The following is a 72,089-nucleotide window of genomic DNA, read 5'->3' as shown; positions in this document are numbered from 1 at the left end:
GACTAGTCTTGTAAATATAGTTTCAATTCATAATTCATCGAGGTAGTGAATTGACACTATAAATATATCCACTGTATTTGTTGCTCCTCTCACATAACAAATCTTATATTTTGTCAATGGAGTTGAAAGGAATTGCGGCACTATGTCTCATTATTTCCTTCTCCATCATTAATGGTATAATCCGGCCAATTATTTTTAGTTAATATCCTTTTTTTTTCCCATATATGATCATTGTTTTAATCTATTATCAGGTAGAGGAATACATGCTGAGATCGCAAGTGAAGAAAGCTCTAATGCACAGATGAACAAGGAGGTCACAACCAAGGAATGGAGGCGGATAGCCATAGGAGATTCGGCTCCGCCTGAATGTGACAACAAGTGCAATGGTTGCAAGCCGTGCAAAGCGCAACTGATCATTGTACCACCGGCCGGTGGCAAGAGGAGGCTCTTACAGCCGGAGTATTATGATGAAGTATGGATGTGTATTTGTGGCTAGGTCCATATTTGTGTGTGTCTTTAATTTTTTATATAATAAAAATGTCCTACAATATAAATTATCTGCATTTATTTTTAAATTATGAAAAAGAAAAGATTTCAACTCGAATTTGATAATTTCAAATATCTATCAAATATTTTTTCTAGCGTTCTTAAATCTCGCCTATCTCGATATCTCCTCTCCCATTCAGTCTCTTGGCTATGGAGATTGGGTTAAGCTCATTTGTAACCTTCGAGAAAGAAAATGGTGTCTTGCTTTATAACTGGTATTAATAACACTTTGTTTGTCCTAATTTCTTTTAATTAACATCATGTATTAGGCTTATGCCCATTAATTCTAGAGTAATTATCCAGTTTCATAAAAAAAATTTATCAGCCACCAAAATAATTAGGAAACTTTTACAACGTACTATCTATCAGTCCAGTATTCTTATGTCAATCTCTGAAAAATATAAGGACATGTGCAGTTGATTGCATTGATTGTGCAACATAGGTGGCCTTTGGCTTTGTTAATTAGGGAATTGATGCATAACTATGGTTAAGAGGTAAGGGTGCAGGAAAGATTTAAGACCGAACAATAACTTTAATATTGAACGTACGGACCCTACATGTGCATTTTTCCGCTGCGTGTTTTACTCTAATAAACGAATTAGCCATGAGAACTATTCACCCCCTCTTCTAGCGCTTTCTATCCTACACTCATCATGTTACACCGGAGTATAATATTATCACAGAAGCTTCACCTTATCATGGACCCTACATGATACAAATAGGCAATGACTCAGATTTACAAATTGCTCACATTAGAAACACATTCTTTCATTCATATGGTGGTACTTTTCGCATGGGCAACACTCTTCATGTTCCTTCTATTACTAAAAATTTACTTTTCATCCGTCAGTTTGCTCTTGATAATAATGTATTCTTTGAATTTCATCCTCATTATTGTCTTGTGAAGGATTCCACAACAGGAAATATTCTACTCCGAGAAAATATTAAAGACAGTCTTTATCATCTTCAGCCCACCTATACTAATACGTTTGTTGGAGAACTGATAAATTCTCTTGGCACACACGTCTTGGTCATCCGTCTCTACATGTTGTTCAGAATATTATTAACCGGTATGATTTATCAATTTCTTTAGCCTCCTCTTCTCATTTATGTGTAGCTTGCATGAAAACAAAATCTCATAAATTACCTTTTGTGTCTTCTTCTCACACTTCTAGTTTTCCTTTAGAAATTATTTACTCTGATGTGTGAGGTCCTGCTCCTATTCTATTTAATCAAGGTTTTCTTTATTATGTTATTTTTATTGATAATTTCAGCAAGTTTACTTGGATTTTTCCTATAAAAAGATAGTTTGATCTCTTTGATATTTTTTGTCGCTTTCAAAAATAAGTTGAGCGATATTTTGATCGTAAAATCCTCTCTCTTCATTCTGATTGGGGTGGAGAGTATCAAACGCTTCATCGTCATTTTACTTCCTCTAGCATCATCCATCGAGTCTCTTGTCCCCACACTCCAGAACAAAATGGATCCACCGAGAGAAAACATTGTCATGTGGTTAAAACTGTCTTAGTTCTTCTTAATCATGCCTCGGTTTCACATAAATTTTGGGATAATGTCATCCAAACTGCAGTCTACCTTATCAATCATTTACCCATTTCACTACTTTAAAATAAGTGTCCCTTGGAAAGACTTTATAATTGTCTTCAGATTACTCATTTTTTCGTATCTTTGGTTACACACGTTATCCTTGGCTACGACCTTACTCTAAGCACAAGTTAAACTCTCGCTCTTTACAATGTGTTTTTCTTGGTTATAATAATTTGCATCATGAATACCGTTGACTACATATTTCGACCAGTCGGATATATATTTCTCGACATGTTACTTTTGAAGAATCTCTGTTTTCCGTTTGTAGTTGCTACCTCAGATCCTCCTTCATATAATCAAAGTAATTATCTAATATCACCAAGCAATATACTAGAAGCCCCACATATTGATTCATAAGAACATATTGAAAGTACAAGGGGGGATGCTATCTTGAGTCCTATTCCATCTCCACAAGTTCCTATAAACTTGGCGGCTAGTGGTGATCCACTCTCTAGTTCTGATTCTCATCCATCTGACCACTCATCTCCGAGTAGCTCTGATAATGATATTCCTCGGCGGATGCTTCCTCTAAGTGATATTTATGTACCATGTCAATCAGTTTCCACTCGTTATCCTCTTCTACGTACTCTTCTTGCTTCTTCAAATTTTGTTAAACCTTCTAGTTTTACACAGGCAGTCAAAGATCCAAATTGGCGTGCTGCGATGGTTACAGAATTTGATACTCTTCTTCGTAATGCAACCTAGAGCTTAGTCCCTCGTACTCCATCTATGAATATTGTGAGCTCTAAATGGGTTTACCGAATTAAGTATCATACAGATGGTTCTATTGAACGTTACAAAGCTCGCCTTGTTGCTAAAGGCTTTAATCAACAGTTAGGTATTAACTTTAATTATACTTTTACTCCAGTCATCAAAAATTACAACTATCAAATTGTTACTGTCTATAGCTGTAAGCTCTAATTGGTCAATATGCTAATTAGATGTTTCTAATGCTTTTCTTCATGGACACCTTGAAGAAACTGTTTATATCGAGCAACCTCCTGGATTCATCCACCCGCAACTTTCAACACATGTGTGTCAACTTCAAAAGTTTATATATGGTCTTCGACAAGCACCTCGTGCATGGTTTCATCGTCTATCTACCTGGCTTCGTATTCAGGGGTTTTCTAGCTGAAAAATAGACTCTTCCCTATTCTACAAATGCAATGAGGATTTTCAATAGTTGTTCTGATTTATATGGATGATATATTAATAACGGGTAGTGATCAAAATGACATTACTACTTTACTACATCTTCTTCGTCAAGAGTTTCTTATTCGGAATCTTGGTAATGCTCATTTTTTGCTTGGCATAGAGCTTCTCTCTCAGAGCAAATACATTACTAGGCTCCTACAACAAGCTAAAATGGATTGTGCACATCCTATCTCCACACCAATCATTGAAGGTGGTTTCACTACACCTTCATCCTCCTCTTTGATGTCTAACCCCAGATCTACCGTAGTATTGTTGGTGCCCTATAATATGTCACAATTACACGACCCGATATTGCTTTCGCTGTGAATCGTATCTATCAATTTATGCATGCTCCTACTGAACATCATTGAAAATGTGTTAAAAGAATATTTCGATATCTCAAAGGCACTATTCTATATGGTCTTATTTTATATCGTCAGTTTTCACGAGAGTTGATTGCCTACAGTGATGCAGATTGGTTTTGATCTCCTGAAGATAGATGTTAGTGGATATGCTATATTTCTTGGGTGAAATCTTATTTCTTGGCTTTCAAAGAAGCAACCTACAGTCTCTCGCTCGAGTACTGAAGCTGAATATAAAGGTATCGCTAACGCAACGTCAGAAATTATTTGGCTACAATATCTTCTTTCAGAATTACACTTTTTCCCAACTGCTACACCTAAAATATGGTGTGATAATATTGAAGCAACTTATCTTGCAACAAATCATGTTTTTCATCCTCATACCAAGCATGTAGAGATTTAGGGGTGTCAAAAATGAACCCGACCCGACGACCCAACCCGAGTCAACCCGAAAAAAATCAGGTTCGGGTTGAACATTTTCGGGTTCGGATCGGGTTCGGGTTGGAGGGTTGGAGAGTTAAAAATTTTCGAGTTGGGTCGGGTCGGGTTCGGGTTGACCCGGGTTGACTTAAATATAGAGTTTTGTGGGATTTTTTTAGGGTTAAATCATATTTTATTTTAAAAATTTAGATGTTTTATATATTAATATCATGTTTGTATGATAATGATGGAGTATTGAGATAAAAGTGAAGAATTATAGGGAAAATAGCCCAAAAAAGTCATTTTGAATCGGATTTTCGGGTTATATGGGTCGGATTCGGGTTGGTCGGGTTCGGGTTTAGGTGTTTTGTGTTGAACTCGGGTTCGGGTCGGGTTCGGGTTGGGTAAAAAAAAAAACTCAACCCGACCCGACCCACCCGAATTGATACCCCTATAGAGATTGATTTTCATTTTGTTCGTGAGAGTATGGCGACTCGACAACTTTCGATTTCTTATATTTCTTCGGAAGATCAAATTGCTGATATATTTACCAAGTCATTATCTAGACAACGTTTCACCAAGTTAGCACTCAAATTCAACGTTCAGACACTCTCGTTGAGTTTGTCGGGGTTAATGACAACAATAGAAATAATCTTTAATTGATTTCAATAAATTGAAATTTATTATATTTGGCACACAATCAAGATTCATGAATCAAATAGGAAAAATAATATTTCCAAATCTATTATATTATTATGTTTATAATTATTATAATTGCATGTCTCATTTAATCTTTCTATTATTATTTTAAAAAATTTATATAAATAAATTTATTGATTTTAACAATAAGATAATCAAAAAAAATATTATATTATTTCTTTCTCTATCCATTCGGAAAGATCAGACCCGCGAGTTGAATCCAAAATCGGCCACTGCCATTGACCCCGACGGGAGATCCAACCAGGTCACCGCAGTGTCCTCCACAAACCCACACGGGATCGTGTCGGAGCTCCTGCTTCTGCTGATGGAAAAAGGACAGCTCCTCTTCTCGAGCTGGGCAGCATCAGGGAGCACAAAAGAGGCCTCTTTGTCATCGATCCTCTCGCTCAGAGAGACACCCGGCCAGCTCCTTCCACGCAATAGATGCCTCCAACACACCGTCTGCAGTACCAGGGAGCGCGTCGGATCTGAGGAGGAGAGCACGCATATAAGCCCACACGGCCATACTCGAATTAAAAGTGCCGAGCTGAGGCGGCGAGGCGGTGAAATTGTGCGCAAGGAACGGATCGTCAAGGCCAGGGATTCGTTGAGAGTTGAGGGAGAGCAGAAAGCACAGGCGGAGGAGCAGCGGGGAGGGAGGGGGACAGATGTTGAGTAGCAGCGGCGTAGGTGGAGGCGAGGAGAAGGGCGTGGCGGGTTATGAGAAGTAGTGTGAGGGCAAGGATGACGCCGCCGCCAGTCCATCTGTAGCAACCACCCTCTTTCTTACCACTACTCTCTAAGGGAGGTTGTTACCTAACTATAACTTCACTCCTAGTGGCACTGACTCTATAATTAGAGTCAGGTAGATTTTATCACGGTTCAGAGGAATTCCTACCGAAAAATTTCGGCAGAGTCTCCCCTGTACCGGTGACCAAATCTATAATACACAAGATATATACACAGCCACATGCGGCTGGATCACAATTTATTCACAACCACGCAGTAATAAATCATATCAAAATCAAAAAACTAATCTAGCAACATGAACTAAACTCAAGCTCCCAGAATGAAGCATAATAAGCTACAATGCACATCAAACTCAATCATAAACTCAAAATAAATAAGTCTTGCTAGTCCCCTCTGGACCTCTCCATAGTTCAGTCACCACACACATCCATCATCACCACCACCCTGTCGCCTCCCTTCATATCTTAGCTTTTCCTTTATCTGCGGTAGGAGGAAAAAGAAAAGATCTATAAGCGAAAACGCTTAGTAAGTACTAATCTATCTCACAAAACTCGAAATGCATAAATGAAATGCATAAGTACTGAAACTGAAATACTAAAACTATCTGCATATGCTCATGGTATACAGAAAATGAACTAGATACAAATCATACTCAGTATCAAGCAGAATAACAAGAAACCAACTATGTAAACTTAGAATTAAAGAAACTAACCATTCTTATTTATTCTAAGCTTGGAACTTATTTCATTTCTTGTATCCTTGTGTTAGAAATTAATCTTTTAATTTCTATCTTTTACTTTCTTCTTCTTTCTTTCTTTCTTAACTTTTCTTTTCTTTGGTTTTCTTTTCTGGGGCCCAGGCCTAGTACCAACTCATGCGCGTTCCCTAATAGGTTGGGGTTGCGAGCCACCAATCCTAAAAGAGCAGACCTCGGTCTACCAGGGCCAAGACCTCGGAAATGGTCACCTGGATTTGTTTAACGACAAGCTCTTGGATGTCGGGTACTAGCCTCTTGCTTGACTTACTTGTTATCTTTCTTATTCTTTTATCTTCCTTATTATCTTTTATTAAAGATTGTGGGAGTCCTTTAGATATACTTAATAAGTATAGGTGTATACTCAACTAACCATGCTATATAACAGAATAAAACAAATAACTTAAAGCTTACTGATCATGCTACAAGCTAACTAAAGAAAGCAATTTAAAGCCTTTGAATCATACGGTGAAAACATGGCAAAGGATGCTGTTTTAGTACTTCTAAACATGCTGTAAAATCAAGCATGGAATGATTCTAATCATGCTATAAATAAAGCAAAAGAAAGCTAATTCAAACTTGCTAATCATGCTACAAAATAGAGCAAAAAGGAAGCTAATTTTGGACTTCCTAAACATGCTGTAAAATAGGGCAAAAATGCTACTTTAGGGATTCTAATCATGTTATAAAGCATAGACAAAGAATACTACTTTAGGGCTTCTCAAGCATGCTGTAAAATAGACAAAGGATGCTACCTTTAAGGCCTTTAAACATGCTATACAAAATAAGGTAACATGCTACTTTAACTATGTACAACATGACCTTAAAGCAAGGAAATTCATGTACAACATACAACTCAAAGCATTCAACAGCAAGCCAAGACAATGCATCCTTAAGCGAACTCATGGCAGCGACATGGGATAACTATAATGATCTGTTCGGTATGATCCTAAACAGGGCAGCAAGGAATCAACCGAAACTCCACTGTGCACGGCCAAAATCCCTAGCAATAATTAAGGATAGAATGCATACAATTCTACTTGGCACTAGAATCATACTACATGCTCAACTAACCTAAACGAAACCTTGATTTCCCTGTGAAGCTCACGGCAGAATACCCAAAAGAAAGCCAAAGTCCCCCAATTCTTTCCACATAGAACTCATGGCAGATTCAAAAACAAGGAGAACCAAGACCTCAAACAAGGGATGTTCGGTCTGCTGCAATTGGAGCATGTCCATTCCCAAAACTCAAAACTCTACTGCAATTAGGTATAACCGTTCGGCTTGACAAACAGAGCAAGGAAGGAAAACCCTAGCATAAAGTTCTACTCGGCACTATGAAAACCGGAAGCAAAGAAATCAAATCGAAGCCCGGAGCAACTCCTACCGCAGGTGAGTAGTACTTACCGCCGGTTCTTGGACTTACAACCGAAGGAGAGGAAGGTCTAGGGTTCCAAAGCTTGAAACTTTTGACTTCTTCTTGTGCCCGCGCGCTCCCCTTGACGAGAGAAGTTCAGCTTCGTGAAGAATCCGTGGAGGAGAGAGCTCGCCGGTCGCCGGAATCGCCTAGGTTTGAGCTGCGATTTTCGCCCGAGGAGAGGAGACAACGTCGCGAGGGAGGAGAGAAAATGTTTAGGTTTTCTAAAATCCCAAAACTTATTTCCCTTTTATAAGTAATCGGATATAACTCAACTATACTATAACCTTATTTAACTCTATTTGAGATTAACATAAATCTCTTATCCCAGCTGGTCAAGCCGGTTTGGCTTGGTTTGGTCCGACCCGAGGTCGCGGGTTCGAACCCCTTCTCCAACGCTTTTTGCTTAAACTTCTTTGGTTTTGTAAAAATACTAAACGACCTCCAAAAATTACGTAAAAATACTCTAAAAATTCCTAAAAATCTCTAGAATATTTTAAAGGCATTTCCAAATACTTTTATGGCCCTTTAGAACTTGAAATGAGAAAAATTGGGTCGTTACAATCCCCCATACCTTATAAAAAGTTCGTCCTCGAACTTAGAATAGCTCTGGATACTTCTGTCTCATACTGTCCTCCCGCTCCCAAGTGATTTCCTCGTGCCTCTGGTTCTGCCAGACGACCTTCACTAGTGGTACTTCTTTATTTCTCAACCTCTTGACTGCTCTGTCCACTATCTGTGTAGGTCTGCTCTCATAACTAAGATCCTCTTGGATCTGCACTGACTGCGGCTGAATCACTTGGCTCGGGTCATGGAGACACTTCTTTAGCATAGAGACATGAAACACATTGTGTATCGCTGACATGTCTTGTGGTAAGTCCAGCCTGTAAGCTACTTTCCCAATCCTCTCTATGATCAGGTAAGGTCCTACATAGCGAGGACTTAATTTGCCCTTCTTGCCAAATCTCATCACTCCCTTCATAGGAGCGACCTTGAGGAAAACTGAATCTCCTATTTGGAATTCCAATGGCCTACGGCGTGTGTCAGCATAACTCTTCTGTCTGCTCTGGGCAGTCTCAATTCTCTGTCTGATTTTCTGGATTGCTTGAGTAGTCTCATCTATCACCTCTGTCTGAATGCCCAACTCTGCTTCTATCTCCTTTCTCTCTCCTGCTTCTTGCCAGCATATGGGTGATCTGCATTTCCTGCCATATAGTGCTTCATAAGGTGCCATCTTAATGGTAGCCTGATAGCTATTGTTGTAAGCGAATTCAGCTAAGCACAAATACTTGCACCAACTTCCTTTGAAATCTAGCGCACAAGCTCTGAGCATGTCTTCTAAAATCTGATTCACTCGCTCTGTCTGTCCATCAGTCTGCGGATGGAAAGCTGTGCTGAACTTGAGTTTGGTGCCTAGTGCATTCTGAACGCACTCCCAAAAATGTGAGGTGAAGCGCCCATCTCTATCAGAAACGATAGATTTAGGAACTCCATGAAGTCTGACTACCTCTTTAACATATAGCTGGGCCAACTGCTCTATGGAGTGGGACACCTTGATGGCTAGGAAGTGAGCAGACTTGGTCAATCGGTCTACTATTACCCATATCGCATCATATCCACTGGTGGTTCTTGGAAGACCTGTTATGAAGTCCATGGAAATGTCTTCCCATTTCCATTCTGGTATTGGGAGAGGCTGGAGAACTCCTCCTGGTCTCTGGTGTTCTGCTTTGACTCTCTGGCATGTCAAGCAGGTACTGACATACTTAGCTACATCTCTTTTGAGTCCAGACCACCAGAATCTCTGTTTCACGTCTTGATACATCTTGGTAGAACCAGGATGCATGGAATATGGTGTACTGTGAGCTTCCTCTAAGATCTTCTTTCTCAGTTCCTCATCATTGGGCACGCAAATGCGACTCCCCTGATAAAGAATTCCGCTATCTACTCTAAACTCGAGTTGTCTTCTTCTGTATCCCTTGCTTGATCTTCCGGATGTCCGGATCTTCACTTTGCTTTCTCTGTATCACAAGCAGTGTAGACTCTAAGGTCAATGTAGAGGCGTCCTTCGATAATTTCAAGCCCAAAATCGACAACTCCTTGGCAGGGCTAGTGATGACAAAGACATCAGTGATGCACTAGATTTTCTGCTGAGTGCATCTGCCACTTTGTTAGCTTTGCCTGGGTGGTAGAGAATTTCACAGTCGTAATCTTTGACCAACTCCAGCCACCTACGCTGTCTCATGTTTAAGTCCTTCTGAGTGAAGAAGTACTTAAAACTCTGATGATCTGTGAAAATTCTACACTGGACTCCATACAAATAATGTCGCCAGAGTTTAAGTGCAAAAACTACAGCTGCCAGCTCGAGATCATGAGTATGGTAGTTCTTCTCATAGTCTTTGAGTTGTCTGGAAGCATAAGCTATGACTTTTCCTTCTTGCATGAGTACAGCTCCTAAGCCCATCTTGGAAGCATCACTGTAGATGTCAAAACTCTTGTCGCTCTGTGGAACAGTCAAAATGGGAGCACTGATCAATCTCTTCTTTAGCTCTTCGAAACTCTGCTCACATTTATCTGACCATTCGAATCTCTTGTTCTTTCTGGTGAGGGCTGTTAGTGGAGAGGCTATCTTGGAAAAGTCCCCCACGAACTTCCTGTAGTACCCAGCTAAACCGAGGAAGCTTCTGATCTCTCTGACGTTCTTGGGTCTACTCCAGTTGTTGACCGCTTCCACCTTGGCTGGATCCACTTGAATACCTTTTTCAGAAATAATGTGACCTAAAAACGCCACCTGATTTAACCAGAACTTGCACTTTGAGAATTTAGCATAAAGCTACTTTTGCTGCAGAGTCTGCAGTACCATCCTCAAGTGCGTGTCGTGCTCCTCTGGGATCCTTGAATAGACCAGAATGTCGTCGATGAATACGATGACAAATTTATCAAGATATTCTCTGAACACTCTATTCATTAAGTCCATGAAGACCGCTGGTGCATTAGTCACACCAAAATACATGACTACAAACTTGTAGTGTCCGTATCTGGTTCTGAAAGCTGTTCTGGGTATGTCTCTTTCTTTCACCTTCAGCTGATGGTACCCAGAGCGCAAGTCTATCTTTGAGAACACTGTTGCTCCTCTTTACGGATCAAATAAGTCATCGATCCTGGAAAGGGGTACTTGTCCTTAACTGCTACTTTTCTTAGCGCTTTGAGATCTATGCACATTAGCACGGATCCGTCTTTCTTCTTAACGAACGACTCTGGAGCTCCCCGGGGTGAATGACTAGGGCGAATGAAGCCTTTGTCAAGTAACTCCTGTAGTTGTTCTTATAACTCCTTCAGCTCTGCTGGAGACATGCGATACGGAGCTTTTGAAATTAGACCGGTTTCAGGAACTAATTCAATCTCAAATCCACTCATTTATTGGGAGGTAGTCCAGGTAGATCTGCTGAGAACACTTCGGGATATTCGCAAACCACCCAAACCCCTCTCTGTCTTACCTTCTTTCTGTTCTTCTACACTTACTTGACTGGGGTCTCTGTTTTCCCACTGTCTTGTCTTCTATCTTGGCTGACTTGAACTCTATAAACTCCTCTTAGTGCTTGTTGGTGATAGAACTCTTCATAGATCTCTAACTGAAAATCTGCCCAGCTCATCTGATCGGCTGCTCTCTTGGTCTTTATCCTCTCCCACCACATACGAGCATCTCCAGACAGGCAGAAAGAGGCGCACTTGACCTTCTCGACTTCTGGCCAGTCAAGAAGCTCCATTGTGCTCTCAAGTGTCTTGAACCAAGTCTGGGCATCCCAAGGCTCAGTCGTGCCTGAGAATCTTTCTGGTTTCAGCTTCAGCCACTGGATAAGGTATGCTTCTTGTCTTCTAGGTGTTGTGGCGACTGCCAGGGCAACCGATAAGACTTCAGTCACCACTGGGGTTTCCACATTAATGGTTGGGGAGTGGGAGTAGCTGGCTTCTGATTGGCCATTAAATTGGCAATCACTTACTTGTCTCTGGAGTTAGGCAACAACTTCAGAGAGATTGGGCTCAGTTGATCTAAGCTCTTCGTTCTCCTGATCTTGGTTCTCAGTACCAGCGGTACGAGGACGTCCTCTTCTTGGCATCAAGTCAGGCAGAGGAAAAGAAAACTTACAATTATCACTATACTTTCTAGATATATCTTACTTATACATGATTCTTGACTTTCAACACCTATGAGTAGGTACTTCTAAACATTTCTCTATCCTTTCTAAACATACATAAATATGAATAAAGAAAAGGGAAACTAAATCTTCTATCTTACTTTAGTACTCAAAAAAAGTACTCTATACTGCAGTTAATAATAGGGAAAGCAAAATAAAGAAAGGATTTAAATACTTTCCTACTTGGAGACGGCAAGGATGATGCTGATGTGTGTGTGATGCTGGAGAATGGAACACTGCTCTGATACCAACTGTAGCAACCACCCTCTTTCTTACCACTACTCTCTAAGGGAGGTTGTTACCTAACTATAACTTCACTCCTAGTGGCACTGACTCTATAATTAGAGTCAGGTAGATTTTATCACGGTTCAGAGGAATTCCTACCGAAAAATTTCGGCAGAGTCTCCCCTGTACCGGTGACCAAATCTATAATACACAAGATATATACACAGCCACATGCGGCTGGATCACAATTTATTCACAACCACGCAGTAATAAATCATATCAAAATCAAAAAACTAATCTAGCAACATGAACTAAACTCAAGCTCCCAGAATGAAGCATAATAAGCTACAATGCACATCAAACTCAATCATAAACTCAAAATAAATAAGTCTTGCTAGTCCCCTCTGGACCTCTCCATAGTTCAGTCACCACACACATCCATCATCACCACCACCCTGTCGCCTCCCTTCATATCTTAGCTTTTCCTTTATCTGCGGTAGGAGGAAAAAGAAAAGATCTATAAGCGAAAACGCTTAGTAAGTACTAATCTATCTCACAAAACTCGAAATGCATAAATGAAATGCATAAGTACTGAAACTGAAATACTAAAACTATCTGCATATGCTCATGGTATACAGAAAATGAACTAGATACAAATCATACTCAGTATCAAGCAGAATAACAAGAAACCAACTATGTAAACTTAGAATTAAAGAAACTAACCATTCTTATTTATTCTAAGCTTGGAACTTATTTCATTTCTTGTATCCTTGTGTTAGAAATTAATCTTTTAATTTCTATCTTTTACTTTCTTCTTCTTTCTTTCTTTCTTAACTTTTCTTTTCTTTGGTTTTCTTTTCTGGGGCCCAGGCCTAGTACCAACTCATGCGCGTTCCCTAATAGGTTGGGGTTGCGAGCCACCAATCCTAAAAGAGCAGACCTCGGTCTACCAGGGCCAAGACCTCGGAAATGGTCACCTGGATTTGTTTAACGACAAGCTCTTGGATGTCGGGTACTAGCCTCTTGCTTGACTTACTTGTTATCTTTCTTATTCTTTTATCTTCCTTATTATCTTTTATTAAAGATTGTGGGAGTCCTTTAGATATACTTAATAAGTATAGGTGTATACTCAACTAACCATGCTATATAACAGAATAAAACAAATAACTTAAAGCTTACTGATCATGCTACAAGCTAACTAAAGAAAGCAATTTAAAGCCTTTGAATCATACGGTGAAAACATGGCAAAGGATGCTGTTTTAGTACTTCTAAACATGCTGTAAAATCAAGCATGGAATGATTCTAATCATGCTATAAATAAAGCAAAAGAAAGCTAATTCAAACTTGCTAATCATGCTACAAAATAGAGCAAAAAGGAAGCTAATTTTGGACTTCCTAAACATGCTGTAAAATAGGGCAAAAATGCTACTTTAGGGATTCTAATCATGTTATAAAGCATAGACAAAGAATACTACTTTAGGGCTTCTCAAGCATGTTGTAAAATAGACAAAGGATGCTACCTTTAAGGCCTTTAAACATGCTATACAAAATAAGGTAACATGCTACTTTAACTATGTACAACATGACCTTAAAGCAAGGAAATTCATGTACAACATACAACTCAAAGCATTCAACAGCAAGCCAAGACAATGCATCCTTAAGCGAACTCATGGCAGCGACATGGGATAACTATAATGATCTGTTCGGTATGATCCTAAACAGGGCAGCAAGGAATCAACCGAAACTCCACTGTGCACGGCCAAAATCCCTAGCAATAATTAAGGATAGAATGCATACAATTCTACTTGGCACTAGAATCATACTACATGCTCAACTAACCTAAACGAAACCTTGATTTCCTTGTGAAGCTCATGGCAGAATACCCAAAAGAAAGCCAAAGTCCCCCAATTCTTTCCACATAGAACTCACGGCAGATTCAAACACAAGGAGAACCAAGACCTCAAACAAGGGATGTTCGGTCTGCTGCAATTGGAGCATGTCCATTCCCAAAACTCAAAACTCTACTGCAATTAGGTATAACCGTTCGGCTTGACAAACAGAGCAAGGAAGGAAAACCCTAGCATAAAGTTCTACTCGGCACTATGAAAACCGGAAGCAAAGAAATCAAATCGAAGCCCGGAGCAACTCCTACCACAGGTGAGTAGTACTTACCGCCGGTTCTTGGACTTACAACCGAAGGAGAGGAAGGTCTAGTGTTCCAAAGCTTGAAACTTTTGACTTCTTCTTGTGCCCGCGCGCTCCCCTTGACGAGAGAAGTTCGGCTTCGTGAAGAATCCGTGGAGGAGAGAGCTCGCCGGTCGCCGGAATCGCCTAGGTTTGAGCTGCGATTTTCGCCCGAGGAGAGGAGACGCCGTCGCGAGGGAGGAGAGAAAATGTTTAGGTTTTCTAAAATCCCAAAACTTATTTCCCTTTTATAAGTAATCGGATATAACTCAACTATACTATAACCTTATTTAACTCTATTTGAGATTAACATAAATCTCTTATCCCAGCTGGTCAAGCCGGTTTGGCTTGGTTTGGTCCGACCCGAGGTCGCGGGTTCGAACCCCTTCTCCAACGCTTTTTGCTTAAACTTCTTTGGTTTTGTAAAAATACTAAACGACCTCCAAAAATTACGTAAAAATACTCTAAAAATTCCTAAAAATCTCTAGAATATTTTAAAGGCATTTCCAAATACTTTTATGGCCCTTTAGAACTTGAAATGAGAAAAATTGGGTCGTTACACCATCGCCTCATCTTCCCCGCCGGCCGGCGGCGATGGTGAGGAATTAAAGGGTTGATGAACTGAAACAACAAGCTGTTCCAATAAAATAATTAAGCTTTTATTTTTTTTATTTAATTTACTATTTAAATAAGAAAATTATTTTTATTTTTATCAATTTAAGACCGAAAGGCGGAAAAAGTATAATCAAAACTATCAAATTTTAGTAATATAATACCGGGAACATACTTAATTAAATAATTAATTTAACTTTTTATACCATAAAAAATGATATTAGTATGACAAACTTCTCCTTATAAAAAAATTAATTTAATATCATATTTGATATTTGATGTTAACCAAAAAGTTACCAAAAATATATTTTTTTACATCGCAATCCCAAAATTTTTATAGAAGTTTTTATGCTCCTATTATTACCGATTTTAAGATTTGGGACCAAAGATAATTCTAAATTTCTAATTAATTAATTAAAAAATCTCAATTAAAGCTAAATCTCAAAGTCTAATAATACAGCTAATCTCAAACTTTAGATATTGATATATCTATGAAAATTATTAATTTTATTTTGGGTTTATCCAATTAGTCATAAAAGAGTACAGAGATAAATTAATAATAAAATAGTAAGATAAATTATTTTAAATATTTTTTCCCTTCCAATACATTGTGTGGCACAAAATTACAATTAAAGAGTTTCCAATAATAACTAAAAATAATTAATGACAATAAATAAATTCCTTGTATACGAATAATTATTAATTTCACAATAATTAGCGACTAGTTTTGTAAATATAGTTTCAATTCATAATCCATCGAGGTAGTGAATTGACACTATAAATATATCCACTGTATTTGTTGCTCCTCTCACATAACAAATCTAATATTTTGTCAATGGAGTTGAAAGGAATTGCGGCTCTATGTCTCATTATTTCCTTCTCCATCATTAATGGTATAATCCGGGCAATTATTTTTAGTTAACATCCTTTTTTTCCAATATATGATCATTGTTTTAATCTATTATCAGGTAGAGGAATACATGCTGAGATCGTAAGTAAAGAAAGCTCTAATGCGCAGATGAACAAGGAGGTCACAACCAAGAAATGGAGGCGGATAGCCATAGGAGGATCCGCTCCGCCTGAATGTGACAACAAGTGCAATGGTTGCAAGCCGTGCAAAGCGCAACTGATCATTGTACCACCGGCCGGTGGCCTCAAGAGGAGGCTCTTGAAGGAGTATTATGATGAAGTATGGATGTGTATTTGTGGCTAGGTCCATATTTGTGTGTCTTTAATTTTTTATATAATAAAGATGTCCTGCAATATAAATTATCTGCATTTAAATTAAAATTAGGGAAAAAAAAATTTGACTGAATTTGATAATTTCAAATATCCATCAAATATTTTTTCTAGCGTTCTTGAATCGGCTATTCATTTAGGTAAGGGTTAATTTTTTTTTTTTTCTAGCTGAATCATGCCTTCTCCGGTAGCCTTTGCCTACTGCTCTCTCATTTCCTCTTTCTTGGTTCCCTTGCTCGTTCGCTCCGACTACCGGGGCATCTCAATAACGTCAAAGCAGAGTCGTGTCCATTGTGAAGAGCCTTCCAACTCGCCTATCTCCTAGGGGTGTAATCAAATCGAGCTGATCCGAACTCTTGAATGTTTGAGTTTGGCTCGTTTATAATCGAGCCGAACTCGAGTTTTATTTAACGAATATATTTATGGCTCATGAGCTTATTCAAGTTTTTATCGAACATTAACGAGATTAATAAATATAAATTATAAATTTAAATATTTATTAAAAACATAATTATATATTTAGAGAAAATTATAATATTTTTATTAAAATTTATAACTTTATTCTAATAAATAAATTTAATATATTTATCTATATATTTCATAAGTCAAGTGTAAAATCTATAAATTCATTATTAAAACTATTATTTTTTTTATTTAAAAATTGATTTATGAGCTTAATGAACATGTTCACGAGTTAACGAGCCGAATATTGTAAAGTTTGAACTTGGTTTGTTTATCTTAACGAACCTCATTAAATAAGCTTAAACAAGCTTTTATCAAATTGAGGTTCAAATAGTTCACAAGCGACTTGGTTCATTTACACTCCTACTATTTCCTCTCCCATTTAGTCTCTTGGCTACGGGAATTGGGTTAAGCTCGTTTGTAACTTTCCAGAAAGAAAATGATGTCTTGCTTTATAATTGGTATTAATGACACTCGTGTTTGTCCTAAGTTTTTTTAGTTGACATCATATATCAGATTTATGCTCATTAATTCTAGAGTAACTATCCAGTTCCATAAAATTTTTTTATCAATTATTAAAATAATTAGAAAACGCTCACAGCAGATGTGCGGTCCAATATTCTTATATCAATCTCTCAAAAATATAAGGACACGTGCAGTTGATTGAATTGATTGTGCAACAGATGTGGTCGTTAGCTTTGTTAATTAGGGCATTGATGCATAGCTATGATTAAGAGGTAAGGGTGCAGGAAAGATTTAAGACCGAGCAATTAGCTTAAAATTGAACGTATGGACCGAACTGATTTAGAGGTTTATATAGGTACACAGGTGATAAGTACATGACAGGATAATTCTAAGTCGTCAATTCTTGAGAATCGACATTTGGCCATTATACTAGAAATATTATGCGCCCACCGTCTACGCTATATATGAGGATGAACTTTTCAATAACAAGTATAGATTGATTGTGTTGGTTGGTACGACCATCTTCCATATTCTAGCATCTGATACGGCCAAAACATGTCATCCATTGTGGCGCGGTTTAATCATAAAGCTCGTTCTTTTATAAAAATATAATTTGAACAATTTAAAAAGTAAAAGAAACATTTGATTTTTTCAATTTGGAGAGATTACAACGTGGGAAGCTTTATTGAGATCTTGTAAAAATTTTTAAAAAAAAATTTCACTGTTAGGGGTTGTTATGATATTTATAGGAATGATTTATTTTTCAAGTTACATTCTTGAAGTGTTCATTATAGAGAAAACAAAATCAACAATTACTATAGTGAATTACGTGAAGAAAATAGATGAATACTTGCATTGTTTATACAATTTTATTGACCGTGATGTTAGGATAGGATATCTAGATTGTCATCTAAATATTCAGAGTTTGAACCTCAGTTACGACGTATTTGTAAAAAATTTTCTTCCAAATGGAGAGTGTAACGAAAGGATGCTAAACTTCTGGACTGATTGCCGCGTGCGCTTCCTGATTTATCTTGATGACTGATGACAAATTTCTATAGAATCAGATCGATTGTCCTGATATAATCAATGAAACTAATTGAGATTATCATTTTTTATTATTGACTATCTTAATTATTGTATCAAATGCATAACTAAATTTATCCTAGTTAAAGTTCATTAAAACTTTTTTTCTATCAACAATGTCATAACAAAAACTGAATGAATTGACCAGTTTATCCATCAGTATTTTTGGCAAAGACGAGTTACTTTTTAGTGATATTTTGAATATATTTATTTTATTAAAAAATATTTTAATTATTGTATATTGGGTTATAATATGTTAATTTAATTTGAAAAAATTATCATGAAACTAAAACAATATGATTGAGGTTTTTTTAAAGTTTGATTCTGATTAAAAAATTATTAGGGTTGATTTGGGCGGGTTATGAGAAGTAGGACGAGGGCTAGGGCAACAGTTGACCTGCCGATTCATCGTGTTGGAGTTGAATCAAGATTCTATATTAAAAAAATTTGATAAAGATCATGAGATTAAAAGGATAGATGATATTTTTATTGACATAAGGTTTTTGAAAAGAATCCAAGAGTAAAATCATGAGAGTCTAGTCCTAAAATGGATAATATTATGTCATTGTTGAGATATGTGGATATCCTTTTGAGCACAATAAATAATGTCAGAGTTATAGTCTGAACCAGATGTCATATGGGGTAGCCTTAAATGAAGTTGAGGGTGGGCCCGGAGTAGGTTAGGATGATTGGATACTTGCAGAGAGACCTGGAGCAAGTCAAAGTGACCAGATACTTGCAGGGAGGTGAGTAAGTCAGGATGACTGGATGCTCGCAGGGAAGTCTGAAGCAGATCAAGATTGACAGGATCAAACTGCTTACGGGGAGGTTCGGAACAGATTAGGATAACCGGATGCTTATGGGAAAGACCTCGAAACAGGTCAGGGTGACCGGATGCTTACAAGGAAGCCCTGAACAGATCAATGTGACAAGATGCTCACAGGGAGGTCCGCACCATAAGAATAATTGTGGTCCTTCGTTTGAGGGGAGGATTGTTAGAGTTCAATCAAAATCGCACATTGGAAGGATTTGATAAAGATTATGGGATTGAAATGATACATGATATCTCTATTGATATAAGACCTTTTAGAAAAAAATCAAGATAAAATCATAAGAATTTAGATTAAAATCATGAACCATATCATATCATTATAAAAATATATAAATACCTGTTGAGACGACATTTTCCTTACCTGGCGGCAAAGGCGAGGATTAAAAACGAGTGTAATTTATTTTAATATTTTTTTTCTATCAAATTTGTGCCAGCTTATCATAAAAAACTAATTAAAAAGTTTCCATAACTTAAAAGAACGTCAAGAAATAAATTTCTTGTATCCGAATAATGTTAAGTACGGGTAGCTTCTGGAATATGCAAACTGATCGTCGAGGCTAGTATTCGACACTATCTCCGTAAACGATATTGCTCTGCTACGGTGCTTAACGGATTGTTGCAATTCGTTCCCAAGATACAACGACGACGAACGTCTCGGAATCGTAGCACTCCGACTTCCGAGACCAACGAACCTTCTAGTAGACTTCTTGGACTCTTGAATGCACAAGATGAGATGAATGCTTGAGGAAGAGAAGAGAGGATTGAGTTTCTATTCCATCATCTGGAGGGTTCTATTTATACTGAAAGGAGAGGTTGAGTGTCCTTTGGGTGAGTGGATGTGTTCCTTGGGCTGGATCGATCTAGATCATCCATTCTGAAGGGTTGTAACCCTTCACCAAGCCCACTTCAATCTCATCCATCAGATCTGAGGAGTTGTGACCCTCAGATCCCGCCTATTGTCATCAGCCATCGGATCTGGATTCATTGATTCGATGCTTCAGATCAAGTCTACAAGTGCAAAGTGCGCCTATAAAGCGTCCATTGCGCACGTGCGCACGTGGCGGGTGGCGGGCTCACAGGTGCGAGCACCTGCTCGCCTTGGGCTAAGGGAGCACCTGTCCTTTTATTTTTGTGTTAACTCCATTAACACATCTTCATTAATAAGTAGAGAATACACATCGAGAATTTCCGATGTGGGACTATTCTCCCATGCACTTTATTAATGAATAATAAATGTTATTTTGGGTCGACTTTAAACATTAATTTCTCATTCACCCTTATTCGGTTTTGAGCAAATTAATAGTCTAAATCTATCTACGCAAATCGTAGATTTCAATTTTGAAGTCAATTACGACTTTCAACAATTGATGGCTTCCTTCCTCAAAATCGTTTTGGTCCATTTAAGGCCCCAATATCCAACAATCCCCCACATGAATGGAAATTAATGCAATGCGTGTATGCATGCTGACACTTTACAAGAGTCCAGTCGATAAGTCACTGCATCGGGAGAGGTAGCTTGTGGCTTTGAACCTTCCGTAGTGAAATGCTATCGAGTATACTAGGCTACGCAGTGAACGTGATGTCTTGAACTGCTCAGCTGTTGGTGTATACTTAGACAATAACACCCACACAGAGATCTATCTCACCTACTTTAGGTTCTCATGGTTGGTTCCGTTTCGGCCATGGATACCATCTTGGATTCATGAGTGTTTCATTGAAGCGGCCTGTCTTCACACTCACATAGGTGACACTTCTATCAAGAGTATCCTGCCATACTCCACCTTATCAGATATAGAAGTCACTAAAAGCATAAGCTTAACCTCACTACATGAGGTAGGATAGCACAAATTCATCCTAGTATTGGGATAGAGATAAACTATCTACTGTGCTGGACCACAACTTCTATAACTTCGTTGTCCCATTGAACCAAGATCTTGGGATCTCCAGTCAACAAGGTTGGATTACCGCTACAGTCGTTTTCAGTTGTAGATTTTTAATCTCATTCCTCTTGATGAGCAGTATACTTGATCTCGACTCAACCCCTTCGTTAGAGGATCTGCCAAATTATCTTTGGACTTAACATAGTCGATTGCAATCACTCCATTCGAGATCAATTGCCTAATGGTATTATGTCTACGACGTATATGTCGTGACTTCCCATTATACATATTACTCTGTGCCCTTCCAATCGCCGATTGACTATCGCAGTGGATTAGTACGGCAGGCACAGGTTTCATCCAGCTCGGAATATCTTCCAAGAAATTCCGCAGCCATTCAGCTTCCTCAGCTGCTTTGTCTAGTGCTATAAACTCGGATTCCATAGTTGACCGAGCAATGCAAGTCTGCTTAGTGGATTTCCAAGATACTGCTCCCCCACCGATCGTGAATACATATCCACTAGTGGATTTGGAGTCTTTTGTATCTGATATCCAATTAGCATCACAATATCCTTCCAACACAGCGGGATATTTTGTCATAATGTAATCCATAGTTCATAGTATATTTCAAATATCTGAGAACTCGCATCAATGCTTTCCAATGGGTGTCTTTTGGATTACTCGTAAAACGACTCAGTTTATTGACCATACAAGCAATATCTGGACGTGTGCAGTTTGTGAGATACATCAAACTGCCTATTATCTGAGAATATTCCAACTGCGATATGGTCTCACCATGGTTTTTCGCTAAGTGTTGACTTAGATCCATAGGTGTTTTCACTGTAGAGAGATCGTACGCATTGAATTTTTTCAATACAGATTTTACATAATTGGATTGTGTTAAAACTATCCCTTCTGATGTCCTGAGAATTTTAATTCCCAATATAACATCTGCTTGACCCATATCTTTCATATCAAAATTTCTGGTCAACATTTTATTTGTAGTCATGATTACATTATGATTACTGCTCATTATTAGCATGTCGTCTACGTATAGACAGACAATTACATAGCCTTCAGGTGTGTTTTTGATATAAATGCATTTGTCACATTCATTTATTCTGAATTCGTTTGACAGCATTACTTTGTCAAATTTTTCATGTCATTGTTTAGGCGCTTGCTTAAGTCCGTACAACAACTTAACAAGTCGACACACCTTTTTCTCATTTTCAGGAGCCATGAACCCTTCGGGTTGCTCCATATAAATTTCTTCTTCCAATTCACCATTTAAGAACGCAGTCTTAACATCCATTTGATGTATTTCAAGGTCATACAGTGCTGCAATGGCTATTAGCACTCGTATGGACGTAATCCTTGTCACCGGTGAGTATGTATCGAAGTAATTAAGGTCTTCCTCTTGCTTGTACCCCTTGGCTACAAGTCTGGCCTTATACTTGTCAATTGATCCATCAGCTTTATACTTACGTTTTAGTATCCACTTTCAACCTAATGGTTTATTACCAGAAGGAAGGTCTACTAATTCCCAAGTATGATTATTCATGATAGACTCAATTTCACTATTGACAGCTTCTTTCCACATTGGAGCATCGGGTCTAGAGAGAGCTTTACTTAATGTTCTTGGTTCCATTTCTGACATGAAAGCCATGAAATCTGGCCCGAACGATTTCTCAACTCTAGTCCGTTTGCTACGACGTGGCTCTTCACTTTGATCGTCAATAGTCCTTTTATAACAGCTAAGTTCGGTAACGTCATTTTTGTTTGAACTTCCGTTGTTATCACTTTCAACGTTTCCCTTTTTATTTGGGAATACGTTTTCAAAGAATATCGCATTCCGAGATTCTATGGTTGTTCCCACATGTATATCAGGAATGTTTGATTTGTGAACTAGGAAACGATATGCACTACTATTATGGGCATATCCGACAAATACCGCATCGAACGTTTTAGGTCCGATCTTTACTTGCTTTGGTTTAGGTACTTCGACCTTTGCCAAGCACCCCCACACTTTCAGGTATTTGTACGATGGCTCGCGGCCTTTCCATAGTTCATATAGAGTTTTATCATTTTTCTTATGAGGGATTCTGTTGAGAATGTGATTTGCCGATAATATTGCTTCCCCCCACAAGTTTTGAGGTAAGCCTGAATTTATCAACAAGGCATTCATCATTTCTTTTAGTGTCTGATTTTTACGTTCGGCAACACCGTTTAATTGAGGTGAGTAAGGCGCCGTTGTTTGATAGATAATGCCAGATTCTGTACAAAATTCATCAAACGGTGTACCATATTCTCCACCTCTATCGCTTCGAATTATTTTAATTCGTTTGTCAAGTTGATTTTCAACTTCTGTTTTATAGGTTCTGAACGCCTCTAGGGCTTCGTCTTTACTTCTTAAAAGAAAGACATAACAGAACTTTGTGCAGTCATCGATAAAAGTAATAAAATATTTTTTACCTCCTCTAGTTTGCACAAATTTCAAGTCACATAGATCATTATGTATTAACTCTAGAGAAGTTGTTGTCCTTTCCACCGAATGAAAAGGTAGTTTCGTCATTTTCGCTTCCACGCACACTTCACATTTGTGTGTTCCGTCAACATTGACGTTTGGTAATAAATTTAATTTGACGAGACGTTTGAGAGTATTATTATGCACATGTCCGAGTCGATCATGCCATAAATTAAAACACTCAACAACATAGCTGGAAGCATTTATTTTATTACCATCAAAATTTCGGAGTACAGGCATTACAACCATTTTGAATAGACCCTTTTCTAGGTACCCCTTTCTTAGGAAGACACCATTCTTCGTAAGTACAAAGTTGTCTAACTGGAACACTAGCCTAAATCCGGCCTTGACCAATGCCGCTCCAGAAACTAGGTTCTTACTGATGTCGGGAACATGGAGTACATCAATGAGTGTTAGCTCCTTTCCGAACGTCATCTTCAGAACAACCTTTCCAAGTCCAACAATTGGCGACGTCGTGGAATTACCCATATAGAGCTTCCTGCCATTTATCGGAGTATACTTGGAGAACATCGCCTAATAGGAACAGATATAACGAGTTGCTCCAGTATCAATGAACCACTGCTTCGGGTTGGTATCCACCAAGTTGGCTTCAAATACAACCGCAGTGAGATCCAAGTCCTCAAGAGAGGTTGCGACATGATTCGCAGCATCCTTTGGCCCCTTGGTTGGCTTCTTTGGGCGTCTGCAGTCCTTGGACAGGTGTCCTGCTTTTCCACAGTTGTAGCAGGAGCCTTTGAACTTCTTTGCTTGAGCCTTCTTTTTGAACTGCTTCGGCTTTTTAGCGTTCGGCTCGACCAGGTTGGACATTTCGTCTATAGTCCGCTTGGTTCCTCTGGAGTCGGATAACTTTCGATTATCCTCCTCTATTCGTAGCCTCAGGATCAGGTCTTGCAGCCCTATCTCCTTTTGCTTGTGCTTTAGGTAATTCTTGAAATCCTTCCATGACGGAGGGAGCTTCTCAATTACCGCAGCAACTGCGAATGTCTCATTCAGCTTCATGCCTTCGGCGTCCAGATCGTGCAGTATTAATTGCATATCTTGGACTTGAGATGAAACGCTTTTTGAGTCCACCATCTTGAAATCCAGAAACCGACCGACGATGAATTTCTTCAATCTAGCATTTTCGGTCTTGTATTTCTTCTCAAGGGATTCCCACAAAGATTTCGTCGTCTCCAGAGAACAATATAAGTTATATAACGTGTTGTCCAAGGCGTTGAGTATATAATTACGGCACAGAAAATCTCCGTGAGACCACGCATCGCTAGCAGCCTTACTACCTTCCGTAGCGGCTGGCGTGTCTTCGTGCAAAAACCGTACAAGGTTTAGCGTTGTTAGATAAAACAGCATCTTCTGCTGCCATCTTTTGAAGTCGGTTCCGGTGAATTTCTCCGACTTTTCTCCGTGCGGAATGGTTGTCGGAATGGCGGTCGGAACGACGGTTGGAACGGCCATCGGAATGTCGTTGGTAGCCATATCAGTTTGCACGAAATATCGTTTACGACTGTTAAGTCCGGGTAGCTTCTGGAGTATGCAAACTGATCGTTGAGGCTAGTGTTCGACACTATCTCCGTAAACGATATTGCTCCGCTACGGAGCTTAACGGATTGTTGCAATTCATTCCCAAGATACAACGACGACGAACGTCTCGAAATCGTAGCACTCCGACTTCCGAGACCAGCGAACCTTCTAGTAGACTTCTTGGACTCTTGAATGCACAAGATGAGATGAATGCTTGAGGAAGAGAAGAGAGGATTGAGTTTCTATTCCATCATCTGGAAGGTTCTATTTATACTGAAAGAAGAGGTTGAGTGTCCTTTGGGTGAGTGGATGTGTTCCTTGGGCTGGATCGATCTAGATCATCCATTTTGAAGGGTTGTAACCCTTCACCAAGCCCACTTCAATCTCATCCATCAGATCTGAGGAGTTGTGACCCTCAGATCCCGCCTATTGTCATCGGCCATCAGATCTGGATTCATTGATTCGATGCTTCATATCAAGTCTACAAGTGCAAAGTGCGCCTACAAAGCGCCCATTGCGCACGTGCGCACGTGGCGGGTGGCGGGCTCACAGGTGCGAGCACCTGCTCGCCTTGGGCTAAGGGAGCACCTGTCCTTTTATTTTTGTGTTAACTCCATTAACACATCTTCATTAATAAGTAGAGAATACACATCGAGAATTTTCGATGTGGGACTATTCTCCCATGCACTTTATTAATGAATAATAAATGTTATTTTGGGCCGACTTTAAACATTAATTTCTCATTCACCCTTAATCGGTTTTGAGCAAATTAATAGTCTAAATCTATCTACGCGAATCATAGATTTCAATTTTGAAGTCAATTACGACTTTCAACAATTGATGGCTTCCTTCCTCAAAATCATTTTGGTCCATTTAAGGCCCCAATATCCAACAAATAATTATTTCACAATAATTAATAATAGACTGCTAGTTATGGCAATGTAGTTTGTAACTTATAATTGTTAGGACCTTCGGATAGCGGCTAGAGAGGGGGGTGTGAATAGCCGACCCCAAATTCACGTTTCTTTCTACAAATCAAGTTAGCGCAGCGGAAAAATAACAACAGAAACGTAAATAGAGAAATCAAACCTCAAGCACAGCGATGTAACGAGGTTCGGAGATGAAACTCCTACTCCTCGGCGTGTCCGTAAGGTGGACGAATCCTCTCAATCCGTCGGTGGATGAGACCCCGGAAAATCGGCTAATAAACACTCATTCTGGGTGGAGAAACCTCGCCACAATAACTCTTGCAACAGCAAGATAGAAGTACACAAAATACGAAGAAGCACAAGACAATATGAATGTAAAACAAACAAGCTTGCCTTCTCGTCTGGAGTCCGTTGATGTAGCATCAGCTTCACGGATGCCAGCAGCAGGGAAGCTCACGCGAAGCTTCAAGAAGTACGAGCTCAGCAAAGCTCGCAGAAGGAACCTGGAAGAACTTGCAGAAGCAAGAAGAAGGTCCTGTAGAGTCGCTCGACTCTTTATATAGCTGAACCTGCAAACCTGTGAAGGCAGAAGAAGACACAGAAGACTGAGATCTAGCCGTTGTCACTCACAACGGCTAGGTCTGGACCGATCAGGCTCCAACCTGATCGGTCCACACTGTCCCTGATCGGTCTTGGGAACCGATCAGGCTATGTCCTGATCGGTCCAGGAGGAGTCTGATCGGTCCCTGGACCGATCAGCCTTTCTCCTTCTTCTCTTCTGTTTGCTTCCTGATCGGTCTTCAGACCGATCAGATAATCCACAGAAGCATTCTGTTTGGTTACTGATCGGTCACCAGACCGATCAGCCGTATCACTGGATCGGTCCCCAGATCGATCCAAAGCTTGGTTTTTCCCAATACCAAGTCCCAAGTCTCCCACACCAACATCCGGTCAACCTTGACCTATTGGTACATCATGCTTAGCATCTGGTCACTCCCTTGACCTGCTAAGACTCCCCATCAAGTGTCCGGTCAATCCCTTTGACCCACTTGGACTTTTCTCTTCGTGCCAAGTATCCGGTCACTCCCTTGACCTTCTCAACACCAGATGTCCGATCATCCTTGATCCATCTGGATTTTTCTTGCCCAGCTTCACTCACCAAGACTTTCACCTAGCTTTACTCACTAGGGTTTCCAATCTGCCTGGCTTCACTCACCAGGACTTCCAAACTGCCTAGCTTCACTCACTAGGACTTTTACCTGGCTTCACTCACCAGGATTTTCCATCTGCCTTCCTGGTCTAGAGAACGAGCTACCGAGCTCTCTCTGACCTAGTCTGGAGAACGAGCTACCGAGCCCTCTCCGACTTCGTCCGGTCCAGAGAACGAGCTACCAAGCCCTCTCTGACCTAGTCCGGAGAACGAGCTACCGAGCCCTCTCCGACTTCCACATCAGGTCCAGAGAAAGAGCTACCGAGCCCTCTCTGACCATAGTCCGGAGAACGAGCTACCGAGCCCTCTCCGACTCCATCAGGTCCAGAGAATGAGCTACCGAGCCCTCTCTGACCACAGTCCGGAGAACGAGCTACCAAGCCCTCTCCGACTTCCACATGCCAAGCTTCCATACTTGTACTTCTCCGTGCCAAGTCCCTGCTTGGACTTTTCCCATGCCAAGCTCCCTGCTTGGACTTCTCGAAATAGATCAACTCAAGTCGGGTCAACCAGGTCAACCTTGACCAAGGGTTGCACCCACAACCTCCCAAGTTTTCCAATATTCTTGATACAACTCTTCTATTCTCGTCAAACATCATAATAGAACTTTTCTATTCTCGTCAAACATCAAAATACAACTCGAGTCAGGTCAACTCGAGTCAGGTCAACTCGAGTCAGGTCAACTCGAGTAAACCTTGACCTAAGGTTGCACCAACAATCTCCCCCTTTTTGATGTTTGACAAAACCATAATCAAGTTAGGTTAAACCGATAACCTAACTTAGGTTTTCCAATGTTCTTCCTTGAACATTCTTTGGACATTCTCCCATTCTCCCCCTTTTTGACACACATCAAAAAGAGTGAATCAAGGTCAAGAGTTTCTTCCTAATGAGAGTCCCATACCTTTCATTGAAACTCTTAATTTCCCCCTTGATACTAAGGTCAACAATTAACTTAGTGATAATCCCATATCACTCAAGTCTTTAGGAATAAAAACTCCCCCTAAAGGTCAACTCCCCCTTGACCATTGCACCAACAATGTCTTGGAGAGTTTCAAACCTTTAGAAATCTAAACCACCAACTTCCATAGCTGAAATTTCAGTCAACAGTCAAAAAATCAGCATTTGGCACGCTCTGATCGGTCACCAGACCGATCAGGAGCTCCCTGGATCGGTCCAGTGACCGATCCAGCATCCCCTAGACCGATCAGGCAACCTCCTGATCGGTCACACATGCTAATTTGAAAGAAATTACTAACTAACAGTTTAAGTATAAAAATTACAATACCAAAAAAATTTTTAATTTATCAATTTTCCTAACTCCCCCTTAACTTGTATACCTACTTTTCCCCCTTTGATCAAAGCAAAAAGAATTGGGTAAAAAAGTATAAAAGAAGGGTAAATAAAATTTTTCAGAGATGATTTTGAAAATATAGATATGTTTGAGAAAATAAAAAAAAATCTGAGTACAAAAATCAGTTAGTTTCAAAAAGATTTCTAGGAATTTCCTTAAAATTTCGTAAAATTCTAAGTTAATCCAAGATTTTAAAAGAGAGAGAAAATTCTAAGTTTTAGAGGACTTTTTAAGTTAGGTAAAAATAGTTTTAAAGATTTTTCAAAAAAAAATTAAGTTAAAAAATGATTTTAAAAGAATTTTCGCAATAGAATTTCTCTAAATATAGATTTTTTAAAAAAAATTAACTTAAACAAGGATATTTTCTGAAAAAATATTTTTGAAGGAAAGGAAATGTTTGAAGAACTTTTACAAACATTGTTTAATTCTAATTTTAATACTTTTTAAGAAAGTTAATTAAACATTTCATTTCTATATTTGGCTTCTAGACAGTGGCGAAGCACTAGGCCTTCTTAGTTATTAGAGCAACAACCACTTTTTAGTCAAAGCCTCATAAAGAAATTCACTGTTTAATTTTCTCACTGAAAGCCTTTAACTTTTTAAATTTAATCTAGGAATGGTTTTGGAACCTAGTAAAGGTTCCTTCTTACTGGATTAATCATAAACTTATGGGGTATATAGTTTCTTGGAACTTTCCTAAGTTGTCCCTGATGTTTTCTAATATACCAATTTAATTTTTCAAAAGTTCTTAGTTTTGATTTTGGAAATTTATTTAAGCATGCATGATTATTTTTCAACTTCTCAATTTCAATTTTTAATCTTTCATTTTCTAATTTTAAATTATCATACATTTCTAGTGGGTATACTTTTGTTAAATTCAATTTCAATTCAGCATTTTGTTTTTCTAATTTTACTAGATCTTTCATAAGCACTTTGATAAATTGAAAGGACCGAGTAGGGGTGAGATCACGTACCTTACCTCTCTTGGTGATGCTCTCCCTTCGTCGCAACTTTCTTTTTCTTCTGAGGATCCTCCCCCTTCATCTATGCTCATCTCTGAGTCAGAGTCATCTTCAAAGAGATGGTTGGCCATCAGTGCTACTCCAGAGAAAGCTTCGACTTCTGATTCGGATGATGAAGAATCATCCCAAGTGACCTTTAAACTTTTGTGTTTAGTGGATATCGGTCTCTGAGACTTGTCCTTTTTCTTTAATTTGGGGCAGTCATCCTTGATGTGCCCTCCCTCGTTGCAATTATAGCATCGAACTATCTTTTTATAGCGTTGATGTTTTTTCGACTGCGATCTAAATTTATTAGTTTTAATAAATTTATTTAATTTTCTTACCAGAAGAGCCGCTTCAGTTTCGTCGATCGATGCTGCAGAATCGGGATCGTCCTTTTCGGCTTGTAGGGCAATATTGAGGTTCGTCTTCTCCGTTTGTTTAGTCTCTGCGATTCGAGACTCGTGAAGTTCAAATGTAGAGAATAAATTTTCTAAACTACTTACCTCAAGGTCCTTAGAGATGTAGTAAGCATCTATCAAGGACGCCCACTCTGGAGTTCTTGGGAAGGCGTTGAGCGCATACCGGATAGAGTCTCGGTTTGTTACCGGTTCTCCGAGGTTGGTCAGTTGAGTTATAAACTCCTTAATTCTTGCCTGGAGTTGCGTTACCTTCTCGTTGTTGTTCATCCGGAGGTTCGTTAACTAGGTCCGAAGGATGTCGCGCCTTGCTAGCTTTGCTTCTGAGATGCTTTCGTGGAGTTCCAGGAATTTATCCCAGAGGTTTTTGGCGGAGTCGTAGCTTCCGATTCAACTTACCTCCTAGGGCGGCAGAACGTTGAGTAGGTGAAATTCCGCTTTTTCGTTCGCCACAAAATCGGCCTGCTCCTTTTTCGTCCAGTTGTATTTTTCTTTGTCTTTTGGCGCTGCATATCCATATTTGATTATTAAAAGAATATCAAATTCGGTCTTAAAAAATACTTCCATTTTTCGCTTCGAAGTAGCGAAGTCTCTGTCAAACTTCGGGGGATGAATGTTCGCGCCGGCCATCGTCCTGATCTTTGTGTTTCAGTCGGTGGTTAATCCTTCTGAGACTGTCGTGCTCTGATACCACTTGTTGGAGCAGCGGGGGCCGACAAGAGGGAGTGAATTGCCTGTAAAATTAAAGATACCCTCCTCAAGACTTTCAACTCAGAATAAATAGCAATAACAATAAAGTAATAAAACAAAAAGAATCAGAGAAGACCAGAAGTTTATTTGGTTACAACCAAGATGGTTGTTAATCCAAGGCGATGAAAAGTGTACTAACGATCTCCTTCTCTGAAGGCGGAGAAGCTTTTTACACACTAAAAGCTCAGAACTATTGCTAGAAATGAATACAGAGTTGATTGCATGAATTGATTAAAAGATCTGGACCAAGACTTTATTTATATGTAGCCTTGGTCGGGGCGCCCTGAGGATATAAAATTTTATCCCCCAACGTTCAGATCGAGTTTTGACTCGATCTGGTCAAAATCCAACTCCGGGTGCCCCGGGCTGTTCCAGGCACCCGAACATGAAAGTCAACTCAAGTTTGACTTTTGGTCCGGGCCTTCTGCTCCGTTTCAGCTCGCCTCGGTCCGAGTCTTTTCCGCTCCGGCTCCGTTTGCTTGGGTGATCTCCGCTATCCGAAATAGGGCTCACCCGAATCTATTTTCCGGTCTTTTCCTCGAGCAGGCTTCCATCCCGGCTTCTCGTCCCTCGAACGCCACGCACGTTCTTCTCATCCACCGGAGTACTCTTCCGTAGCTTTCTCGTCATTCGGATGCACCGAGCCCGTCGGCTCCCTTCCCATGTCGTCCTTCTCGCTAACTGCGTCTTCCGCTCGACTTCCTGCGCTCCTAAGTTTCTGCACACTTAGACACAGGGATCAAATAACAAGCAGGACCTAACCTAACTTGGTTGATCACATCAAAACCACCACGGGGTTCAACAATATGCTCGACCCGTTAAGGTACTGTATCAGTGACACTTTACTGACAAGTCTTTTCAGGAAAAATTTGAGATGCGTACCCACTTTGGAGAGCGTGCACGCGCGCTGTCGGAGTTCTAAATAAAAGGGGAGGTCCAAGCAACAACGGAGGTATGCGATATTCACTGTTTATGCTACAGTTCTTGTTGCTTCGCTTCATTCCTCATCGTCGGTGACTAACTTGAGCATCGGAGGACCAACACTTAGGACCCCTTCCCTAGCTCGGCACTGACGTAGTCTATGTTGCATGTCTACACGAAGTCCATAGGAGGTCAGCGTGAGTACCACATCCTCAGCTTTCCGCCCCTTTGATTTTCGGACAAGATCAATTGATACGTGTGGTTCGGAATAAAATTTGAATTTAATTCGAGTGAAATTAAATTATTTGAATTTTAATTTAAATATATTTATATTAAAATTATGAAAAATAAATAAATAGAATTCGATTTATAGATAATCTAATAAAATATTATAAGTTGCTAAAACAAAAATTATTGACTTCGACCATTATCCGCAAGACCGTCGTCCATTGATCGATGCCTTCTCCGGTAGCCTTCGCCAGTTACTGTCCCGCTTCCTCTTCCCTCGTCCCCTCGCTCGTTCGCTCCGATCTACGGGGTCATCTCAATGACATCAAAGCCCTCGTCCTCTCCACTGTGAAGAGCCTTCCTAACTCGCCGATCCCCTCTCCCATTCAGTCTCTTCGCCAGGGGAATTGGGTTAAGCTCATTTGCGGCGCAAGTTTTGAGGTTTGTTCTTTCTTCCTTACCTCGTGGAACGAAAATCTCGCGTTTCTTCCGATGATTTCCTTCGCGTCTTTCTTTCCGATGATTTCCTTCGCGTCTTTCTTTCTTCGACAGGATGCCGCGGATGTCAGGAATTTGTCTCTTGTGTATACACTTGCTGGAGGTATTAAAGAAGTTTCTTTGAGATGTCATTAATAACCTTCAAGAAATTGGTGCCTCGACTTATAACCGGGACATGTGCAGTCGATTGCATTGATTGTGCAGCAGATGCGGCCGTTGTTGGTGCTGTTAATGAGGGCATTGATGCCGCAATGTCGATAGCAATGGTCAAGAGGCCCTGGGTGATGATTAGTGTTAACGATGATAAGGAAGACGTTCATTTCCGCAAAGCTGGTACTTTTAATGCGCGCAGTTGATAAATGGTCGATTACGTTATTCATGCGTGTTTAGGAAGATGTTCCATGTACTGAGATCTCCTTCCCCTATCTTTATGATCTCTTTCTCTCCTGATATTTTTTATCCTCGTTTCTATTTTAATCTCTACATTCCTTCATTTTGTTTCCATCTTTGCAAACTTAAGATCTGTGTTATCTTCAGTTTGAGGAAAGCTAAGAAAGACATCACATGCTTTTTAAGCACACATTATCAATATTGCATTACCAAAGCTCTCAATTGCCGCACCACTCGTCATCTTCTCTAGATCATCAGTCTCTTTTCTATTGAGTAATTTTTCATTCATTTGTCTCCTGTGTGGTTATGTTCATGTTTAAATTGTGTTATTTTTTAATAATTATTTTGCATTGTTGTGTTCATTAATAACTCTTTAGCTACATGTGTTGAGGTAGGTAACAAAAAATGCAAATTTGTTTTCTTCATCCCTAAATTATTGAGGTTTTTAATTCTATCTTCTGTATTTGTTTATTCTTCTTAAGCCTAGTATTGGATGTTTGTTGTTCATTGTTTCTTCAGTATGTTCATGGGAAGTATAATGGTTTTATGATACACTGTTAGTTCACATTAATGAGTCAAGATAAGGGAAGGTATTTCTGATGACCACATTTATGTCAGTGAATTATGGTTTCTCTCTTCCTTTTTTTTTTTTTTTCATTTTTTGTCTCTTGTGATTTACCTTCGTTTTTTTTAAGGAAAATGGAAGGTAAAAATCCTAGAATATGTTGTTGCATAGGTGATAATTATGATATACAATGTCTCCACAGGTGATATTTATGATCACCATTTCTCATACTTCTCTTATATTTCTATTTAGCATTCCTCTCTAGCTCTATTTATCTATCTTAATATGCTGTGTTACTCCATTCTCTATTCCCAGAATTTGATCCTGAGGACTGCCCTTCTGATTGCCCTAGACCATGTGAAAAAGTTTGCCCTGCTTCTGCAATAGTGATACAGAGGGTGGTTGAGGGAGGTGGTTCAGTAGAGAACAATAGACTGGATAAACTGCAGGTGCTTATTCTCCCACCCTCACTTAGGTTCATATTTGTATTCTTAGGTTTCAGTTTATTAGTTTGTTATCCAGGGTGGAGTTATCACCGAACGATGTTATGGATGTGGACGCTGCTTTTCCAGCTGCCCATATGATAGAATAAGTGAGTATTACCTCTTTCTCTTTTATTACTTCAAATCTCCTTTCGGTTTTATTATACATTCATGAGTTTTTTCCTTTAATGCTGTATGATGTGTTTTCCTCTTCTTCTAATTCTTATTGTACTCAGTCAGAAGAATAAAATGTATAATGTGTTTGGTTGATTTTAGGTGCTACTACTTATGCCCGAGATCCTACTACTACTAGTAAGCTTTTGCAAAGGAGTGATGTTGATGCTATAGAGATACATACTAGTGGAAGGTTTTTGTTCTTATTGATTTTTCGCTTTAGGGGTCTCTTTGAACTTCTTGTTCTAATCTCGGTGATTTGGAGTGTTTTTTATGTTGCAAAACTTGATAGGCGCACTGATTTGTTCAACCTGCTTTGGGATAGCCTAGTGGATTCGGTTGAAAATGCAAAGCTAGTGGCAGTAAGTCAAGTTGTCAGATGGTTTATTTGCTGGTGCCATTTCTTTTTAATCTTCCTATCAATTATCCATGGTTTGTTATAGTATAATCAGTAATCTGCTAGGCTGGAAGACCTTCATGCCAAAGGATTTCTTTTAGCAAATGTTGATACGATTAATCGAGATTAATTATATTAATGAATAAATTCATTACAAGTAGAGTGACTATAAAGCCCAGGGATATAATATGTTTGTAGTTGTTGACTTGTTAACTAGTAGAAAATGAGTGATTTGGTAAGGAAAGCAAATTCCTCTTTGCATTTGATAACCAGTTGGACTGAAACCCAAAGTTGATAATGTAATTTTTCTAATTATGATGCAAGCCACTAACCTTTTTAATTGGCTAATTTGATCGATGACAATGTACAAAATATTTCAGGTTAGTTTGCCCAATGTGGGTGAATCAACTTTACAGGTGATGAATATGATATACGAGACAATGCAGCCTCATCTCAAATGCTACAATTTGTGGCAGGTCAGTCTACAATGTAAACTAAAACGTCACTCAAATTATTTAGTATCTGGTGTTTCCAGACCCTCATTTGCAGTAAATACACATTTCATAGACAGCATATCAACGGGTAAGATTGATCATGTTTAAAAGTGACTCTGATAATTATCTCCAAGCAAGATTAGATACATTTTTTTTCACCAACTTTGATCCTGAGTTAGAAGTATGAAAAACGATGCATGCAGAAGGCGCTATTGTAGCAATGACAACACTTTGGCAATGATAACAAGAACTGTATGATGATGATTTCGGGTTAGCAACCCAGAAATCAGCAGTTGAACAGCAGATGACATGCGGAGACACACACACAAAGAAGACTATGTTACGGGAGCCTGAGATAACATGGGGACAACAGTGTTGGATAATGTGGAAGATAGTGAAGAGCCACTAAACTCTAATACCATGTTAATTAAGGGGGAATTATTTCCTCATGGAACCTTAAGTAGGTTCCTCTTCTGATATATAGATATTATTTCAAATATGAAAATTACAAATGGGCCCTTACAGATTTACATATGAATCTAGTTGCTGATAATACATTCAAACAGGAATATGCCCATTTTAGATCTTTTAGACTTGTTATAATAATAGTTATATCGTTTGTTTATGGACTTCTGTTGTAGTTTCCTTTGGATGCATCTTATTCTGGTTAATGTATACATATTCCAACTTACCTACTTAACTATAGTTGGATGGTCGCCCTATGAGTGGAGACATTGGCAAGGGTGCAACAAGAGAGGCAATTGCCTTTGCCATTCAGTTGGCTGCTACATGCAACAAGCCTCATGGTAGATATGTAGGATATTTTTTTATGAAAAATGCAAGCAATGACTGAATTAACTTCTTCGAAACAGCATCAATAACTCAATTTTTCCCTTTGTAGGGTTTTATCAGTTGGCTGGTGGCACTAATGCTTTCACTATTGAGAGCTTAAAGAAATATGGGCTGTTTCAGACGAACCATATTGATTGTAAGGAGATTTCCTAGTTACTCGCGAGGCACTTTGTTCAGTGAATGAGGCTCAGCTGTGTAATAGTTTCATTTTCACGGGAACATGGAACTTAAAAGCATCTTATATAACGTCTTCTTGAGCATGATATTTTGCTTTGTGACAAAAGGTTTGTAGAAAGCGATTTGAGTTATTGCAATGATAAGTGATACTTTAACATGCAGATGTCATAGGCAATTCTTCAGAAGCGAGGATTGAAGATGAGCAAATTGATCCTAGACAAGCCTATATTGGTGGAATAGCTTATGGTGGTTATGCACGAAAGGTATTATGTTCACCATTTCGAAGCTCAGCCACTACTTCCATATCAACAAGTAAATCTATCTTTGTTTCCATACTGCATATGTTTTATTTTCTGAAGTTGTCTTTCTTATTCTCAGTCTTTCTTGTTGTGACCAATACATACTTCTATTTTAAGCATCTTTCCGACAGGATATTCATGTTTATATGCAATTGGCATGTGTATTTGTATTCTAACATCTTTAGAAACAACGAGAGACATTTTCCTACGGATTTATGAGAAATCTGATTAGCTAGGAGCTTAAACCGTGTGAGTTTTTAACATTTAGGGTCATCTACACAAATCTTTTTATCGATATCAATTTAAATTTAAATTTTATGTTCCTATGGACCTTCAACTTTCTTCCATGCAACTCGCTTATACCTGTTAGGCTTTTAGGTTATGTACTAACAATTTCCTGCAGATTGTGGGAAAAGTTCTATGCAAATTGCCCAGACAAGATGGCCATGCATGGATAGAGGATCACCCTGAGTATTTATTGGAGGCTCTTAACGAAGCTTTGACTTTAGTAGGTCCTGTCAAGGGGTACATTGACTACAGGGAGAGATAAACCTCAAAAAATTGATGTGAGATGTTCATCAAATTAGTATGATATAGCAATGCACGTCAGGATGACAATGTATCAGTGATTATAGATGTTGATGCTCTTGTCAATCGCAGTGTGAGACCTAAACAGTGGATGGATACAAACGAGTTCCTCAATTTGAACTTCTCGCTGATGTTTCGACACTTTATTATTAATTTTGTATAGAGCACCAATGCATAGGTTCAGCATGACTTGCAGATGTCAGCTTTGCAACTTCAGTTGTAGTTGATATATGTTGTCTAAGACCTACTAACTTAGAGAATGCTCACCAGAAGTCCAAGAAGAGAATTATCCTGTTGCTGAATGTCATGGGATCTTAGAATGATACATCTAGATTAGGGAATAGGATGAGAATCTCTATCCTGCATTAACAATTTATAGCCACATCAGCAATGTGGCATCAAACTGACAAAGACATTATTGAACCAGAGATATAACTTCAAACCATTTTAATTGACGAAAGATATATATTCCATCATTCAATTCTCCTAGATTGGATCAATTGGCAGGTAGGTTTGTGACTCAGCAAAACATCTTCTTAAAGTACAGCATCGCAGGCAAAGGAGCCTCATTTTCCTTTGAAATTAAAGTTTCAGCAGCATCTTTCTATCATTGGCAGCAACAGCAAATTCATCGCTTCGACGCTACAACTGCAAGAAATCAGTTTAGCAACATAACATTGTTGTGCTGTAGATAAGAATCAGAAGTAGTTTCACTGGTGGTAAGTTAACCAAATGCTTTACATTGTACCAGAACGCCATGAACTCCCATGTTCTCCATGTCCTCGACGAGATTTTGAGACTAAGAACAAGCGGCAACCAACTATCAGCTTCAAGTATGCAAAGACAGTCAAATATAGTCGCTTCTGATAAAGCTGGACTGATCATACATTTCCAATATGATAATCCTGCATCACCAGAAGTCCTTGCAGGAACAGTTGCCATCTTTGAAGTGGTGAAATCGGTTCCTGTCTCTCAGGATGATCTCCCTCTGGAACACCCTCGATATCAACTTGCTTGTATCATGGCAATCCCAGCACACTCTTAAGTTTTTCACAATCCTGATGCAGGTGCCTTCATCCAGCGCAATCAGCCCAAATGCAATGGCCAATTTCTCACTGTGCCAGCGCAGAGCATCCTCTTTCTCCTCTTCTTCAATATTGAACATCACCTCGTTTGTCTTAGCTGTATACCCAGCCAATCTCAACTTCCTTAATATCTCTTGCAGCATCAACACAATTTCCTTGTATCTGGGATGCGACTTGCCCCCTACAAAGAACTCATGGACCTCACCGCCAACCTCCATCACACTGCAGCCTGGCTCTTTCCTTACCCCTTTGCCTTTCATCGACTCCCTCACATCGTTAACTCCTTCCCAGTTCCTGGACTCAGCATACATGTTCGACATGAGGACATATGCCGAATCGTTCCTCGACTCCACCTCCACTAGCTTTTTCATAGCATACTCGCCCAATTCAATGTTCCTATGTATCCTGCAGGCATTGAGCAGAGCTCCCCAAGCACCAGCATGTGGTTCAATGGGCATATTGTTGATGAAATCAACAGCATCATCCAACAGGCCAGCTCTCCCATACAAGTCCACCATGCAACCATAGTGCTCGCGCCATGGATTTATTCCATACTTTTCATGCATCGAGTCGAAGTGCTGCCGACCCTCCTCGACCAACCCGGCCACACTACATCCTCGAAGGACAGAGATGAAAGTCACACCATTGGGCGGCAAGCCCAGCTCCTTCATCTGGTCGAACAGCTTGAGGCATTCTTTGCCGGCACCATTCATTGCCAGCCCGCTCATCGCACTACTCCAGGTGTAGACGTTCTTCTCCTGCATCCTCCAGAAGACCTCCATAGCCCACTCCATGTCGCCGCACTTGGAGTACATGTCCACGAGGGCCGTACCCAGAGTCACTGTGATACGGAGCCTGTTTCTTTGCAAGTAGGAGTGCACCCACTTGCCCTGATCCAAGGCGCCCAGATGGCCGCACGCAGTGAGGACCGACACCAATGTCGCCTCGCTCACTCTCATGCCTTCCAATTGCATAGATGAGAACAGTTGCAGCGCCTCTCTCGATCGGCCAACCTGCGAATACCCAGCGATCATGGCGTTCCACGCGATGGGATCTCGGCTTGGCATATCGTCGAACAGTTCTCGGGCGTGGTCAATTTCACCGGCGGCAGCGAGGGCCCCCAGCATGGCGGTGCGAGCGACGGTGTCAGCGTCGCGTACTTCCGAGTAGACGCGCAGGGCGGCTTCAAGGTCACCGAACTCGGCGTACATTCGGATGAGGGCGCTGTGTACGTGCGGGTCGGAGGCGAAGCCGCGGCGAATGGAGGCGGCGTGCACGGAAGCCGCGGAGAACGGGGAGGCAGCAGCCTTAACGCAGGCGCTGACGAGGAAGGTGAAGGTGAAGCGGTCCGGGGAGAGGGAGCCGAGGAGGCGGCGGTAGAAGTGGAAGGCGTGGCCGGGGTCGGGGCCACGGATGTGCGCGCGGATCAGAGAGTTGAGGAGGAAGACGCTGTCGGAGTGCGGGGAGTGATCTAGAAGCCGATGGGAGTACTGAAGGAGGAACGGGGAAGCGATGCCGGCGGCTAAGGCGACGGCGGCGACGAACTGATCGAAGACGTCGGGGTCGTGGAGGCGGCCATGGACGAGAAGCTGGCCATGGATTTGGAGGACCTGGCCGAGGGTGGTGGTGGGATTGCAGGCGGAGGCGGAGGTAGAGGAGGAGTCGAGAAGCGCAATAGGGTTGTGCCTGGCGATGATGTTTCTCAGTGATAATTTCATCGCATCGCAGGAGAACAGCGCGAGGAGGAAGTGCCTTTGAACCCGCAATTTTTTACCCAAGTTTACTAAATATCGTAATTTTTTTTTAAAAAGAAAACCTATTTAGATTCAAAAAATCATTGTTATATCAAATTAATATTTAAAAATATAGATATAATAAGTATAATTAGACGAATACACATGATCTAGTTTTATGTTATTTCGAACTCTCTAGGTACATCAGCTAGTTTTGGCCAGAGAATTCGAAATGATATAGAATAGATTTTATGTGTTCGTCTAGTTCTCCTGATTATATTTATGTTCTCAAAAAAATCAATTTAACACAATATATTCAGAGCAATAATTTTTTTAACACGAATTAGATTTTTTAAACACATTCGTGTTAAAAAATCACTACTCTCAATATATCGAATTGATATTTGAGGACATATATATAATCAGAAAAACTAAATCAACACGTAAAATATGATTTCATGTCATTTCGAGCTCATTAGGTCCATTAGCCTATTTTGATCGATTTTAGCCAAAGTCCGCTGATGGATCTAGAGAACTCAAAATAATATGGAACAATGTCCTATTTGTTTGTCAAGTTCTTCTGATTATATGCATGTCCTCAAACATCAATTTAGCACAATATATTGAGAGTATCGATTTTTTAATATGAATTAAATTTTTCAAAGACATCCGTGTTAATAAATCATTGTTTGAGAGCATAGATATAATCAAGAGACCTACACGAATACATATGACTTGGTTTCATGTTATTCTCAGCTAGTTCATCAGTCGATTTTGGTCGATTTTCGATTACAATCGGTTGATAAATCTAAAAAGCTTGAATGACATGAAACGTCTTATGTGCTGATCTATTTTTTTGATTATATTTATACTCTCAAATATCAATTTGATACAATATATTGAGAGCAATGATAATATAATTCGTATTAGGCCCACATTGGGCCCCTGGGACTATGGTGCAGTGGTAAGGCATCTAGGTTGTTACCCAGGCACTTACGGTTCGAGCCCCAACTATGGCAAATTTGCAGAAATTTTTCCTCCAAATGGGGCACGCAACTAAAGGATGCTGGGTTCCTGGGCTGCCCGCTGCGAGCGCTTCCCGATTTACCCTGGTGGCCGGTGGGAAACTTCCGTGGGGTCGGGCCGGTCACCCCAAGCTTGACATTACCTAGCCTAGTTAATCATTTTTTTTTATCAGGCCCACATTGGGATTTTTTTAGCTGATTTTTCAAATAACATTTTAACACCTCTAGAGAAGCTAAAATATACAATGGAGGGTACAGTTGGACTCTTTATAGCCTTAGTCTGATTGAACTCATTTTAAGTCATGTGGATTTCTGAGGCTCCAAGGAATCCAACGATCTCCCTCCATTGCTTATTTTGACTTTTCTAAGGTGTTAAAAGGTTATTAGAAGAATCAGCATAAATCCCAACGTGGGCATGATATAAATCATATCAAGTCCAACGTTGTTGCTAATCTTAGAAGATCAGCAACATGCATATTGTAAACTTTAAAATATCATAACTTTTGATTCAGAGTGAATCATGAAACGCACAATATATTAAATTAGAGCTCGTTCAGATATCTTTGATTTGATATATTGTGCATCTCTCAAAATTTACCCAGCATACGCATTGTAGCAATTATGAAACCATAGTTGCTACAACTACAAGTTCAACTTTAAGAGATTATAACTTTTGACTCAGGTTGATCTATAAGACGCACAATATATCAAATCAAAGATATTTGAATGAGTTTCGATTTGAGATATTATATATTTCATTATTTAAACTAAATACAAGACGCACAATATATCAAATCAAAGATATTTGAATGAGTTTCGATTTGAGATATTATACATTTCATTATTTAAACTAAATCAAAAGTTATGACCTTTCAAAATTTACAACATGTGTGAAGATCAACAACAACGTTGGGCCTGATATGATTCATATCAGGACTATGTTGGGATTTAATGTTGATTATTCCAATAATATTTTAATACCTTTAGAGAAGTTAAAATAAGCAATAAAAGACATTGTTGGACTCTTTGCAACATCAAAAATCCACAAGACCAAAAATTGGTTATATCGGACTTATCTAGGTCCGATTGGACCTATTTCGGTTAAAATTCACTTGTGGACCTAGACAAGTCTGATTAGACCTATTTTAGATTATGTCGATTTCTGAGATTGTAAGGCGCCCAACGATTCCCTCCATTACTTATTTCGACTTCATTAGATGTGTCAAAATATTATTGGAACAATTGGCTAAAAATCCCAGCATTTGCCTGATATAGAATTATATCAGGCCTACATGCTGATTTTTGAAAAACTAGCAACACTTTTATTGCTAACATAAATTTTGAGATACCATAACTTTTGACTGAGATTGAATCATGAGATGCATAATATATCAAATCGAAGATCTCTGAATGAGCTTCAATTTGATATATTTTGCGTCCTATGGTTTAATATCAATGAAAAGTTACGGTCTTTTAAAGATAAGTAGTAAAATCAGCAACATGACATTATGTTGTTGATTTTTCAATAGCATAAAATCAGTAACAAGGTACATTGTATGCTGAAAAATCAGCAACACAATATTATATTGTTGATTTTGAAAAATCAGCGATATTATGTTGTTGATTTGTCAACAATATAAAATCAGCAACACAATACATTATGTTCATAATCAGCAACATAATGCATTGTGTTGCTAATATTTCAGCAACAACATTGTGTTGTTGATTTCTAAAAATCAACAACAATTTTGTGTTGGTGATTTCTAAAAATCAGCAACACAGTAAAAAAAAAGTGATTCGAATTTTTTAATAAATAGTAAAAATGAAGAGAGATAAGTAAAAAATAAGTGAGAGAAATAAAAAGGAAGAGAGAGATAAATAAAAAGAAAGAAAGCGACTACGTTGTTTGGATATTTCCAAAACGATATACATGATCGGGGAAAACACATAATCACCTGTATTGTTTGATAAATTTCCAACTGTCACATCATAAAATTATAATAATAATAGCAACAACAGTTTTATTGAGTTTTACAACAACACGCATTACAACAATGGGGGCAGGGATCCTCTAGTCCCAGATCCCTAGACCAGTCCTGGTCCCTTACTCATTCATTGGTTGAATGAGCTGGATCCCACCTGTTTAACAGATGGGGTGCAGTCCATTCAACCAATGAATGAATAGGGTCTATTCTGGTCCAGAAAATTCTGGACCAGAGGGTCTGGCCTCCAACAATAGTATCATGTAGTATCATAATACGACAACAACTACAATTTGAGTATCCTTCAAATGATCAACTAAGACAATCAGTATCATGTAGTACTAGAACTTGAGGTTGTAAATTGAAAAAAAAAAAAGAAGAAGAAGAAGAAGCAAGGCAATTGAGGGATATGTAGCAAAGAATTTGTTTGAGGTCGAGTTATAGTTTTGAATTGATCGATTCATCTTTTATTATATATGTCAATTACCAAAGCATTATGGAGGATCCAATGGAGAGTCATGTAAAGGAGCCCAATTCAGCAAATGTTGCCTAGCTGAAGTCATTCCATGCGCTAGGGAAGTTCCCCATGGCATTGTACGTGAATTGGCCTCCCACCACGATCCATCAGGCCAAGTTGAGCGACACCACCACACCGGGGAGGCGAAGGCCAAAGTGGCCTACGAGGAGCCAAATGAGAGCAACATGGAAGACTAGGGCGACAGTAGCGATGTCACCCATGACCATGACCTTGCTCTATGCCTATAGGAACTTGGAGATGGGGAAATTGAGAGCATAGGCGAATAATTGCGGGATCTAGTAGAGGGCAAAGCCGCCATCATCTTACTTGAACAACTAGAGGAAAGGAGTGACGAGGCTCCAAAGCTCAGCCTTAATCTTAAACTTTCGCTAACTTACCACATCTCTTTGCGCTACTAGGTGGAGGTGAAGGGATAACGACAGACAGCCGCTCTCGGTAATCTAAGGATGGAGGAAACGGAGATGAAAAAAGAAAGCTGGGAGATTAAGGATTTTTTTTTTGAAAAAATAAAATAAAAAGAATGAGAGGTATTATGGGAAAGAAAATAAAAAAAACTATGTGATTTGATCAATTCCAAAATGTGTATGCTTTTTAGGTAATAAGCAAAACCAGCTACGTTGTTTGATAAATTGCCAAGTCTATAGCGTTGTTCTCAAGTATATAAAATCTTTTTTTAATTTTTTTATATTTTCTCAACCTGCGGGCCAACCCAAGCCAGTCGTGGCTCGACCCATGCAAGTGACGAACCTATGCGCCCGTTTGGACTCGTTTTAAAATGGGTTGATAAAATTTTAACTTAATCCGCTTAAATTATTTAGCGGGGTGGGCCAACCAGTAGTTATGAAATCATAACTAATAAAATAAATGAGCAGATAGACTCTGCATTATAGTAGCTACAAAATCGTAGTTATTACAATGTGAATGGTAGGTGAACTGAGTTGAATCAACGTTGTAGCAATTATGATTTCCTAACTATTACAATATGAATATTTTTGAATAGATTAAATATACATTATACTAGCTACAAAATAGTAACTACTATTAACCAATATGAAATCGTAGTTGTTACAATGTGCCTCACCGATTTAGAATTTAATACGTATAGTGGAAGAAAATAATAGTATACTTGACAGGTGGGATGGGGCATCCTATAAAGAAATAACAATGGATTTGAATTGTCATGTGATTATTGTAAATATCCTGGGTGAGTTTTGATGTGATCAACTAGATTAAGTTAGACTCTGCATTTTTTATGTCTTATGTCTAAGTGTGCAGGGACTTAAGAACATAAAAAGTCGAGTGGAATGTGTAGCTAGTGAAAAGCATGGGACGGGTAGCGAGTCGACTGGCTCGGTGCATTTGAGGGACAAAAAGCTGCGGAAGAGTATACCGACAGACAAGAAGGATGTGTGTGACCCTTCCGAGGGAAAAGAAGCTTGGAAAGAAGTTTGCTCGAGGAGAAAGCCAGAGTTGGGTTCAGGTGAGCTCGACTTTGGATGCCCAGAGAATCACCCAAGCGACCGGAGTAGCAGCCGAACAAGTCAACACAAACTTGATTTGTCCAAGCGCTTGGACTTGGTCCGAGCGCTCTGACCACCTTGGTCTAAAACAGGCACCCCATCGAGACGTTGTTGCGAGGATAACATTCGGAGTCCACATCAACGCCAATCCAAGCACCTTGATCGATCCAGGAGCCCGGGCAAGGATAAAATATTATCATCAAGTCATTGAAGAGCCGTTGAAAAGTAGATAAGGTGCACCGTTGGGGGCGCCCAGACCTTCTCCAAGCGCCTAGAGCTGCCACGTCAGCCAATGGACAAATTCGACTAGTAGACTATAAATAAAGCCCTAGTCCTAGGAGTTTAAGATAACACACACTTGTACTTCATTCATAATTCTGTTTTAAGTTGTTCGTGCTTTCACTTTTATAAGAGGCTTCTCCGCCTACATCAAAGGAGAATTTTAGAGAGCTTTCATCACTTTGGATTAACAACTTCCTTGGTTGTAACCAAGTAAATTCTTTCGTGTCTTATACTTTCTTTATATGTGTTTTATTTCTAATTAAACTAACATGTGTCTTTGCTAAGAACAATAGTAAAAGAAAAGTTCTAAATTGTGCTTCCAGGCAATAACGACCTACACGGGGCTAACAATTGGTATCAGAGCTCAATTGCCTTAGAAAGACTAATCGTCAATTGAGGCAACAAGATGGCTGGAGCGAGTATTCATCCACGGAAGTTCGAGAGAGATTTTACAAATTGGAAAAAGAAAATAGAGGTATTTTTAAAAATGGATTTTGATATTTTTCTCACTATTAAGTATGGTTTTGTAACACCCATAGATCAACACGGAGCTGAGAAATAAGAACACTTGTGGAGCAATAAGAGCACCTACAATGCATGTGTTGTTTGGGTGTTATAACACTCCTTTGCTTTCAAAGCATTATACACCCCTTTGCTTGAATGCGTTCAAGCAAAGGTGGGGTGGGCCCACCCCAGAGCTGGCCCACCCCATGTTTAATTTTTTTAAAAAAAAATTATTTATTAAAAATTTAAAAAGTTTAAAATTTAAAATTGAGATATGTAAAACATAAAATTTATAATTTAAATTTGAAAAACAGTATTTTTTTTTAAAAAAATAAGATTATTATTAAAAATAATAATAATAATTTAACTTTTTTTAAACATATTTAAAATATATTTATTTAATATGATATAATTTTAAGATAATTGAGTGGAATGTGAGACACATAAATAATGAGTGTTAATGTTAAAAAGAATGTAGGTGAAAGAGAAATGTTGTTATAACGGTGATGTGGCAGTGGACCCCATACTTTTTGATGAGGTGGTGGGTGTTATAACAATGATGCATTGTGGATGCTCTAAAGAGCAAGCTGACTTCGTGGCAAACCATAAAGTAGATTTTTTTTTGCTGAGCGTTCTTGTCACGCCCCAGGAGAGTCCCTACCGAGAAAATTTCGACAGCATCTCTCCTGTACGGATGACAATCTGAAACTTACTACAAAGCTCTCAGGGTTCCCAAACCTCGTCCAACACGGCTGGAACATTTATAATGAAATAAGATAAGCATTCCATGCAGTTTATATAATTCAACATCCGGCTGACACAATCACACAGTTATAATGGTAAAAACCTACTTCACTACAACGAGGGCAACCAACACATTGGAAACCTTCGTAGCGGAAACATGGACATCATACCCCAGCACGATATAAAATCTAAAGTGCAAAACACATACATCACAAGAATGTAGTTCACTAACAAGGAAACATAAGTCCGATAATATAAAACCACCTCGATACCTAATGGGGTCGGGACTAGCAACTGGAACCTCCTGACAACTTCAACTTAAAATAGAAAATATATCAATAGGGTGAGTCCAACACTCAGCGGATACTAAGTTGACATGCATAGTAGAAAATAACCAATAGTAACAATTATGCGTACAGTCTCTTGGAATAATAATGAAAAATGCAAAATTGAAGGAAATTGGAGAAGTTGTACTCACCAGGATCTCCTATCAGAATAATAAGGTCGTCAGACAAAAAATGTCATATCTCCTGTATGCATGTCAATCATATGCATCCACTAAATATGCAGCAAACACAAGCAATAAATGGAATCATGCATATGATGCAAATGACATATTCTGGTCACCCCTGATGCCAGTCAGTCATCTCACACACGATGGTGAGACCGAGTGGGTAGGGTTGTGACAACTATGCGCTCTGTCATCACTGCTCCTGAGTGACCGAATGGATAGGATGCTATCGGAGTACACCTTGTTGGATCGTGTAATTCGATAGAGGGGGTGAATATTGATTTAAATCATCGAAAAGAATATTGAGTACGCAGCGGAAAACACGAAAACAGAATAATGCTAATATGAACCATTTTACTTGGTTCGGAGTCTTGGTCGACTCATACTCCAAAGGCCGCACTTGTTGAGTGCTTTCATTGGGTAATTACTAATAATTCGTAAAGTTATTACAAAAACTAAGTACAGGAATTATTAGAAAGGAATACCGACAGCACTGAAAAGAAAAAGCTTGAGCCTCTTGTTGTTGGAGTAGCTTCGCAGCGTCGCAGAAGCACAGCAAACAATGGAAGATCTTGTGTTCAGTTGTATTGTGCTCAAGGTCTCACCCTCCTTATAAAGGAGGCTCAGGGTGCCCGGATCCCTTCCGGATGCCTGGAGAGTGATGTAGCCCAGCCAACCATAAAGCTCCACGTGTTAACGCGCATTGGAGGATAAAACTTGCCTCCGGGCGCCCGAACCTCTGGGTGCCCGAATCCCTTTCGGGCGTCCGAACCCTTATTTTCCAGCAATCTCCTTCCTACAAGAAAATGTTAGTCCGGAGGCAAATGTAAATTATATATTCTACAAAATAGAGTGTTAGCACAGTTAAGCTATAAGAGTAATAAAAGTAGTAATTAGATTTCGTCTCCTTAAGACCGGAATCTAGTCACGATCTCAACATATATTTCCGAAATGGATCTAAGTTGGATCGACGCCTAATATTCGCTTCCGAGAAACGCGTCCTCACAGTCACTCCCCTCTAGTGACTTACCTCCACTTACCTGCCAAACATCCGGTCAACCCTTCGACCTGTCTGGACTTCGTATCAGCTATCCGGTCGACCCTTTGACTTAGTTGGACTTCGTGTCAAACGTCTGGTCAACCCTTCGACCCATCTAGACTTCGTACCAGTTATCCGGTCGACCCGTCGACATAGCTGGACTTCATGCTAGATGTCAGGTCAGCCCGTCGACCCGTCTGAGCTTCTCCTGTACACTTCGTAGAAGTGTTAGATCAATATGAAACTAACTTAACCTACTTTGTCATTTATCAAAATTTGAGTTAGACCGTTAGTGCTAATCGTACCTGTCACGCCCCAGGTAGTCCCTGTCCGAAGAAATTTCGGCAACATCTTCCCTGTACGGGTGACAATATGAATCCATAATACATATATCTATACCTCGGCCACACACGGCCGGAACAATACAATACAAATAAGAAACAAACCACGCAGTTTATATCAACATTCCACACAGTTCAACATAAAATCAATCCACGCAGTTTAATAGGGAAATGACGATAAAGAATCCTCGAAGATATATGTAAACATCCTACTCCACTACAACGAAGAAAACAAATCCACGAAGTAATGAGAAAATCCGCAGCGGAAAACAAAAGTAGCAAACCTGAATATTCAATGTCCACAATACAAACCCACAATACACGTATATAAGATGCAAAAGTAAAATGTAATCTGAAAAAGAAAATCCTCGCGATAATGGGGCTAGCGACTGGAATATCTCCCGACGGCCTCAACCTGAAAAATAATAACAACGGGGTGAGTTCAAAGAACTCAGCAAGTAATCCAATAGATATGTACAGCAACATATAACTACCAGTAATATCCTATGGACACTAAACCATAGAGCCTACGATACAGTTAGCCTACAGTACAATCTCCTAACAATATAACAGATATGCATAGTTGAAATAAACTGTAATAACCAAATATGATAAAGTACAATCTATAGCAAGAATAATAAGAAAATCAATCGAAATAAACTATACTCACTGCGAGGCATGAACATGTGCAGATAAAAATAGTCGGAGTAAAAGCAAATAACACGTATGCGTATCGATCGTATGCGATCACCAAATGCATCGATCACGAATAATGCGATGCATGCGTATGATCTGAATGACATGTCCGGTCACCCCTTGCCGTACTCGGCCATCTCACACGTAATGGTGAGACCGGGTGGGTAGGGTTGTGACAACCGTGCACTCTATCGTCACAACCCCTGATGAGTGACCAGTGGGCGGGATCTTGTCGAGTACACCTATCCTCCTACCTCAAACATAGTGAGGGGCGATATGCCTCATCTCAAGATGTGACGGGAGGGACCCCGTGCTGCGCTCTGTCACGCTACCCGGCGTCTGGCGGAGCACCACCGGCAACCTACCACACACAGGTGCTTTGCCACTACCCATGCAGTGGTCACGTTGTGTGCAGGCCCATGTAGCCGACCGACGAGCTCAACAATAATGGAGTCGTCAATCGCTCAGCATGCAATCATGCAATATGGTGCATGCGGCTACAGTATGTCATACCTGGACATATCCTCCTCCATATGTGTAGGTGCCAAAAAGATAAACACATTTATAACCATGATATAAACAGCATAAATCTAAGAACATCACATATAACAATGATATAAGTATCATGAATCCAAGAGCACGTAACAAACATGTAAAGCAACTAATCCGGTATAGTGGAGCACTATAATATACATATTCATCTCTATAAACATAGATACACATGGCCAAAGATAAAAGCATCCAGTTCTAATGTAAAGCAACTAACAGAAGAAACATGATAGGTATCAACTAAACTAAACCAAGGAAATACTAACTACCAACACTAGTAAGTATATATAAACTGCACATATCATAAGACACTATCAAGAGATAAGTCAAAGGGTACCCGCCTCAAAAAGAAGGTACAATCAAGCAATCCAAGGTCCAGACGCCCGTCTCGAATCAGAGTCCTGTGTCAACAAACAATATATATATTTTTTATTTAGCTAAATCCAAATTAATAGCTAAATAAAATCCCTAAAACTAAATTAGGTCAAAACCTTAATAAACACAACCTCAATCTACATAATTAAATCTAATGGTTAATTAGGATTAGTTACTTAATCCCTAATCACCAATTAGATTAGAAATCCAACGGTTGACTAGGGTTAATTACCCTAACCCTAACCATTCCATTAGATTAATTCTACACATAATCAACAACTAATTACAACATGTATCACCATCTAGATTAATCAAATCTAACCATGATCTACATCTAAAATCAAAAACCTACATACACTAATCAATCACTCTAATCATGTATCAACATCACTACACCTTACCTCAATCCCAGCTATTGTTGATGTTGGAACTAGGAGGCTGTTGGTTGGTGTGCTGCCGGAACCAAGAAAGGATCAAAGAACACCACAGCACAAAACAAAACTTCACAGCCACGCTTGTTGATCCACAACACTCAATTTTCGATCATAGAATACAACACTTGTTGGAATTCTTTCCCACTTCAACCGATACCTCAAACACAGCAAAGAAGCTGATCTGGAAATTATAGCAAGTAATTAGATCAAACCATGAGGATCACGGAGCCAAACACCAACCTAATTAAAAACCTAACTTACCTCAAAAGGTTGTCTCCAGAAGAAATCACCCAATCGGAAGATCATCACTGATCAATTACAAACCTAGACTCTGCCCGACAGCTCAAGAACAAACTCACTGATCTTCAATGCCTCCAATCCGTGACCTAATTCAACCGCAAGAAAAATGAGGATCAAAAACATAGATCACTAATCCAAACCACAACCTAATTAATCACCTACCTCCAAGATCGCTGCTAGGGTGACCTTGTGCACCTCGCCATCAGCCAGAGAAGAGATCGGGGAATCACAGGCAATGCTAGGGCACAGATCGGAGAAATAGAAGGGATAAGGTTCGAATTGCTTACCCTTGAAGCCCTAATTGCTCTTCCACATCGGCGACTGAGTGGATCTCGCTCGATTCAATGGCCTCAGTGATCGGCGCAAGAAGACGCGAATGTTTGCAGCCCGGAGATGAAAGGCGTCGGTCGAATCTGAGCTCAATCCAGAAGCTTCCTCCTCAAGTGACACCAACGATCGCTGGAGCTGGAGCCCTAATCCTGTCGGCGTCGGCTGTCCGCAAGAGAGAACAGAGAGAAGGGAGGGGAGATCGGGAAAGAGGAGGAAGAGGGCTCGATTCAAGAAACGGCGTTTGGTTGAGGAAATAAAAAGGAATTTATAATTAAACCTTTTCCTCACCTAAACGGGTATCCCAAACAGGCTTTATCCGTACCCGTTAATTAATCCTCTCAAAACCCATCATACGAGCTCCGAAAAATTCCTAGAAAATTTCTAAAAATTCCAGAAAATTTATATAAGGCTATTTTCCAAATAACCCTATTAATTAAATTTTCTGAGATCTCACATCCTCCCCTACTAATAAAAATTTGGTCCCCAAATTTCGCTATAACCAACAGCAAACATTAGGATATAACCAAACAGTATAAATGCTGAAAGAAACTCTAACTCACATACCTCAAGTAAAAAGATGAAGGTATCGAGCTCGGATCGTATCCTACGACTCCCAAGTAGCCTCCTCGTCAGAATGATGCTGTCATCCGACTTTAACCAGTCGGACAGTCTTGTTTCTCAGCTGACGCTCTCTGTGTTCCAGAATCCACACTGGAACCTCCTCGTAAGTAACATTAGGCTGAATAAGAATAGATATATCTGACAGAACATGTGCCGGATCAGATACGTATCACCTCAGCATAGATACATGGAATACATCGTGAATGCCAGCTAGAGATGGTGGTAGCGCTAGATGGTAAGCTACTGCTCCAATCCTCTCCAAGATCTGGAATAGCCCAATATATCGTGGAGCTAGCTTACCTCAAAGACCAAATCTCTTCACCCCTTTCATGGGTGAAGCTCTCAGAAATACCTGATCACCAATAGAGAACTCCAGGGGTCTCCGTCTCTGATCAGCATAACTCTTCTGACGGTCCTGAGCCTCAGACATCCTCCGCCTAATAGTACGAACCAACTCTGCCTCTTGCTGAGCTCTCTGAGGTCCTATCAGCTGGGCCTCCCCAACCTCCTCCCAGAGGATGGGTGTCCGACATGGTCTACCATACAAAGCTTCAAACGGCGCCATCTGGATAGCCGAATGATAGCTGTTGTTGTAGGCGAACTCCACCAAGGGCAGGTGGTCCTCCCAACTGTTGGTGCAACCTTAGGTCAAGGTTGACCTGGTTGACCCGACTCGAGTTGTATTTTGATGTTTGACTTGGGAAGATTGTCGGTGCAACCTTAGGTCAGGGTTGACCTAGTTGAGTTGCATGTTGATGTTTGACACTCGTGAGAGAGTTCTATTCTTGATGTGAGACAAGAATAGATGGTTGGGAGATTATTGGTGCAACCCTAGGTCAAGGATTGACCTGGTTGACCTGAAAAGTCCAAGTATGGAGACTTGGCACTGGAGAAGTCCAAGCAGGGAGCTTGGCACGGGAAAAGTCCAAGCAGGGAGCTTGGCAAGTGGAAAAGTCCTAACTGGGATGTTAGGCAGTTGGAAAGTCCTGGTGAGTGAAGCCAGGCAGTGGGAAAGTCCTAACTGGGATGTTAGGCAGTTGGAAAATCCTGGTGAGTGAAGCCGGTGGGAAAGTCCTAACCGGGATGTTAGGCGGTGTGGAAAGTCTGATGAGTGAAGCTGGCGGTGGGAAAGTCCTAAGCGGATGTTAGGCGGTTGGAAAATCACGGTGAGTGAAGCGAGGCGGTGGGAAAGTCCTAACTGGGATGTTAGGCGGTGTGGAAAGTCCCGTGAGTGAAGCCGGGCAGGAAAAATCCAGATGGATCGAGGGTGATCGGACATCCGGTGGGGAAAAGTCTAAGTGGGTGAATTGATCGGACACTTAGCGAGGAGTGCTAGCAGGTCAAGGGAGACCGGATGCTAGGGATGATGTACCAACAGTCAAGGTTGACCGGATGTTGGTGTGGAAGCCTTAGGTTTAGGGTGAGAAGTTTTGGATCGATGCGGTGACCGATCCGGTGATCTTGCGGTTGCCTGATCGGTCCGGTGACCGATCGAATCGAATCGATGGCTCATCGATTGTAATCGATTGGTGCGAGACCGATCGAGGCAACGCAACCTCGCGAAGAAAGCCGTGGATCGGTCTGCTGGTGACACGCCTGATCGGTCGGGGACCGATCCATAGGGTTGGTGACCGATCAGATTCCACTCAGTAGCCGATCGTGGAGGTTCCTGATCGGTCCACGGACCGATCAGGAGACGCCGATCAGACGAGGGACCGAAGCCTGATCGGTCTGTGGACCGATCAGGAGGTTCCCTGATCGGTCCATGGACCGATCAGGAATCTAGCCGTTGCGACGCAACGGCTAGTTCTCTGCTCTTCTTCTTCGCAGGTATAAAAGATGGCTACAGGACTTCGGTGGAGGCTCTCTTCTGCAGCTACTTCCTCTTCCTTCTGGAAGTTCTCTCCTGCCTGAAGCTTCTGCTTCTTCTTCCTGCTGAGCTTTGTTGAGCTCGTTGGGTGCTAAAGCTTCGCGTGAGCTTCTTCCTGTTGCTGGTTCTCTAGCTAGGCTTGGATCCGAGAAGCTGCTGCTTCACCAGGGTTCCTGCTGACTTCAAGAAGGCAAGCAAGTGTTGTTTACATTTCTGTTCTTGTTTTCTTGTTCCTATTTGTACTCCTATTGCTGTTGCAAAGATTGTGGTGAGGTTTCTCCACCCACAAGGAGTATCTATTAGCCGGGTTTCCGGGGACTCATCCACCGACGGATTGGTAGGCTTCGTCCACCTTACGGACACGCCGAGGAGTAGGAGTTCATCTCCGAACCTCGTTATATGGTTTGTCTTTCTTCTCCTATTTTCTTTCTGCATTTAGTTTCCGCTGCGCTAACCCTAGTTTATAGAAAGAAACGCGAAAGATTGGGGTCGGCTATTCACACCCCCCTCTCTAGCCTAGCACAAAGGATCCTAACAAGTGGTATCAGAGCGAGGTTGCTCTTCATCGGATTCACACCCGTGGGAGCAAAGCTAGAGAATGGATCTCTATGGAGAAGACATCACCATTCCACCCTTCTACGAATGCGGCGACTTCGCGTATTGGAAGGTAAGGATGAAGTACTTTCTTATGACTAACATAATGAATTGGTTTTGTGTACAAGAAGGTTTTACTCCTCCGGTGGATAAGGAAGGAAAACCTCTTGAGAAGAAGGAGTGGACCAAAGAACAAATTCACAAATCTGAAATCAACGAAGAGGTAACGAGAATAATTGAATTTTCATTGCCTACTAACATCTTGTGTAAGATAGGTTACAACAATGCCAAGGAATTATGGGATAACTTGGCCAAGTACCATGAGGAGAGCTCCACTTCAAATCATGAAGAGGAGACAAGTGAGTCATCAAGTAGCTCACATCATGGAGGAGAGGAATTAGAAGTTGAGGGTTACTCAACATCTAAGGACGAAGAGGAGGAGAGTTCTTCTTCAAGTTCGGAGCACGAAGAAGAAGCTTCTACCTCCGGGAGGGATGAAGAAGAGAGCATCCATCTATCCTCAACCCTAGGTAACTTAAACACCTTAAGTTCAAGTAAATTGCATATAATGTGTTTTGAGTGTAGGGAATTTGGACATTACAAGAGTAAATGTCCAAAGAAGACTAAGAAGACTCCACCGGCGCCAAAGATCAAGGAAGTCGGAGTCCCAAAACGCAAGGGCAAGGAGCACGTGGTGTGCTTCCAATGCAAGCAACGGGGACATTATAGGAGTCAATGTCCAAGGGGGAGGCAATCTCACAAGGACAAAAGACCAAGCATGTGTAAAGGGGGAGCGAAGGCAAACCCTAAGGTATTCTCTAAGGTTCATTCTTGCACTTCTAATAAGATACATGCTAGTAGTCTTATTGCAATTGTCAAGAATGATAAGCATGATAATCATAGAAATCGATATATGTGCTTAGGTGCCAAGCATGTTAGTCTAGGTAAGGACAATGCTAGAAATGATAACACTAGGATTAACTCATCTAAGGTTAAGGAGAACCTAGGTAGAAATCCCAAATCATCTAGACACATGCCTAGAAATACCTCAAGGAATAATGATAAATTAAAGCTTGAGGTATTAGAGAAGGAAAATCAAGTCTTGAGGTCAAGACTTGATAATTTAGAAAAGGCTCTTAAAAACATGGAGAAGTCATCTCTAGGGTTTAAGAGTCAAAAACCCAAGTCCAAGGACAAGAAAGGTTTGAGTCACAAACCTAAGTCCCAAATGGTCAAGCCCACTTATCATAATGTTCCATTCGATTATGGAACAAAACCTAGGGCTAGGAAGACCACCACCAAGGTCACAAGGGGAGTCACCCCTAGAGTTGATCTTGATGAATCCCAAATGACCAAGGCTTCAAAGCCTAAGAGGGTCATTAGGAGGGTTGCTAGGGAAGTTATCCCTAGTGAATATTTAGTGAACCCAATGAGCTCAAATAGGTATTGGGTTCCTAGGAGCATCTTCTCTACCCCATAGATGGGTTAGAGAGTGTCAACTCCAATTAGAAGGGTAGTTAACCCAACTTTGAGGAAATTGACACTCAAGGAGCATTTTCGAGGTTTTGATAACCTTTGAAAATGAAAAAGAATTATTATTTACTCCTTGAAGAGTAAATTGTGCCATATTTAAAAAATATCGATTTTAATCTTATTTGGCACAATTTAAGAAAACCTAGAGAAATACCATAATTGGGATTTTGGTTTTCTCTTAGGGACATATGGGCAATCTAGGGTTAGATTTTAAGTTAGCTAAGGCTAAGGATACTTAGATAGGGAATTTAGGTATTTTATTTGTGCTAACTTGCCATGATTGGTTGTCATATGCCATGCCATGACATCATATTTATCTTATTATCATTTGAAATGTCATGATAATGCTTAGGCTAGTTTATATGTCATGCTTTATTTAAGTTTTCAAACTTTATGCCATGACATCATGACATTGGCACATGTTTTTACTTATGATATCATTATATGTCATGTCATCATCTCTTGCATTATAATCAATGAAATTGATTTGAGGACAAACATATAATTTGATATTGAGATCAAATTAGTGTTTAGAAAATGCATGAGAACTTAGCCTAAGTTGACCTTAACCCATATCTCACATCAAATTGACTTGAATGTGGTTTGATACACCTTAGATGTGTGTGAGATATTAGGATCATGAGTTAGGATCAAGGTGCATAGTCCTTGTACCTAGATGACCCTAATTCAAGAAATTAAGGATCATAGGGAAAGCTTGTGTACAAGTCATGTACATCTAGCCCTAAGATTATGGTCCTAAATTCAAATGGTTTTAAAAGCATTTTAAAATTGTTTTGAAAAACCTTGATGAAGCTTTCCTAGTGATTGCATTCATCATTGAACATTGTGATACAAAGTTGAGTTAAACTTGAACTATTTCAAAGTTTTTGAACTTTGTATCAAGATTGAAAAATGGAAGTTATTTTCATAGAAAACTATTTTTCCATGATAGTGTATGATATGAGGAATGTATCCTCAAAGTTTCGTAATTTTTGGAATTTTCTTGAATTTATTAGGAGTTTCTGATTTTCCGGAAGGGGAAATCAGAAGTTCTGATTTCAGTGGCTGGATCGGTCCGGGGACTGATCCAGGGAAGATGGATCGGTCTGCAGACCGATCCAGTGAGTTCCAGTAGCACGAGTGCGATCTGGTGAAGGGATGATCGGTCTGGTGACCGATCAGGGCGTGCCGAATTTCTGATTTTTCAACTGTTGTCTGAAATTTCAGTTATGGAAGTGGTGTTTTTGGATTTCTAAAGGTTTGGAACTCACAAAGACATTGTTGGTGCAATGGTAAAGGGGGAGTTGACCTTTAGGGGGAGTTTTACCTAATTGTCAAGGGGAGTTGACTTTTAGGGGGAGTTTTTACTCCTTAAGACTTTTGAGGATTAGTGATATGGGATTATCACTAAGTTGATTGTTGAGTTTAGTATCAAGGGGGAAATTAAGAGTTTCAATGAAAGGTATGGGACTTTCATTAGGAAGAAACTCTTGACCTTGATACCCTCCTTTTTCTTTTTGATGTGTGTCAAAAAGGGGAGAGTGTTCATTGGAGAATTATTGGAGAACCCAAGTTAGGTTATCGGGTTAACCTAAGCTAGGGGAAGAATGTCAAGGAATGTTCGAGGAAGAACATTGGAATTCTTTTTGATGTGTGTCAAAAAGGGGGAGAATTATTGGAGAACCCAAGTTAGGTTATCGGGTTAACCTAAGGGGAGAATGTCCAGAGAATGTTCAAGGAAAGAACATTGGACATTGGAAGATGGCACTGGAAAACCTAAGTTAGGTTATCGGGTTAACCTAACTTGATTATGGGTTTTGTCAAACATCAAAAAGGGGGAGATTGTTGGTGCAACCTTAGGTCAAGGTTGACCTGGTTGACCCGACTCGAGTTGTATTTTGATGTTTGACTTGGGAAGATTGTCGGTGCAACCTTAGGTCAGGGTTGACCTAGTTGAGTTGCATGTTGATGTTTGACACTCGTGAGAGAGTTCTATTCTTGATGTGAGACAAGAATAGATGGTTGGGAGATTATTGGTGCAACCCTAGGTCAAGGATTGACCTGGTTGACCTGAAAAGTCCAAGTATGGAGACTTGGCACTGGAGAAGTCCAAGCAGGGAGCTTGGCACGGGAAAAGTCCAAGCAGGGAGCTTGGCAAGTGGAAAAGTCCTAACTGGGATGTTAGGCGGTTGGAAAGTCTGGTGAGTGAAGCGGTGGGAAAGTCCTAGTGAGGGATGTTGGGCAGTTGGAAAATCTGGTGAGTGAAGCCAGGCGGTGGGAAAGTCCTAACTGGGATGTTAGGCAGTTGGAAAGTCCCGGTGAGTGAAGCCAGGCGGTGGGAAAGTCCTAACTGGGATGTTAGGCGGTTGGAAAATCTGGTGAGTGAAGCGGGCGTGGAAAGTCCTAAGTGAATAGGCAGTGGAAAGTCACGTGAGTGAAGCCGGGCAAAAATCCAGATGGATCGAGGGTGATCGGACATCGGTGGGGAAAAGTCTAAGTGGGTCGAAAGGATTGACCGGACACTTAGCGAGGAGTGCTAGCAGGTCAAGGAGTGACCGGATGCTAGGGATGATGTACCAACAGTCAAGGTTGACCGGATGTTGGTGTGGAAGCCTTAGGTTTAGGGTGAGAAGTTTTGGATCGGTGCGGTGACCGATCCGGATGATCTGATTTGCCACGATCGGTCAGTGACCGATCGAATCGATCGATGGCTCGCGGTTGTAATCTGATCGATGCGGAGACCGATCGAGGCAACCTCGCGAAGAAAGCCGTGGATCGGTCTGCCGATCAGACCCTGATCGGTCGGGGGACCGATCAGCATAGATCGATGGTGAGGCGGCTGATCGATCCATAGACCGATCGGAGGTTCCTGATCGGTCCGCGAGCCGATCGAGACGCCGATCGACGAGGACGGCTGATCGATGCGTGGACCGATCAGGAGGTTCCTGATCGGTCCATGGACCGATCAGAATCTCCTGTGCGACGCAACGGCTAGTTCTCTGCTCTTCTTCTTCGCGGTATAAAAGATGGCTGAGGACTTGGTGGAGGCTCTCTTACACTACTTCCTCTTCCTTCCGAAGTTCTCTCACCTGAAGCTTCGCTTCTTCTTCTGCCGAGCTTTGTTGAGCTCGTTGGGTGCTAAAGCTTCGCGTGAGCTTCTTCCTGTTGCTGGTTCTCTAGCTAGGCTTGGATCCGAGAAGCTGCTGTTGGTTCCTCTCGGACTTCCAAGAAGGCAAGCAAGTGTTGTTTACATTTCTGTTCTTGTTTTCTTGTTCCTATTTGTACTCCTATTGCTGTTGCAAAGATTGTGGTGAGGTTTCTCCACCCACAAGGAGTATCTATTAGCCGGGTTTCCGGGGACTCATCCACCGACGGATTGGTAGGCTTCGTCCACCTTACGGACACGCCGAGGAGTAGGAGTTCATCTCCGAACCTCGTTATATGGTTTGTCTTTCTTCTCCTATTTTCTTTCTGCATTTAGTTTCCGCTGCGCTAACCCTAGTTTATAGAAAGAAACGCGAAAGATTGGGGTCGGCTATTCACACCCCCCTCTCTAGCCTAGTACAAAGGATCCTAACACCAACTGCCTCTGAAGTCCATAACACAAGACCTCAGCAAGTCCTCCAAAGTTTGAATGGTCCGCTCTGGCTGTCCATCTGTCTGCGGATGGAATGCCGTACTGAAACGAAGTTGTGTGCCCAAGGCCTGCTGCAGACTCTGCCAGAATCGGGACGTGAACCGTGGGTCTCTATCCGATATGATGCTCAAAGGAACACTATGTAATCTAATAATCTCATGACAGTATAGCTCTGCTAATCGATCCAAAGAATCTATCTCCCGAATCGCTATAAAATGTGCGGATTTGGTTAATCGGTCAACGACTACCCAAATCGCATCATGGCCTCGTCGAGTTCTAGGCAATCCCACTACTAAATCCATAGTAATATGCTCCCACTTCCACTCTGGAATAGGGATCCTCTGAAGTAATCCAGCAGGTCTCTGGTGCTCGGCCTTCACCTGCTGACAGACAAGACATCTAACTACAAAATTTGTAATGTCTTTCTTCGTACCGTTCCACCAATAGGAACGCCTCAAATCACGATACATACGGGTCCCACCTGGGTGGATAGCAAATCTAGAACGATGAACCTCCTGAAGTAACTCCTCCATGACCGAGTGAGACTGAGGTACACATAATCTGCCTCGGAAATAAACAATCCCCTCATCATCTCGTGTAAACTCGGTCTGCTGTCCGGAAGCTATCTGGCTGCTAATGAACTGTATATGCTGATCTCCGGCCTGGGCCTCTCGAATCCTCATCCTGATCGACGACTGAGCAACCATGGTAACCAGAATACCCTGCTCTGTCCGTCCCTGCTCCTCAAGGCCCAACTCGGAGAATCCCTGAATCAAGTCCGTGACTAAAACTCGGTGACAAGCTAAAGTCCCTCTGGACTTCCTGCTAAGTGCATCAGCAACCACATTAGCTTTACCCGGATGGTAGCTAATAGTACAATCATAATCCTTCAGGAACTCCATCCATCTCCTCTGTCGAAGATTGAGTTCTTTCTGTGTGAAAATATATTTGAGACTCTTATGATCAGTAAGAATCTCAAAAGTAATACCATAAAGATGATATCGCCAAATCTTCAAAGCAAAGATAATGGCGGCTAGCTCTAAATCATGTACTGGATAGTTCTTCTCATGCTCCTTCAACTGACGAGAAGCATAGGAGACTACCCTACCGTGCTGCATCAAGACAGCGCCCAAGCCCTGAAGAGATGTGTCTGTGTAAAGTACGAATCCGTCATCACCAGAAGGTAAAACCAAAACTGGTGTTGATACTAATCTCCGCTTCAGCTCCTGGAAGCTGGTCTCACAAGCCTCTGACCACGTGAACTTCACGCCTTTCCTGGTCAGACGTGTCAACGGCATAGCAATACTGGAGAAACCCTTGACGAATCGTCTATAATATCCAGCCAGTCCCAAGAAACTGCGGATCTCCTGCACTGACTTCGGTTGCTCCCAGCTAGTGATAGCCTCGACCTTCTAAGGATCTACTGAAATACATCGGCTTGACACCACGTGTCCTATAAAACCAACTGAGGATAGCCAAAATGCACACTTGCTGAACTTCGCATACAGATGATGTCGTCGCAGAGTCTCCAAGACTATGCGAAGATGCTGCGTGTGCTCCTCCTCAGAATGCGAATAGATCAATATATTATCGATAAACACAATAACAAACTGATCTAGGTACTCCAGAAAGATACGGTTCATCAGATCCATAAATACTGCAGGAGCATTGGTAAGCCTAAATGACATTACCAAAAACTCGTAATGTCCGTATCTGGCGTGAAATGCTGTTGTCTGAATATCAGAATCTCTAACTCTCAGCTGATGATATCCAGACCGCAGATCAATCTTAGAATACACTGATGTATCTCTAAGCTGATCAAATAAATCCACAATCCGTGGCAAGGGATACTTATTCCTGATAGTCACTGCATTCTACTGCCTATAATCGATGCACAACATCAGAGTACCATCCTTCTTCTTGACGAATAGTACAGGAGAACACTAAGGCGGAATATCATGGGGTTCTCCATAAGGACACCGGAATGCTCCTGCCCGTGCATGCCATATGCAACTGCTGCAGGAGGAGCAGTCCTCTGCTGACGATGCGAAGATTGAGCTCTTGGCCCTCCTCGCTGAGTCCCGGACTGACCAAACTGTCCACCCGGAACAGAAATCCAGAAAGCTACATGTTGAGCCTTCGGTGAACAGTTTCGACTCACGTGCCCAGGCAGTTTACAATAATAACAAACTGACTGTCCCAGAGTACAAGCAGAGATGATGCAATCTCGGGACCCGCATCGGGTGCAGTGAGAGCACCGGTGGACTGTTTCCGGTTCTGCTGAGAAGACCAGGAACGTCCTGATGCAGAGCATCCTGACTTCTGGGGTCGGCCAGATGACCCAGAAGTACTCTGACCCGTGTGAATGCGACTGCTTTGCTGCTGCCCAGTAGTCTGTACCTGCTGGATCTGTCCGGAAGTCCGATCAGTCTGCTTCCTCTTCTTGTCTACTTTCACTCTCTGATGAGCAGACTCAATCATAAGAGCTCTATCCAGTGCCTCTGTATATGATGAACTACCAAAATCGGCAAATCTTCACCTGAAGATGCTCGTCCAGTCCCTGGACAACCTAAAGCATACGAGATCTATCCTCGACAACTAACTCAAGACAGAATCTGGCCAACCGATTAAATTCAGCATTATATTCCATCACTGAGCGGTTATGTAACGACCCACCTTCTACACTACTACTACTACTCTAAAGGTGGACGTTACCTAACTACTAACTCTACTTAACCGGTATAATTAAAAACTATGAGGAATCCCTACGGAAAAATTTCGGCAGAATCTCCCCTGTACCGGTGACCAAATCAACAATACAAACAAACAATACTCAGCCACAGGCGGCTGAAACATATATTTTCACAACCACGCAGTATAATATCACAAATAAGGAAACTACTCTAGCAATAGCAAACAACTATATCACTCCATCAATAGAACCCAACTACAAGTGCGGAATAAACTTAATTACAGTCTCAACTCATAATAACATTTAAAGAAAACTAAAAGAACTCTAAACAGAAAAGTCTTGACAATTCCTTAGCAAACTCTTGATCTCCCCATAGTCCAGCCATCACACACCTTCATCACCACCACCTTGTCGCCTTCCTTGCTAAATCTTTTCCTTTCCTTTATCTGCAGTAGGAGGAAATGCAGTCTATAAGCATAAAGCTTAGTGAGCGCTATCTACTCACAAAAACTCGATATCCATGTATGTAAATAAAAACATGCTAAAACTGAATGCTAACATATAAAACTACTCATGCTCATAAATAGCAAAGGAATCATACTAACTGAAATACTAAACATGTATAGCTAATCATGCTCATAAACCAATAAAGGAATCATACTAACTGAAAAACTAAACATGTAAAGCTACTAAACATGTAAAGCTACTCACACTCACAAGAATAAAACTATAACTGCATGCTGAAAGCAAATAAAGCTAAACATGCTGAATAATCTAATAGCAAGAAACAAATAAAACTACTACTGCATGCTTCAAATAACAAGAAACTGAACTTTCTAATTCTAAACATATTTGAAGCTTGTTTCATTTGTTCCAAAACTTATACTTTAATACTTCAAAATAATAATAAACTTCTTTTAGGCCCGGCATTGTACCAATTTGCGTGCATCCTTAATAAGATTCGAGGTAGCTAATCCCGAAACTACTAAGGTACTTCTAGGCGATCTTGTGCCTAGGGGAGATCTAGGAGCCCACCCAATAGACCTTGTGTCCTGGACATTGTGTCCGGTGCATGTCATTAAAAAGTAAAATACTTATTTTCTTTTTAACTATTACTTCCTTATACTTGTTATTCTTCAATTCTCTTATAATAAAATGCCTTGGCATTTCTTTGAGCACTTGAAATGCTACTGATCCCAATTCTTAAAATTAGGGATTCTATTAAGACCTTGGTCTCTCTTTCTTATAACTTCTTATAAATCCCTAAAGGATTTATTAAAACTCTTATTCTTCCCACCTACAGATAGATCCTAGAGTTTTTATAGAGCAACAGGTCTCTTTAAGCATGTATCAACAGAATCAAGCAAAAGAAAACAAATCAAACTTCTTTAGACATGCTACAATAACATAAATCAGCACTAATGCTTAACAGAAATCTAAAATTGAGGTTCCTGGTAGCATAACAAAGAAATCTAAATCAAGAAATCTCTATCTGAAATGCTAACTATAAGGGTTGTTCAAACTTAAATCTAACAGCAATAAAGAAAACTAACTACATGCTCAAAATTTAATCAAGCTATCTTATGTTCATTGCTTATTAAAACCAACCCAAAACTGATAGAACTTGTAAAAGAAACATGAGCATTCTGAGCACAGTATCACCATCTCATCAACCTCTTTAAACTATGATTAAGGCTTTAATATTGTTATCTACTAAAAAGAATGCTGCTGCTATCAAAAATTGATGCATGAACATTAGAGCATATAAGGAACCAAAACATAATTCAATGCAAAATAATTCCTTAAACTACTCTTTTAATTCCAAGCTATCCTAATGTTGTTCAGGAAGGAAATCCAGAAGCAAGACAACAAGAAACACTTACTACTCTTACCTTTCTATTCATCCTAATGCTGTACAAAACTAAAGCAAGGAAACCAAGCCATTAAAAGAAAACCAACAGAACTCCCAAATAAGAGTGATCCACACCCATTGCATGGCACAAACCCAAATCCGAATTACTCAACAATAAAATGATCCCATAATCAACCTAGCAAATTCGGATTTAATGGTCATAGCAGCAACCACTACAAGCAACCCGAAACCACAGCTCTTCCCCTGTTCCAGATCAGTTGCCCTATATAAAAAAAAAACAAACATGCCTAATTCATACCATTGGTTCCCCTCTTTGAAGTACACGGCAGTAAACACACAGGCAAGCTCACAACATGCTTCAAATAATCTCAAAAAAACATAAGGGAACTTCAAACAAATCCGAAAGCAAGGAAAACAATTCGAAGCCCGGAACTACTCCTACTACAGGTGAGTAGCAACTCACCGAGCGTTCTTGGACTTACAACCGACGGAGACGACCTCTAGGGCTTTGGAGGTGTGGCTGTTTCGGCGAGCCCTTGACACCCGTGTGCTCTCCTCGACGAGGTGACCACCACCGTCTGAAGATCTCACGAAAAAGGTGCTCGGCCGGCCGGCGAAGTCAATGCCCTAGGCTCGGCGTTGTTTCCGCCCGAGCACAGGAACGCTGTCGCGCGTGAAGAAAAAGAAGAGAAGAAAAATCGGGTTCTCGGCAAGAAAGAAAACCTAATCCCTTTATAACTAGGTTTTCTATTACTAACTATACTTTAAATATAACCCGTTCTTTCCTTAATTAACAAAAACTCGTCGGCACAGCTGGTTAACCGGCTTTTAACCGAAGCCACAGATCGTAGCTTCGATCCCTCAGCCGCGCCTTTCATTTTCGAATTTCTTTTAAATGTTCCAACTACTGCATATATACATTTCACTCCATATATATTCACAAAATAACTGCAGACCGGTTGGTTGGGCTGGGTTCGGCTGAGGTTCGGCTCGGGTCAAGGTCTTGGGTTCGAGTCTCACCTTCAACGTTTTTTTTTATCCAAACTTCTTTCTTTTTGTAACCCTACTAAACGACCTCCAAAAATTACGTAAAAATACTCTAAAAATTCCTAAAAATCTCTAGAATATTTTAAAAGTATTTTCAAATATTTTTATGAACTTTTAGAAATTGAAATAGGGAAAATTGGGTCGTTACAATCCCCCATACCTTATAAAAAGTTCATCCTCGAACTTAGAATAGCTCTGGATATTTCTCTCTCATACTGTCCTCCCGCTCCCAAGTGATTTCCTCGTGCTTCTGGTTCTGCCAGACGACCTTCACTAGTGGTACTTCTTTGTTTCTCAATCTCTTGACTGCTCTGTCCACTATCTGTGTAGGTCTGCTCTCATAACTAAGATTCTCTTGGATCTGCACTGACTGAGGCTGAATCACTTGGCTAGGGTCGTGAATGCACTTCTTTAGCATAGAGACATGAAATACATTGTGTATTGCTGACATGTCTTGTGGTAAATCCAGCTTGTAAGCTACCTTCCCAATCCTCTCTGTAACCGAATAGGGTCCTACATAGCGAGGACTTAACTTACCCTTCTTGCCAAATCTCATCACTCCCTTCATCGGAGCAACCTTGAGAAAAACTGAATCCCCTACTTGGAACTCAAGTGGCCTACGGCGTGTGTCAGCATAACTCTTCTGTCTACTCAATCCTCTGTCTGATCTTCTGGATAGCCTGAGTAGTCTCATCTATCAGTTCTGTCTGAATGCCCAGTTCTACTTCCATTTCTTTTCTCTCACCTGCTTCTTGCCAGCAAATGGGTGATCTGCACTTCCTGCCATACAGTGCCTCATAAGGAGTCATCTTGATGGTGGCTTGATAGCTATTGTTGTAGGCAAATTCAGCTAAGCATAGGTACTTGCACCAACTTCCCTTGAAATCTAGTGTACAAGCTCTGAGCATATCTTCTAGAATCTGATTTGCTCACTCTGTCTGTCCATCAGTCTAAGGATGGAAGGCTGTGCTGAACTTGAGTTTGGTGCCTAGTGCATTCTGAACACACTCCCAAAAGTGTGAGGTGAAGCGTCCATCTCTATCAGACACAATAGATTTAGGAACTCCGTGAAGTCTGATCACCTCTTTAACATATAGCTGTACCAACTGCTCTATAAAGTGAGACACCTTGATGGCTAGAAAATGAGCAGACTTGGTCAATCTGTCCACTGTCACCCATATCGCATCATATCCATTTGTGGTTCTTGGAAGACCCGTTATGAAGTCCATGGATATATCTTCCCATTTCCATTCTGGTATTGGAAGAAGCTGAAGAACTCCTCCTGGTCTCTGGTGTTCTGCTTGACCCTCTGACATGTCAGGTAGGTACTGACATATTTAGCTACATCTCTTTTGAGTCCAGACCACCAGAATCTCTGTTTCATGTCTTGATACATCTTGGTAGAACCAGGATGCATGGAATAAGGTGTACTATGAGCTTCTTCTAAAATTTTCTTTCTCATCTCTTCATCATTGGGAACACAAAGGCGGCTCCCCTGATAAAGAATTCCACTGTCTGATACTCGAAACTCCGAATTTCCTTCTTCTTGTATCCCGTGCTTGATCTTTTGGATATTTGGATCTTCACTTTGCTTTCTCTGTATATCCTCAAGCAGGGTTGACTCTAAGGTCAATGCAGAGAGTTGCCCATAAATAATTTCCATTCCAAAATCTGACAACTCCTTCTGCAGTGGCAGGGCTAATGATGACAAGGGCATCATTGGATTTTCGCTTAGTGCATCCGCCACTTTATTAGCTTTGCCCGGATGGTAGAGGATTTCACGGTCATAATCTTTGACCAACTCTAGCCACCTCTGTCTCATGTTTAAGTCCTTCCGGTGAAGAAGTACTTAAGACTAGATGGTCTGTATTCTGCACTGAACGCCATACAAATAATGTCGCAGAGTTTTAATGCAAAGACCACAGCCAACTCAAGATCATGAGTGGGGTAGTTCTTTTCATAATTTTTGAGTTTCTGGAAGCATAAGCTATCACTTTTCCTTCCCGCATGAGTACAACTCCTAAGTCCATCTTGGAAGCATCACTATAGATGTCAAAACTCTTGTCACTTTATGGGACTATGAGCACTGGTCAGTCTCTTCTTCAACTCTTGGAAACTCTGCTCACATTTATCTGACCATTCAAACCTCCTGTTCTTTCTGGTGAGGGTTGTTAGTGGAGAGGCTATCCTGGAAAAATCCTCCACGAATTTCCTGTAGTACCCAGCTAAACCAAGGAAGCTTCTGATCTCCCTGGCATTCTTGGGTCTGCTCCAGTTGTTGACTGCTTCTATTTTGGCTGGATCCACTTGAATGCCTTCTTTAGAAATTATATGACCTAGAAATGTCACCTGATCTAACCAGAATTCGCACTTTAAGAATTTCGCGTAAAGCTGCTTTTGCTGAAGGGTTTGCAATACTATTCTCAAGTGCGTGTCATGCTCCTCTGAGGTTCTGGAATAGACTAGAATGTCGTCGATGAACACAATGACAAACTTGTCAAGGTATTCTCTGAACACTCTGTTCATCAGGTCCATGAAAACTGCAGGTGCATTAGTCACACCAAAAGGCATGACTACGAACTCGTAGTGTCCGTATCTGGTCCTGAAAGCCGTTCTGGGTATATCTTTTTCCTTCACTTTCAACTGATGGTACCCAGAGCACAGGTCTATCTTGGAGAACACTGTTGCCCCTCTCAACTGATCAAATAAGTCGTCGATTCTGGGCAGTGGATACTTATTCTTGATGGTCACTTGATTCAGAGCCCTATAATCTATGCACATCCGCATAGATCCATCCTTCTTCTTGACAAACAACACAGGAGCTCCCCAAGGTGAGTGACTAGGGAGGATGAAGCCTTTGTCAAGTAGCTCCTGAAGTTATTCTTGTAGTTCTTTTAGCTCTGCTGGAGACATGCGGTATGGAGCTTTTGAAATTGGACCGGTACCAGGAACCAGTTCAATCTCAAACTCCACTTCTCTGTTGGGAGGTAGTCCAGGTAGCTCTTCTGGGAATACCTCTGGATACTCACAGACTACCCGAACTTCCTCCTGCTTGGGTCTTTCTTGTTCTTCTGTACTCACGATGTGCGCAAGAAAACTAGCACACCCCTTTAGCTAGCATCTGGTGAGCTGTGAGGGAAGAGAGGAATTTCTGGGTCTTCCTCTTTGGCACTCCTGTAAATTCAAAGGATGGTTCACCTTCTGGACTAAAGATCACTTTCCTTCTGCGGCAGTCCACTGAAGCACTGTACTTGCTGAGGAAATCCATACCCAAAATGATATCGAAATCCTGCATAGCGAGAACTACCAGATTAACATATAGCTCTCGGATTACAGCCCGAAACCACTAGTCGGATTCCATGACTTCCCCAGGTAGGGTTGTCGGGAACTTGGAATTCATGCTTTCTGAGGTACCGTAATTCTTTGGCAAAAGGTATGGATACAAAAGAATGGGTCGCCCGAGTATCAAATAGTGCAGTAGCTATATGTTGAAAAATAACTACTTGACATATGACCGTGGAAGCACTAGCAACTTCCTCTTTAGTGAGGAGAATACTCCGGCATTGGATGCTGGTGGAGCTTCCAACCTTCCTTGACTGAGATGAGGTCCTTCCAGAGTTGCAGGCATGTAATGTAACTGAGGCTTGCCTCCATATTGTATTGGTTGTGGCTGAGGTGCTTTGAGCTTGTTAGGACACTCCCTAGCCATATGTCCTTCCTGCCCACACGAATAACATCCAGTCTTACCCAAAAGACAGACTCCTGGATGTATTTTCCCACATTTAGGACAGGGAGGGAACTTAGTCTGCTTGTTTGCTGGTCCTCCCTTCTGGTTACCTCCTGAGTTCCACTGCTTTCTCTTGTTACCCTTGCCTTTCCAGTTCTGCTGATTTGCCTGAGGTTTCTGACTCCCAGCTGTCTTATCTTCGATCTTGACTGACTTATGCTGCGCTCGTTGTGCTCTGATGCTATCCAGATAGTGCTCAGCGACTAATGCTCTGCTGACTAGCTCTTCGCCAGTCTGAGGCTAATGAGCTCCACTACTCACATTAAGTGCTATCACTGGCCTCAGCATCCTAAGCATCAGTCTGACTCGTTCTTTCTCCGTGCTTACTAGCTCTGGGCAGAGACGAGCTAGCCTATTGAATTTCTTTACTGCTTCTTCCACTGACAGGTCACCTTGTCTGAATTCTATAAACTCCTCATAATGCTTATTGGTGATCCGCTGACGGAAGAATTCTTCATAAAACTCTGCTTCAAAGTCAGCCCAACTCATCTGATTGACTGCTCTCTTGCTTTTAACTCTCTCCCACCACATACGAGCATCCCCAGATAGGCAAAATGAAGCACACTTGACCTTCTCAACTTCTGGCCAGTCAAGAAGCTCCATGGTGCTCTCCAATGTCTTGAACCAAGCCTAAGCATCCCAGGGCTCAGTCGTGCCTGAGAAACTTTCTGGTTTCAGTTTCAGCCACTGTATCAGGTAAGCTTCTTATCTTCTAGGTGCTGTGGGAACTTCCAGGGCGGCTAGTGGAACCTCAATCACCACTGGAGTCTCCATATTGATCGTTGGAGGAGTGGGAGGGACTGGCGGCTGATTCGCTATCAGATTGACGATCACTTGCTGTTGCTTTGCTACTTGTCTCTGGAGTTGAGCGACAACTTCAGAGAGATTTGGTTCAGTTGCTTCTGACCCTTCGTTCTCTTAAGCCTGGTCCTCAGTACGAGCGGTACGGGGGCGTCCTCTTCTTGACATCTAATTATACAAAGAAAAGAAAGACTTGATATATTCTCTATTCTTTCTAACCAAACTTAGGTATATGAATAAAAGAGAAACAAACTTCTATCTTACTAAAGCGCATACAAGAAAATACTCTATACTGCAAATAATAAAGAAAGCATAAGAAAGAAAACTTAAATAATTTCTTACTTGAAGACGACAAAGTTGGTGCTGATGTGTGATGCTGGAGAATGGGACCTGCTCTGATACCAACTGTAACGACCCACCTTCTACACTACTACTACTACTCTAAAGGTGGACGTTACCTAACTACTAACTCTACTTAACCGGTATAATTAAAAACTACGAGGAATCCCTACGGAAAAATTTCGACAGAATCTCCCCTGTACCGGTGACCAAATCAACAATACAAACAAACAATACTCAGCCACAGGCGGCTGGAACATATATTTTCACAACCACGCAGTATAATATCACAAATAAGGAAACTACTCTAGCAATAGCAAACAACTATATCACTCCATCAATAGAACTCAACTACAAGTGCGGAATAAACTTAATTACAGTCTCAACTCATAATAACATTTAAAGAAAACTAAAAGAACTCTAAACAGAAAAGTCTTGACAATTCCTTAGCAAACTCTTGATCTCCCCATAGTCCAGCCATCACACACCTTCATCACCACCACCTTGTCGCCTTCCTTGCTAAATCTTTTCCTTTCCTTTATCTGCAGTAGGAGGAAATGCAGTCTATAAGCATAAAGCTTAGTGAGCGCTATCTACTCACAAAAACTCGATATCCATGTATGTAAATAAAAACATGCTAAAACTGAATGCTAACATATAAAACTACTCATGCTCATAAATAGCAAAGGAATCATACTAACTGAAATACTAAACATGTATAGCTAATCATGCTCATAAACCAATAAAGGAATCATACTAACTGAAATACTAAACATGTAAAGCTACTAAACATGTAAAGCTACTCACACTCACAAGAATAAAACTATAACTGCATGCTGAAAGCAAATAAAGCTAAACATGCTGAATAATCTAATAGCAAGAAACAAATAAAACTACTACTGCATGCTTCAAATAACAAGAAACTAAACTTTCTAATTCTAAACATATTTGAAGCTTGTTTCATTTGTTCCAAAACTTATACTTTAATACTTCAAAATAATAATAAACTTCTTTTAGGCCCGGCATTGTACCAATTTGCGCGCATCCTTAATAAGAGTCGAGGTAGCTAATCCCGAAACTACTAAGGTACTTCTAGGCGATCTTGTGCCTAGGGGTGATCTAGGAGCCCACCCAATGGACCTTGTGTCCTGGACCTTGTGTCCGGTACATGCCATTAAAAAGTAAAATACTTATTTTCTTTTTAACTATTACTTCCTTATACTTGTTATTCTTCAATTCTCTTATAATAAAATGCCTTGGCATTTCTTTGAGCACTTGATATGCTACTGATCCCAATTCTTAAAATTAGGGATTCTATTAAGACCTTGGTCTCTCTTTCTTATAACTTCTTATAAATCCCTAAAGGATTTATTAAAACTCTTATTCTTCCCACCTACAGGTAGATCCTAGAGTTTTTATAGAGCAACAGGTTTCTTTAAGTATGTATCAACAGAATCAAGTAAAAGAAAACAAATCAAACTTCTTTAGACATGCTACAATAACATAAATTAGCACTAATGCTTAACAGAAATCTAAAATTGAGGTTCCTGGTAGCATAACAAAGAAATCTAAATCAGGAAATCTCTATCTGAAATGCTAACTATAAGGGTTGTTCAAACTTAAATCTAACAGCAATAAAGAAAACTAACTACATTCTCAAAATTTAATCAAGCTATCTTATGTTCATTGCTTATTAAAACCAACCCAAAACTGATAAAACTTGTAAAAGAAACATGAGCATTCTGAGCACAGTATCACCATCTCATCAACCTCTTTAAACTCTGATTAAGGCTTTAATATTGTTATCTACTAAAAAGAATGCTGCTGCTATCAAAAATTGATGCATGAACATTAGAGCATATAAGGAACCAAAACATAATTCAATGCAAAATAATTCCTTAAACTACTCTTTTAATTCCAAGTTATCCTAATGTTGTTCAGGAAGGAAATCCAAAAGCAAGACAACAAGAAACACTTACTACTCTTACCTTTCTATTCATCCTAATGCTGTACAAAACTAAAGCAAGGAAACCAAGCCATTAAAAGGAAACCAACAGAACTCCCAAATAAGAGTGATCCACACCCATTGCATGGCACAAACCCAAATCCGAATTACTCAACAATAAAATGATCCCATAATCAACCTAGCAAATTCGGATTTAATGGTCATAGCAGCAACCACTACAAGCAACCCGAAACCACAGCTCTTCCCCTGTTCCAGATCAGTTGCCCTATATCAAAAAAAAACAAACATGCCTAATTCATACCATTGGTTCCCCTCTTTGAAGTACACGGCAGTAAACACACAGGCAAGCTCACAACATGCTTCAAATAATCTCAAAAAAACATAAGGGAACTTCAAACAAATCCGAAAGCAAAGAAAACAATTCGAAGCCCGGAACTACTCCTACTGCAGGTGAGTAGCAACTCACCGAGCGTTCTTGGACTTACAACCGACGGAGACGACCTCTAGGGCTTCGGAGGTGTGGCTGTTTCGGCGAGCCCTTGACACCCGTGTGCTCTCCTTGACGAGGTGACCACCACCGTGTGAAGATCTCACGAAAAAGGTGCTCGGCCGGCCGTCGAAGTTGATGCCC

General features: G+C 40.5%; 2 protein-coding genes and 1 long non-coding RNA gene across 13 annotated transcripts; 1 reads left to right on the top strand and 2 right to left on the bottom strand.

Annotated features, from left to right (window-relative positions):
* Positions 1-31,975: 31,975 nt before the first annotated feature.
* Positions 31,976-36,988, top strand: LOC121969327. Of its 9 annotated transcripts, XM_042519362.1 has the most exons (12): positions 31,977-32,235; positions 32,347-32,395; positions 32,476-32,625; positions 33,563-33,696; positions 33,770-33,839; positions 34,006-34,096; positions 34,196-34,265; positions 34,681-34,776; positions 35,501-35,600; positions 35,696-35,782; positions 35,986-36,086; positions 36,526-36,988. In XM_042519362.1, the coding sequence occupies exons 1-12, from the start codon at positions 32,023-32,025 to the stop codon at positions 36,670-36,672; spliced, it is 1,308 nt and encodes a 435-aa protein (XP_042375296.1). In that variant the 5' UTR covers positions 31,977-32,022; the 3' UTR covers positions 36,673-36,988. The 9 variants fall into 9 exon arrangements, 7 of the variants coding, with proteins under 7 accessions (XP_042375294.1, XP_042375290.1, XP_042375289.1 ...); XM_042519360.1 differs by having other exon boundaries at positions 31,976-32,235; positions 34,006-34,265; positions 35,986-36,135; XM_042519356.1 differs by having other exon boundaries at positions 31,976-32,235; positions 33,758-33,839; positions 35,986-36,664.
* On the bottom strand, positions 36,957-39,551 carry LOC121969325 (putative pentatricopeptide repeat-containing protein At5g40405). 3 transcript variants are annotated; one of them, XM_042519354.1, is made up of 3 exons: positions 37,452-39,551; positions 37,154-37,358; positions 36,957-37,070 (listed from the first exon to the last, which is right to left on the bottom strand). In XM_042519354.1, exon 1 carries the CDS (start codon positions 39,511-39,513, stop codon positions 37,621-37,623), a length of 1,893 nt encoding a protein of 630 aa, XP_042375288.1. In that variant the 5' UTR covers positions 39,514-39,551; the 3' UTR covers positions 36,957-37,070; positions 37,154-37,358; positions 37,452-37,620. The 3 variants fall into 3 exon arrangements, with proteins under 3 accessions (XP_042375288.1, XP_042375286.1, XP_042375287.1); XM_042519352.1 differs by having other exon boundaries at positions 37,000-37,358; XM_042519353.1 differs by having other exon boundaries at positions 37,000-37,358; positions 37,459-39,551.
* Positions 39,552-49,599: 10,048 nt separating this feature from the next.
* On the bottom strand, positions 49,600-50,939 carry LOC121973075. The gene is made up of 4 exons (XR_006109363.1): positions 50,531-50,939; positions 50,330-50,454; positions 50,036-50,249; positions 49,600-49,660 (listed from the first exon to the last, which is right to left on the bottom strand). It is a non-coding gene; the product is annotated as an uncharacterized LOC121973075 (long non-coding RNA).
* Positions 50,940-72,089: the final 21,150 nt, after the last annotated feature.

The sequence above is a fragment of the Zingiber officinale genome, chromosome 4A (genome assembly GCF_018446385.1).
Source record: "Zingiber officinale cultivar Zhangliang chromosome 4A, Zo_v1.1, whole genome shotgun sequence".
NCBI classification, from domain to species: domain Eukaryota; kingdom Viridiplantae; phylum Streptophyta; class Magnoliopsida; order Zingiberales; family Zingiberaceae; genus Zingiber; species Zingiber officinale.
This window is presented reverse-complemented; position numbering and strand designations above follow the sequence as displayed.

Coding starts and splice junctions, on each gene's coding strand:
- LOC121969327 (XM_042519355.1), top strand. CDS start 32,023: ATGCCTTCTCCGGTAGCCTTCGCCAGTTACTGTCCCGCTTCCTCTTCC. Junction 33,840..34,005: donor CTGCCCATATGATAGAATAA/GTGAGTATTACC, acceptor GGTTGATTTTAG/GTGCTACTACTTATGCCCGA. Junction 34,777..35,500: donor AATGCTACAATTTGTGGCAG/GTCAGTCTACAA, acceptor ACTTAACTATAG/TTGGATGGTCGCCCTATGAG.
- LOC121969325 (XM_042519354.1), bottom strand. CDS start 39,513: ATGAAATTATCACTGAGAAACATCATCGCCAGGCACAACCCTATTGCG.